Source organism: Phyllostomus hastatus, unplaced genomic scaffold, assembly GCF_019186645.2.
Source record: "Phyllostomus hastatus isolate PE091 unplaced genomic scaffold, TTU_PhHast_1.1 phas_contig_80, whole genome shotgun sequence".
Lineage (NCBI taxonomy): Eukaryota > Metazoa > Chordata > Mammalia > Chiroptera > Phyllostomidae > Phyllostomus > Phyllostomus hastatus.
In genome coordinates this window covers 49,036,701-49,101,408 of record NW_025333960.1, presented here as the reverse complement: position 1 = coordinate 49,101,408, position 64,708 = coordinate 49,036,701, and the positions used below count along the sequence as shown (strand labels likewise).

The 64,708-nt window shown below is 48.9% G+C and overlaps 2 protein-coding genes across 2 annotated transcripts; one reads left to right on the top strand and one right to left on the bottom strand.

The window, feature by feature from the left end:
• Positions 1–4,504: 4,504 nt before the first annotated feature.
• ZCCHC2 (zinc finger CCHC-type containing 2) lies at positions 4,505–54,896 on the bottom strand. Its single transcript, XM_045849695.1, has 14 exons — positions 53,560–54,896; positions 41,550–41,661; positions 39,367–39,443; positions 36,891–36,962; positions 32,474–32,586; positions 26,235–26,329; positions 23,693–23,776; positions 22,015–22,072; positions 19,592–19,727; positions 18,405–18,469; positions 17,923–18,017; positions 13,084–13,212; positions 7,697–9,115; positions 4,505–6,604 (listed from the first exon to the last, which is right to left on the bottom strand). The coding sequence occupies exons 1-14, from the start codon at positions 54,490–54,492 to the stop codon at positions 6,537–6,539; spliced, it is 3,456 nt and encodes a 1,151-aa protein (XP_045705651.1). The 5' UTR covers positions 54,493–54,896; the 3' UTR covers positions 4,505–6,536.
• Positions 54,515–56,539, top strand: LOC123826015 (serine/arginine repetitive matrix protein 3-like). The gene is made up of 2 exons (XM_045849696.1): positions 54,515–54,968; positions 55,784–56,539. Exons 1-2 carry the CDS (start codon positions 54,515–54,517, stop codon positions 55,831–55,833), a joined length of 504 nt encoding a protein of 167 aa, XP_045705652.1. The 3' UTR covers positions 55,834–56,539.
• The last annotated feature ends 8,169 nt before the right edge of the window (positions 56,540–64,708 follow it).

The window sequence follows — 64,708 nt, the reverse complement described above, 5'->3', positions numbered from 1 at the left end:
CACGATGGCTGCCACCTCTGGCACCAGTCACCAGAGGCGTCCCACGCACAACTGGGTTACCACATGGCACCGTGACCCAACCCCGACAGGCCAGCAAGAGTGAGCACGAGGGAGCGCCTGGCGATCTGCTGGCATTCCTAGCCTTCCTCTGGGGGTAGGAGTGACCCACACTGCTCTTGCTCCAAGGCCAAGGCCATCCTTCTGGGCCTTGGGGGTGTATTTGAGTAATGGTGGCTGCCAGAGGAACAATCTTCATGCAGATGTAAAAGCTCGGAAAATGCCAGCAGCTGCGTGCATCTCTTCCGCCTGCCCCAATGCTTTATTTCTTAACTTCTGACGTCTGCACAGCCCCGTGTTTCAGCAGGGGGTGTGTGCTTGCGTAGGTTTGTCCCCTTGGATGTAGGTGAGAGGTGAAGCCCGTCGGGCCTACCTGAGATAGGCATGTGCTTACAGCCTGGTTCTGAGAGCCCTGAGGTGCCCACTCTGCAACCCATGTCTCTGCAACTCCCTTCACCCCACGTCTTCAAGTCCTTCCACAGACACACAGAAAAGAGACGCTCTGACCAACTAGGACCTGGCCCAGTCCTGTCTCAGGAGTCCGTGGCTCCCTGTGGTTTTATATGGTTTTTAAAGGCCATTGTCCTTGCCTTGGCTGGTGTGGCCCAGTGGGCTGGAGCGTTGCCCCGTAACTGAGACGTTGTGGGTCAGGGCACAAACCTAGGTTGTGGGTTTGATCCCCAGTCAGGGCGTGTCCAGGAGGCAACGGATCCATGTTGTTCTCATACATCAATGTTTCTCTCCCTCCTTCTCTCCCTGCCTTCCCCCCTCTCTAAAACCCATGACCATGTCCTCGAGTGAGGGTTACGAGTAAGTAAACAATAAATAAATGAGAGGTCACCACCCTCACTGTTGCAGAGAAGCACCTGGGGCAGGTGGTGGTGCAGGAGGAGAGCATCAGTCTGCAGCTGGGGCTTGGCCCTCATCGCTGGCGTGTCTGTGGCCCTCAGCCCCTCTGCACCCCGAGTGTCTACCCTGTACAATAGGGAGGCGGGCGATTCCAGGCCCTTCACAGTTGTGCTGACCAGTGACCACAGAGAAAAACTGCAAAGTACCATCCATGCATTTAAGATGTTTATAACACACTTAGACCGCAGTGGCCTGAGGAGGAGACTGCTGATCGCTTCCATGGCCGTCTGCCCGCACTCTTGAAGGTTTTGGGCACAGGCCTGCAATCTCAAACGTTTTCCGTCTCACGCTCAATATTCTCTAAACTGCATCAGTGGGAAATGGCATCTGCTTGCAGGCACTCTCCTCGCCCACCACAAGGTGGCGCCGCTGCCCAATGAGCAATTTCCTTCGGCGAGAGGCTGGCTGAGGTCGGTGCCAGCGGATCCAGTGGGAGCTGCCAGAGGAAAAAGGAAAACAATGAAGAATCGCCCCACCCTAACCTCCCCCACGCCGCCCCGTCTCCAGGAGCAAAACCGGATGCTGGGATTAAGAGTGCTGGCGACCGAAACCTGCAGTCACAGCAGAAGAGTTGTGACTGCTTGGCTGTCCCCCCTGGGTGGTGCCCCTTTTCCAGAGGGGACCCGGGAAGCCTAAAGCGCGCGCGCGCTCCCGAGGTGGACAGATGTTCGCGGTGTCCAGCCGCGGTGTCCGGAGGGCTCGCGTTGTTCAAAAGAGGGCTGATGCGACACTGACCTTAAGACTCCGCTGTTCTGGGACTGCACGGTGCCGCCCTCTGCCCACGGGTAGGGTCTAGGGCGCTGCAGGACACACACACACACACACCAAAGCACAACAACAAAAACACAAATGCGCCCGTTGCCTGAGCTCACACCTGCCCCTGCACCCTCACCCCACAGCCCTTCATTCTACGGCTGACCCAAGTCGCAGTCACCACGTTTGAAATCAGAGGACCCCTCCCCCAGGCCTTCACCCCCCCACACCTCACTCCTTTCCCTAAAAATAAACAGGCCATTTTGGAGGGGCGGGCAGGGTGGAGGAAGTCAGCGCTTTTTCTTATTTGAGATGAAAGGACGGGAGGTTCTGGGGCTGAACTCTCTCGTGGTAGCTGGCCGCCATCTGGTGCCGCAGCCTCCGCCTTAAATGGTTCTGGGATCAGTGCGGAGAATTGAAAGGAGGTGTCTTTCAAGCTCACAGGGATGGTGCTCCTACGTACTAGATGCTGCTGTTGTTTTTTAACCATTATTTTACACAGTGCTTTAATGTGTTTGGAGCCATCTCAGAAAAATTTAATTTTCAGCACTGACGTACAAGAATGAAACGTGAGCCTGTCTCGTAAGGAACTTACTCTATTTTGGTGCTGAAAATTCAGGACTGTGGGACGGAGCTCTTGTATGAAGAGCCCATCGCTGCCTTTCACCGGGAAGCTCTTCGGCTAGATATCATCTCTGAGGACCAGGGCGGTCTGATGTCTTTTATGTCAGCGGTGAGAGCAGAAACGGTGACACTTGATGGAGCGGAGAGCGGCTGGCTGGCTTCCTCGCCGGCCGCCAATCACCGCCTTCGCCCAGACCTAATCCCCTCCCCCTGCTCCTGCCTCTTCAGCCAGGATCCCCATCTGCTTGCCAAAATTGAATTCCACGAACATCTGAGTGCCTTCCTGGTGCTTCTGCGTGCCTTATGTCAGACCTTTCCCGCCCATCGTTTCATTCACTCTCCACGGCCTCAATTTAAAGTCAACAGTCGCATTGTACATCCCTGGAAAACGAGGCTCGGGGGCTGAGTTGCCGTCTGCTTGCCTCTTCCATCCCCTCCGGCCTCACCCTAATCAGCCTCTGAGTGCCCAGGCTTGGTGCCAGCGCAGCCATCCAGCGGTTTCCTCGGAATCTCCAGTAAACGTGTTTCTGACGGTTTCCCCCAAAACCCCTGCTAACGTGCCTTCCCTCTGTGTAACACCCGGTAACGCCCAACTTCTCATCAGTCAGCGCGCACACCTCCCGTCCGGGTCTGTTCTGGGCAACCACAACTCTCGTGACTCTCTCAACATGCTCCCTGGGCCTCGGCTGCCCTCGTGTCCTCCTCTTGCCTCCCCGCCCCGTCTCGTCCAGGCGTGGCTTGCACACGCTTCCTCCCCGGAGTGCAGTCCCTTCCCCGGCGCGGTCCCCAGACCCGCCCACACTGGCAGGCTCTGCACACGCACCTCCGAGCCTCACGCAGACACGTCCAGGCTGCCCGGTGTCCCCCCGGTGTCCCTCGGGACAACCTCCCGTGGCACTGTTTCGGGGTCACTTCGGGAGGGTGTCAGGAGGCGGTCCGAGGGGCTCCCTGCCGCAGGTGGGAGAGGAAACCTCTTGGAAAGGGGTACAGCCCGTCTTGCGGTGTTTACGTGTGTGCCCCCGCCCCCATGCAATGGAATATTGTCAAGTCAGTAAAAATGGCTAAGCCTCGGGGAAAGTGACATCGGCTACATCCTTTCGACCCTGAGAAAGCATGCTTCCTATGGCTTATTTTCATCTTGCCGGTGGCGGATATTAAAATACGAACACGTGAGAAAACAGTATTTTTGACTTTTAAAATTGCAAATTAAGTTCGCGCCGGTTAACTCGGGAGGGCACGAAGGGCAGGACGACCGGACCTCCCCAGGAGGCCGGGCCCAGGACACGCCTCCCCTGAAGCCGAAGCGTGTTTGAAGGAGGGCGTGAACTGTGCGAAGAGTAAAATTGAGAGTGGTTCTTCCCTCGGTGTGGGGGTGGGGAGGGTGAAGGCACGGGAGAGGACACAGGTGTGACGCTGGAGACCCGCGCACCAGCGCAGAGGGGCTTGCGTGTGTCACGCACGGGTGCACACTCGCTGGCTGAAGCGGAAAGCTGGTGCCCTGTGAGTCACACCCCCCACCCCGCCCCGCCCTCTGGAGGCAGAGGGGCTTCCATCAGGTGGCCCCGGACGGTCACTCCGTGCCCTGAGAGCTGGGGGACCCCCGAGGGGCCTGGGCGGAGTGACAAGACATTAGTCGTTGCCAGAGGCCGTGACTGATGCACAGACACCTGGGAAGTGCCGCCCCCCCATCTCTTAGAAATCAATGACGGTACGAAAACTGGCGTGAGACTGGGTCACGGAAGGCCTGACCCATGACATAAAGGTACGCAGCGCTGCACGGGGAGAGCTGCTGGGGAAACGAAATCATATTGATACATTTGAGAAAGCAAACTGTGTCCTCTACACTGTCAGTGGGAAAGGCCTAACCCAGTGACACGGCTCCAGGGTGACGAGGACTCTGCCTGGCTGCCGGGGCAGCACGCAGTGCGTGTCCAGGGAGCACGGACGTGCAGTGTCCGCTTCTGGGGGTCGCCCGCCAACCACGGGGCCCAGCTGCCCAGGGCACTGAGGGGCGTCCGGATGGCAGCTGGCTCGGGCTCAGCGCCTGTGCTGCAGGGCGACGGCGGGTTGGTTCTTCGGCGGGAAAAACGTAATGAGTGACGTGGCATGTCCTCCCGTGGTTCAGTTTTGTAACATTTGTAGTAAAGCGCAACTCTTAGGCTGTTTTTCATTTTTTTTTTATTGCTGTTAATTCAAGGAAAAAAGGTTGCATAAAATCCAATCTGTTCTAGAAATATAAGTGGCCTTTCCAGTACATAACATTTCAAATATCAAAGTATATGGTAAACATACAAACGAGGAGAAGGCAGCACACCTCCTAGGTACAGTACAGTATTTCAGACCGGGAAACAGGCTCCGTGGAGCACACTGGCAAGCGACCCTCGGCGCGGCCCGTCCGCGGCTCGTCCGAACTCTCACTGGAACGACTCTGCGGCAGCGTAACAGTTAATATTTAATAATAACGTGGTCCAAAAGTGCCCAGATCAAATAAAATACAATTAATCAAAATAATTTCCTTTACTCGAACTCTGTTTCTTTTTAAATTAAAGCTTTCCTTGACCCCTTCCCACCCCCCACCCTTTCCCCTTTAACTCCCAACCCCTGAAAGAAAGTTTCAAAATGTACATCGGTGCCATAAATATAAATGCTACCTAGGAAGCACGACAGGAAGCTCCTTCTTTCTTCAAGTGTTTCCTTCTGTTTAAGCGATCTGTCAGGCTTCGGAGCCAGCGCCAAACACCGACGTTCCCTGGCCGCACACCCAGGTGCCGCACACCCAGGTGCCGCGCAGGACAGAAACCTCTCATTCGGGCTCCACCCTGAGGCGCGGGGACCAGAGCCCACCCGGACCCCCGGACCCGCAGCTGCGCGGCGGGAGGTGCCCGTCGCTGTGGGCCGCGGCAGCCCGAGGAACGCCCCTGATCTCCCAGATAACCTCAGTGCACTTTAGGAAATCAAAGATTACCTGGAAGCAATTTAGTACATAGATTGGCTTTAAAAAACCTTTTTTTTTTTTTTTTTTTAAAAACAGCAGCATTGAACGTAGTGACAGGACACGGACATGATCAACACCGTGCTGCGCTCAGCAGTCTTTCACATCCTCACCAAGCGCAGCGGGGAACGGGCAGGGGAGCGGCTCTGCGACGAGAGACCGGGCAGGGCGCTGACGCCGGGCGCCGGCAGGGACGCAGGGCTCTGTGCGTGCGGGCTGCGGCGAAGCACAGCACACGCGTGTTCACCGCGACGTAACACTGGGACAGGTGGCGCGGGAAAGGAGGGCTGCCACTCGGGCGGCGTCCGAGCACGACACCGGGGCAGACGGCCAGTGAGGCCGGCCGCCCCACCAACAGACACGCAGACCATCCACGCCGGCTCGTTCACTTGCCGTCTCTCTGAGCCAACGGGCTACAAAGGGTGATGCGTCACAAAGGTCGTCTGTTTGCAAGAAAAAGCTCTCTGTCCACCTCATACATCATGTTTCCTCAGGGTTATACGGTTTTACTGCTTCCACTTATTTCAGCGTGCAGGCGGACACCGAGCACCGCGTGCGTGGGTTTCCGTGACGCTGCTCCTCGCACACACGCACATGCCCTGGGGAATCTGACTCCTCCCTCGAGATTCGGGTGGAACGGCTGGCCCTCGGCGTGTGTGCAGAGCAGTCTCCAAGGGTGGGCACCAGGGCGCTGGCCACCCGCCCTGCAAGGGGCCGCTGGCGAGCGGGAGGGGGGCAGGGAGAACAGTGTGCTTTAGGGTGAGAGTGAGAAAAGCTGGGGAAGAAGCAGAGCATCTTTTTTTTTTTTTCAAAACCATATGACTGCCACCAGTGTTGTCAAAAAAAAAAAAAAGGTCAAATACACAGTTTTAAAGATTCAGTAAACATTGCACACAGCAAGTATTCAGTGTAAAAAAGAAACACCACGCATCCATGTTCCTTTTGATAGTTTGGATGTTTAAGTTACACGGGTCACACAGACAAGCCGGTTGTTGAACCAGGAGACCGGAGGCTCAAAAGCAATGCGTCCTTTTCTGTTTTGGACATTGGTACAGGAAACAGGAGAAACCCCGACTGCATAGAAATTCCGGAAATGTGTAGACAAAGAAACATGAACAGAATACCTTTCCTTTCCTGCCCTCCACGCCCCCCCGGCCCCCCCCACCCCCTTCACGTATCAGGCAGGCAAGCTTTACTTGGTTCAGTCTGCAGAGTCCAACGTGTCACTAGGAGGGGGGAGGGGAGGTGCGTACCTCAGTCTGTAAGTGCCTAGAACGGGAGAGACAGAACGGCTAAGTCACTGCTCACAAGGCAACGCGTCGCAAACCACCACCGACAGCACGCGGGGAAGAAGGAGGCCTCTTCTTCCGCACTCCCGCAACGCCAGCGTGGCCAATATGCTACTTTTCAAAAGTGACCTGAAGTTTGTGCTCTAAGTTCAACCTAAAGCTGTCAAGCTCCAGCTTCTTTTAAAAATGCCAAGTAGCCCTGGCTGGTGTGGCTCAGGGGACTGAGCACCGGCCTGTGAACCGCAAGGTCACCAGTTCGATTCCCGGTCAAGGCACATGTCTGGGTTGCAGGCCAGGTCCCTGGTTAAGGGTGTGCGAGAGGCAACCAAATGTTTCTCTCCCTCCCTCCCTTCCCCTCTAAAAATAAAATAAATGAATAAAAAAGCTTTAAAAGTGCCAGGTATATACTCCCAATCCAAGACTGTTTTTGGCAAAATGACAAAAAACACACACAAGTGAAAGATAACGGTGTGAGGTGTATATGGAATTTTGTACCTTACTCATATACTTATTTAAGAACAGCTTCCTATTTTTTTGGTGGCAATAATAACCAACTTAGGTCAAATTCCCTTACTACCAAACCAGTGCTTAAAATACTTTGTTCCTTAAAATGCAACAGCATTTAATTTAAAACACCTGCTGGGCAGGGAAAGCACGTGGGGGGTGCACCGGGCCCCTTGGTAATGCGCACAGACACTAATACCTAAAACCTTACGTGTCAGATGACTGTCTTACTTCCTAGTTTTTCACTATGTAAAAATTTTCCTTACTTTATGAAAGAGGACTGTAGCTTTCTAAAAAAGTGCCGCAAGCCAGAGATGGGAGGTTCTGTAACACGAATTCCCACTCTACTCCTTCAAAAGTGCCTTGCTGGCTTCCTCCGGACTCGGAGACGGAGCCCCTGCGAACTCCCCGGGGCTGGGACCTGGGTCTGCGCTGGGCTCCGCCGTCCCGTCCGCAAGAACCACATCCGCAAACACACCCCACGACTCGGCCAGGGGAGAACCCTCGCGGCCACTAAGGCGGGGCGCGGCCCACTACGAGCAAGTCCGCTGCGAGCCCTCGGGGTTACCTTGTTGGCTGGCCTCCATGGACGCCTGCTTGCACTCCTGGGCAAAGTGCCCGCTCACGCCGCAGTTGTAGCACGAGACGTTCCCGCTCTTCTTGGGCCCCGAGCCGCTCGTGCTGGCAACCACACCGGGCGCTGCGTAGACGGCGTAGTACCTCCCGAATCCCGCCACCTGCTGCAGGCCGTAGCTGGCTTGGCTCCCCAGGACCGGGTCGTGCACCAGCCCGTTCGCATACGGGGCCGGGGGCAGAAAGAAAGGAAGCTGGTTTCCGTTGCTCTGATGTGCTTGGTTGAGGTAGCTGCCGTTGCACATGGACGGCAGAGGGAAGAGTGGGGGGACTCGGTACATGGGCACGGGGTTGGGGTAATAGTAGCTACTCAGCTGGAGGTTGCCGTTGGTCCCGCAGCCGCACCTCCGCCCGCAGGAGCCGCAGGGCCCCGAGCCCATCTGCGGGGGCGGCAGCACGGCGCCGCTGGCGTTCGTGCTCCCCACCGCACTGATGTAGGACGCGCCGTCGCTCTGCGCGGTGCTGTGCGTCAGCGCGGGGCTCGGGCTGGGCGCCGGGCCCGGCGTGTGCGTGGGGACCGCGGGCTGGGCCTGCGCGGATGGCGCTGCGGCGGCGGTCTGGCTGGGCAACCCTGCCGCGGCGGCGAGGGGCGAGCCCGCCAGGGCGTAGGGGGCTGGTGGCTGAGCGGCCGAGAGGCCGGCTGCTGAGAGCACTACGTTCACACTGGTGGGCTGAGGGGCTGTCCCCGCGTTTCCCTCCATTTGAGGCACCATTTGATTGAGTCCCGCCATTTGGGAGGCGGGTTTGGCGACGGGGTCCGTGGAAGCCCCAGGAGAGCCCGGGAACCCTCCTGGGCTGTGCACCGGGAGGAAGGCAGCGCCCAGGGACCCGACGCTCAGGCCCCCGGCCGGCGGCGGCGGCCCGCTCAGCGCGCAGCCCTCGGAGGATCCCTGCGGCTGCGGCGGTGGCAGCTTCAGCCTCTGGACGTGCGGGAGGAACGTGGCCGGGAGGGGCAAGGGCGATGCCAGCAGCTCGAGGTGCTTTTCTGAATCTCCAGTAGGAGCTGCCGGCCCCAGGAGCCCCACGGGGGTCGCGCCGGACTCCCTCAGTGCAGAAAGGGCGACAGGACCGGGAACCAGCATGCCTATTGTCTTGCCGTCGCCGGGTTTGGGGGCAGGAACGACCACGTCCGACTTCTGGGCGCCGCTGTGCACCACACAGTGCAGCGTCGGCATGAAAGAAATGTGCGGGTACTTGGGCGCGCCGGCGGGGTCCTCGAGAAGGCCTCCGCTCCCGTCTCCCAAGGAGGCGATGTTTCCCGGGGGCGGGACGGCAGCAGTCTGGGCGACGGAGCCGGAACCGGGGAACCTGCGCGTGGCCGGCGTCCCCGAGTCCTCGGAGTTGCTGTCGGTGTCTGCGGGAGAGGACGGAGAGGCGCGTGACACCGGGGCCGACTCCCACCGCCCCTGCTGGAGGGGGGCTTCAGTGCGTCTGACCTGAGCTCTGACGTTTGGGACTGGAGTAACTGGGGCCCCTCGGCTCCCTCACGGCCAACCTGGCCTTCTTTTGATTTTTGGCTCTCTACGTACTTTATTTAAAAAATAGAGAGATTCTGGAAAAGGCAACACCATGGAGACAAAAGGAAGACCAACGGAGGCCAGGGGTGGGGGGTGGGGGGTGGCGGAGGGCGGACCAGGAGCACGGAGACTGCCAGGCAGAGAAGATTCTGAGTGACGGTGCCAGGACAGACCGACAGACCGTGCTGTCGGACCTTCGTCCAAGGCCACTCGGAGCGCGCCACCGAGAGGGAGCGCGCAGGTACACCGCGGCCTCTGGGCGGTGACCACGCGCCCGGGTTGGCTCATCCTTGGTTTAAAAAAAAAAAAAAAAAAGTGCCATTCTAGTGAACTATGTTGAAAATGGAAGAGGCTGAACATGTGTGGAAAATCTCTGTACTTTCCTTAATTTTACTGTAAACCTAAAACTGGTAAAAAATGTAAAGTCTTTAAGAAAAATCAGTGGAGAGAAAAGCAACAGAAGGTTACCTGGAGACAATGAAGTACAATGCAAAATACAGAGATATATTAATTCCACCTTATCGCTGAGAAAAGGATCAGGTATTTTTAACACCAGTCAATTTTAGACAATTCACTTGATTTACAGTCTGCACTGCCAAACCCAAGGTCTTGTATTTGTTGCACATAAATGATACAGTTTAAAGGAGCTCAATTCAGAGTGTATTCAACTCAAATATCTAGGGGCAGGAAGTGGAAGAGAGTTTTTCCAGAATAAAATAAACATTCTCTCGCTGAACTGTTTCAGTGGCGCAGAGAGTGTCAAGCGTCCAAGGCAGCCCTACCGCGAGCGCGCGGAAGCCGGGGGGGCGGGGTCGCCAGGCAGCGCCTAACCCAGCAGCAGCGCAGCAGGGGCAGGAGCCACACCGCCGGCGCCTGCGTTTATTGCTGCATCGTCCTTGGCTTGTATGCGGAAAGAGCATGAATCCAGACTCCCCCGCCTCCCTGACTTTCCGTGCAAAGGGGCGAAGATAAAATCTCATTCGCAGTGCTGAGACACCGTGAGCCCAGATGCTGCAGTGACGTGTGCGGAGAGCACGCGGTTAGCCGTGGTGCCTGTTCCGCCATCTCTTTTCTTAAATAGAAGCAGAACTGCAAAACATACTTAAATGTTTACATTTATTCAGGTAATAGCTAGCTATGTTCAGCTAAGATGTTAAAAATATTTTAAACAGAACACTAAAAACAAATCATTCGAGTCTTTCTGGAGAAAGGTTAAACAGAACCTGCTCAGTGACAGGCTGTCCATGGTGTCATTAACTCGATTATTAGAATGTACATTTCAGGGAAGACATTCAATTTGTGAGTAAATGGAGTTATGCTCCAATTTGTGGAGCATAAACTCCCCTTAATGAGGTGTTTATTGCTAAGCTTTACCAAACAAAAAAAGTATCCAAAGATGAATAACTTATTTAAGGCATTGTATCTGTATCTGTACCATAATTATGAGTACAGAGTTAAAACATTTGGTCAATTAAATTTCTATATGAGCTGGACACAACCTTCTTTTCTTCCCCCCTCAAATTGTAAGAGAACCTTTACTTGGAAAGCTACAGAGAAGCAGAAGTGAGCGGCTGGGCCGTGCGGACTCGGGAAACCAGTTACAGAAGCAGAAGCAGGGCCCTTGGAGCCGAGGAGAGAGCGAGGCGCTGCTGGGCGAGGCCAGGGGACAGCGCCTCCTGCGCTGCTGGGTGAGGCCAGGGGACAGAGCCGGCCCTGCGGCCTCCAGGGAGGGCGCGCCTAAAGCCTCCTCAGTCAGCAAACGACCCCGATTTCAAATGGTCCCCAGTGGTTTTCTGGGCATTGTAAGCACTCATCTAGCTATTTAGGGATAGGCTCTGTCCTATTTTTTTTTTATGTTGACTTTGAAAAGTAAAGTTTCATTAGGACCAGTAAGAACAATAGCAACAAAGCCATATGCTTTTCCAGGCCACCTTTTCATTCACTCAAAATCAAAGCTTTTTTTTTTTTTCAAATTGCAGTGGATCTTTAGCCCTTGCCCGTTTCAGACAGCCCCGAAGGAGTCTTCAGTCGGAGAAGGCTCGTGCAGTCCCTGCTAACTGCGCCCAGCGGCCCCCGTGTGCAGGTGTGCTCTGCAGATCAGAAAGGCCGTGCGGCCGCAGGCTGGGACACGTGGGGGGCAAGCTCTCACTGCGTGAAACTTTTGGTAGGACTTGAAAAGGACTGCAAAAGTGAAGACTGGCTTTAATTGTACATGACACAGCAGCACCAGTGCCACTGACCCTGAGGCGTGACCTGACCCTGTTAGCGCAGGAGCTAGGGTCTCAGAGAGCGGTGGGCTGCCCAGGAAGCAGCCACACATGGCTGCAACGCTGCGGTCTGAGGACCTCCCCAGCTCCCCGGGTGAGCCCAGCAACATCACTGAACACTGCCGGCAGCACAGGACACCTTACAACCAAAAGGCTCGGATGTCGTGGGCATGTGTGGAAAACGACACCCTCACTCAACCTGCATGTTTTGGGGGCACCACTTTTGGAATAGCAGGCTAAGGACTTCTCACACTCCACTCTTTAAAAGCAACGAGAGTCCTGGCAAACACTGTCAAAATCAAAATTTTCAGACCTGCGGAAATTAACTAAAGACTTGCAGCAATCTGAGGAGTGTTGCTTCAAGAAAAACAGCTGAGTCTCGTAAGAACTGCAAGTACTGTGGCGTTTCCCCTCGCCTAATCCTAATCCTATCTCCCTTTCTCCAGCTCTGAAGAAGCCTTGTAACAACCTTCCAGTCTCACAGGTGTGGTCGCCAGGAAAACCAGCCGCCGGGCAGCGACTAGCAGCAGCATGGGTGTGGAGCTCCACAGAAGCCATCCCCAAAGACTGTCACTATCTGATCGTCTGGCAACTTGCGTTCACTCTTTCACAGTCCTTTACCCACAGGGCACTGGCCACTTTGATGGGCAGCAACTGTTTAAGGGCTTGGTGGCCTGAGGCAGCACGGCCATTAGGGCCAACAAGGAGGGGGACCAGCACACTGTGGAGGAAAAACAGGAGAATGAGACATCCACGAGGAGTTCTGAAAGCTCTGATGTATTCCTGGGAATCTGGAAGGCCACACTCACGTCTAGGGCTGTATGCATGCCCAGGAAAGACCTAAAAGGATCCTGAACTCTCATTTCTGGCTGCCTCTGAACCTCTGTTTAAGGAAACATTGAAGAAGTAATTCATACAGAAACCAAAAACCAAAATGGCAGATGTAAATCCTGGCTTATCAATAATTACAATAAGTTTAAATACAGCATAGACTCCAATCAGGTGACAGAGGTGGACAGAGTGGCTACAACACCATCATCCAACTACGTGCTGTGACAGACACACCTGAGATTCAAAGACACACACAGGTTTAAAGTGAAAGCATGGAAACAGAGGCACCCTGCGAGCAATGCCCCAAAGAGAACCGGAGCGGCTGTGTCACTATCAGATGAAAAGTAAGACAAAAGGTGTTACTAGACACAAAGAAGGATACGTTATAAGGATAAAAGGGTCAATCCGTCAGGAAGCAAAAAATTATAAATATGTGTGCACCTAAGTTTTCAATCCCTCTGCACGAACTCTCCATTTTGTTATGGCTGTCTTCTTTCTATTTAATTTCATGTGCAGTGAAGTGTTCTTTTTTTCAAATCAACATGGCTATGACCTACTAAGTCACTGGTCTACATATTCTTTACGCCAATTGAATTAAAAATCAGTGATGATGTTCATGAGAACATAAAGCTACTCCCCTTGGACCCATTTTAAGAGACAACACGCACTGCCCTCCACTGCCCCCCTGTCCCCTCCAAAGAGCAAACCTCGGTCTCTTTCTTCTTCGCTGTCGAAACTCTCTCTCCCGTCATGCCGTGGACTGGAGGGAGAACTGTAACTCTCTGAGGATGTCTCTCCACACGTGTCATGTCCAGATCCAATGTCCAAATTCGCATCTAAAAATAATAATTCTATTTTTAAAAATAGTGTTGAGTAGTTAAAGTAAATTCCAACTTAAACCATTAGAAATTAGTTATAGCTGTAACTTTTTTTTTCTGTTTTCCTGCAATCACCTAAAAAGCTGGTCGGTCCCACAGCTTTTTAATAATGAAAAAATTCATTATTAAATCACTATTTTAATTGAAAGTAACTTATACATACATTCTCAGAGCAACAAAGGCAGAGGAAAAAGTCAACCTTAGTGACTCTAAAAACTCCGAGTTAAGCCTCTTCGTGGGGTCTGTCCAATACCGGCATGTTGGGCCACTTTCAAAGTCTAGATATTCTAACTTCTCAGAACTTGTTGGACATTCACTGTTCAAAAGACCTTAAGAATAGGACTGACTGCTAAAAAAATGCCTCCTCAGTTAGAATTACTGTGCCTGAGCATTCAAAAGGAGTCAATCCTACCTGGTGGGCTGAGTAGCTCTTTGAGTTCTGCCCAGCAGCTGAGACGATGCTGAGGCGGGGTCAGGGGTGGGGGGTCGGGGTCATGGCCAGTTAGCTACATCTGTTTGGAGCTTACGGCAAGGTTACTGGCATAACTAGCACTGGCCAGTCCTGTACTGGCCCTCACTTAGGGTGCTGTCCTACTCATTTCTGTAAATCCAGTAGCCTGCAGAGTCCCTGCCTTGCAGCAAGCATTCAACCTGCTCAGTGTATGCTTTAGTGCATAAGTCCCCACACGAGGGACTGCAGAGGGATCTTCAGAACTACAGATGAGTGAGTTGTTTCCATAGCCAGCTGGCAGAAACAAATAGAGGTTGCAACTATTAATCGCTTGGACAAAGTATGTGTTACAGAAAAGACGTGGTTTGTGATGGCCAAGTTAGTTGACTAATCTTTGTCTTCTGAAGGGGGGAAATTTGTAACTGGCATCATTGTTAAGATGACCTAGCCTAACCCAGCAACTCAAATGGTAGATGAATACTCAAATAACAATAAAGTCATTAAATGTTGCTAATTCATTTTGAGTAATAAAATGCAAAACCAGCAAGGGAAAATGCACAAAACCTCGTAACGCTGTAAGTGGCTGAGGCGTTATTTGGGCAAATAAAAACTTGACAGAAAAGTAACCTGGCGTATACTTGTGCACGATAATAGCATTTGAATTGATCCGTCGCAGTGTGACCCAGGGATGCACATCAACACCAGGGGCTCCCCGGAGACAACCTAATGTGCCACCGTGGCCCAACCTGGCATTCAACTGCACTCGTGAAGCGAAACATAAATATAAAACTGTGGCACATACAGAAATTCTGCATATAAGTATTTCAACCGGCATAGAACAGAACGAACCATTTAAGGAAGAAGAGAGTCAAGGATTCAGTACGGCAGTCTCAAAGCAGAGAGGGCAGGCGGGCAGGGGCCTCTGGGGCCAGGCGAGCTGAGGTTTCGTCACCCAAACTCAGACAGTGAGACTCCCGTGGAGTCTTGGAAACTTCAGAGTAAGTTACAGGATATGCTTTTTTTAAAAAGCAAAGCAGCCATTTCTCAAAATGACACAATTTTAAAAATTATTTTTTTTAGATTATATAGCTAGTAAACATTTGAAACACCAAATTATCATATATTAATTCGCAGTTTTCAAAGAATTAAATACACGGATCTAAATCTACACTAGACATCATGTTCTCTTTTTGATCACCCAGAGGGTGCTTTGGAACTGGACAGAGTCCTTGGAGTTGTTATGAGAAATGACGTGACATCCTAGAGTCAGAAGGTGTGCAGGTGAGGATATATATGCTGAAGGACATGCCACAAACTGCCCATTTAAGTAAATACGAACTTTATTGTTTGTCACCGTGTCTCACAGGGTGAAAGATCATGCAAGAAGACAAGGGGCAAAAACTTACAGTAGCCACTGCTCTAACATTGAAAATCCTGGTTATTAGCATTTATGAACAAACAGGAATTAGTCTGACTTAACTGTTTAGGTATATCAGAACCACAATTAGAGAAAAGCAGGAGGCTCTAAATCACTAGTCTTTCGAAAGAAACAGAGTCGATCACCTCGCTCCCCTCAGACTTCCTGGTGCTGCACCAGCTACAGAAGAGCGGTGCGGAGCAAACACGCAGGTGCACTGCGTGTCCGCTTAGCGATGTCACCACGGAAACCCTACTTCTCCTCGGTGGAGAGATTTAAGGCTTGAGGTTTTAAAGCAAACCCACTGCAAAGAATACAGATGATGAGCAGCACTGGGAACCTTCTGTGAAGCAACCACGTGGAGGGAGACAGTAAGTGATTATTGTGTTCCTTTTTGTACCTCTAGAATTTCGAACTACATGAATGTATTATTACTCAAAGTAGAAGTTTTTAAATTAAAAATAAGTGATACTTATCTTAAATCAAACTGACTTATTTAAAGATCCAAACATACGAATCAGAAAGACCCAATATTTTCAGTTTTAATACAATTTCTACATTTTATGATAAGTGTCATTGTTCCATAAAAAAAGAAATCTTAATAGATCTTGAGTTTACTAAATGCTAAAGGTAATTCCTTGATACCTTACTATATTAAAGAGAAACTAATAAATGGGTTTTTCGTAAGTTGGAGTCAGCAAACATCTGAGCTACATTCGACATTGACAAGTTGTACAAAGTATATTTCATTTATAGTCATACTCTTTAAGTATAAATATATATCAATCAGAGAAATATATATAAGATAAAAGAGACAAAATAAGGTTTATCTTTTTCTTTGTAATCCTCACCAAGGACACTGCCTTTAGGGAGAGAAGGCAGAGAGAGAAAAACACATTGACCGGTTGCCTTCTTGTAAGCGCTGGACCGGGGATTGTACAGGCCCAGACTGAAGACTGAACCTGCAACCTACGTATCTGCCCAGACTGGGAATCGAACCCACAGCCTTTCAGTTACAGGGCGTCGCTCCACTGGCCAGGGCCATAGTAAGGTCTATCCTAATCAAACACTCTCAGGTTGTATTGTACATCTACAATATTTTAAAATAAAGAGGAAAGGAAGCTTGTGATAGTACTAAAAAGCTCTTAATAAATTTTATGGCATGTTTTCTTCTAACTTAGAATGGTGAGAAGACACTAAACTACTGAACGCCTGTGTGCTCAGTACTAGCTAACTGCTTTCCACACGCTGTCACATTCGATTTTTGCGATCTTGTGAGGCAGGTCCTATTCCTGCTTCACAAATGAGAAAACTAAAGCTTCATTCAGAGAGGCCGCACACTTAAGAAACAGGTGGAGCACCCCATTCTAAGCGACATCTGTCTGAGATCAAAGTCCACGCATTTCTCCTCCGACAGTTTGAAGCTGAAAAGGAAGAAGTGTGGCGAACTCGTCTGGCGAGCAGCGGTTCCCAAACGACGTGGGAGACGAGAGACAGAGGGATCGTGAGAGGACCGGGTGTGCAGGGGCGGGCAAAAGCAGGTTCACAGTTGTGAGCACACGGAACACAGAGAGTGGTTCCTGTGTTATCAGTATTTATTAATTAATTCTTTTCCCGCACCAACTGGAAGCCTCCTTTGCGCACCCCTGTACCCGACCGGATTCCGGCCGGGAGTGCCCGGGTCTACCCAGTGTGTGCTGCGGAAGACAGAGTGGGGGCGGTGCGGGGCTGACCTTGGAGGGGGAGGACAGAGGCCGGGGAGCCGGGCAGAAGCTACTGCCCACACGCACCAGCAGAGACCTTCCGTGTTACTTTAGTTCTTCCCTTCTTCTTTGGCTGCCGTCGCCATGGGGAACATCAGGGTGTCACAACAGACTCATACAATGACACGGTCTTCTCCCCTATGTTGTCCCCCCCAAGACAGCTCAGTTCATTCATTCAGTGGCCGGCCCAAGGATCTTAGAGTCAAAATTAACCAGATTTCCTTTATCAATATTCAATCTCTCTAAACAAATATGTTAATTAAAAAACACTCCATTAAAAATATTCTGGTTATTTATGGTATATCGCAATTTAATGTAGTAACATTTGAATAAAATCTAAATTTTAACCGTTATTTGCAGGATCAGTCCAGCTGACAGCTGTGTTAGGTACACAAGTGAACAAAACATTCTCCTCAAGGTCTGTGGGCCTGTCTTCACTTTTTATCTTTACTGTGAACGGTGAAGGTCAACATAACACAGAAAGTGAGCAATGAACCAACAGAAGGGACACTTCTCAGTCAAATGAACACGAAACCTTTCACCTTAAAAAGAGGGACCTCAGAATAATGGTGGGTACACAGAAACCACACAAATCTAGTCCAAGAACCCAAGGGTCTGAATTCCCCTAAAGTGCCACAAAGCTCCAGAAAACAGCCATCACACATGATTCTACACAGTCAACCAGACTCTACACAGTGACTTCATATACGAATGGGTCCCCAGGTCCACGAGGGTGGGGGAGACCTTCGGGGTCCTCGGGAGCGGGGAACAGGCTCGAGAAGGAGACCAGCGAGGAGACCTCGGGCACCAGAGGGGGCGAGAGCTGGCAAAGGAAATGCACCTCCACAGTGGCCCCGGATTTCCTAAGCAGACTCTGCCAATACTCCAGAACCGTGTAATTCTGAAACGGCTGTTCGCACCAACGCAAGATAAAAGTACATCAGGGTCCGACATGAGAGCTCAGCGCTGACTATACAAGGCATCACAGGACGTGCATTCAGGTGATGGGTATTTGACACGACAGCAAACATCCTTACCTTTCACGGAACTGCCCTGGGCGTGCTGAGGAGTGGAGAGTCTAATACCGTTGATTCTACTATTCAGTCTGTTGTCAGCTTTCTTAACTTGCTCCCTAAACCAAAAGTATACAGGTTACCAACACTGTTCATAAGATTCTCTGGAGAATACATTAAGTGCAGTAGAATTACTAAAATTCCCCTCAAAATTTTTTAGAACTAAAAAAAGTTCTTAGTAAGGTATAATCTAAAAGCAAGATATAGTGTACAGTTCTGACAGTTGCCCTCCAAATGGAGCATAATATTTGACAGTAGCTTTATTTTTATCACTTGTATATGTTGATTATTTTGGATAAAAAAGTAAAGCCCAGAAGTAAAAATATAAAGAAAAGGAATAGAAAAACACTACTTATTATACATAAACTAAACATGCCCATAATCAAATGCTATGTGTCGTCCTTTCTTCCCAATTTCTATTACAGGAGACATGAAATTGAACCTACTTTTCTACATGTGGCTTTCCTTTCTTCTTATTTATTGAAGATAAACTTCTTTTATCAGTTGAATGCTAGTGGAAAGAATACAAAGATATCAAACAGACTAAAGCTAACCCTTATTCTTGAAGGTACCCTTATTCTGATATCTACATTAAAATGAGATACATTCTCAGTTGCATATTCTAACAAATTCTTATTCTGAACCTATTACTGAAGTTACCTGCATGAACTACTAAAATTTTTATATTCCTTGAAAAATACTTATTATTATCAATCATGAGGAAAACATCTAATTAGTATTTTGCTTTTAAAATGGACCTGTATTCTTTTGTGTATTATTCTGACCACGAAATAAAACACAATCAAGTAACTGGTATTTGCTATAAGTGTGCTTGTATTTTCTTAAAGTTCAGGCTGGCAAAACTACAATGCACAATTTTTTCAACTCTAAAAAGAAACGGTGCACAGGCACTGACTTGGAGGTACAAAAAGTACAATGTATTTAAAAAATAGATGCTTATCTATTTTTAATAAGCATCTATCTTTAAGTAAGTATCTATTTTTTAATAAATATGGCTAAGATAATATACAATTTTTCAAAACACGCCTTAAAGCTTTAGTTCATAAAAACACATTCCAGTAAAGGTGAACATTTGGATCGAGTGTCATCCAGAACTAGAATCAGGTTAACAAATCTCTGCCTTCTAGGGAGAACAGGGTTGCTCAGTAGCTGCACCAGTGGGCACGCCCCTGTGCCTGGGGTGCCGCATCGCCTACGCCCCCTTGGGAGCACTGGGCTCCAGCATCTCATCAACTGCTAAGGAAGCACGTCTGTCCTCGTCACCCTCAGAAGGCCCCGTGAACTGGTCCCGCTACTCACGAGGGAAGGTCAGCTTCAACATTCCCAACACCAACAGCAATATAGGGACAGAAATGTGAATAGTTCTTTTAGAAGTAAAAAAGTTGGCAAAACAACTTAATGTACCCCTGGTAGGAATTTAAAAAGTAATCTAAGTAAACTTTTTCAGGCCTCAGGAGAACTTGGATCACATCACCCAAATGAGTTTAGACTCCAACACTTAAACATTCCCTCAGTCCTTCTCACCAGACGTGCTACCTGATGCAACTGGGCTCTGACCGAGGGGCAGCGCTTTAACAGCACGGCACGAAGACCCAACCAAGCCCCCGGATACCTGGTCCGCTAAGGCCACACAGTGCCCCGGGTGCTGGGCGGTGGTGCAGCTCTGCTTCCGCCAGTCCACAACGCCGTTCTGTTCGGAACACTGCATGGTGAGGCCGTCCAGTGGGGAACAAGTTGTACCAGTAGTGCTATCGGAAGCAAAGTGTACACAGGAATGAACACCGAACCTATGGCAATGATCTAACCTACGACACTGATGAATGAGGAAGCCACACTAACCCTTTCCGTAGTATGTGATTTTATAGAACACACCAAAGAAGAAAAGCAAAACATACTATGCGAATACACCAGTATACAGCTATCTTATCTACTTAACAATTCACCCCTGTCTGTGAAGAGATGACTAACAGATGCACATTCTCTCCTTAGACTCTGCACAACCGTCATCCTGCCCCACTCACAGTCGGGGCCTGCCCCAATCTCGAGAGAACCACTAGGCACGGGAAGGGGCGGGCTAATGCGGCTGAAAAAGAAACAGATAACAGTCTCAGAGGGAATCCAGAGAGTAAAGTTACTCTACATGGATTCTACAATAATAGCCCTTCATATGATCAATGACTACAAGGTTGAGAATTTTAGAATACTGGGAAATATAAAAAAGAACCAAATTTAAATTCTGTAACTGCAGAATGAAATGAAATTAAGGATGCAACGGACAGAAACATGAAAAAATCAGAGAAGAGGAAATACGGTCAGAAAACAGACTGGAGCACCGAGAGAAAAAAATATATGGAAAATGCAAAAACCAGTTTGAGAGACAGGGACACGGTGAAAAGTCTAATGTGAGCACTTCAAGTCTTGGAAGAGGGAACGAGAGAATAGGGAAGAAGTGATAACTGAAGAAGTGACGGCTTGGACTGTTTAGCACCAAAAGCTGCCAAGCTTCAGACACAGGAGGCAGAATTCATTCAAAGAAGACTACAAACATACTATAGGAAAACTGCTAGAAACCGGACAATGAAAGAATCTTAAACAGAAATAAGAGTATGAAAAGCACATTAACTTTCAAAGAGCAACCAGAAGACTGAAACGATGGATGCTAGCTGTCGTAAGTGTGAGTTTCCCCAAAAAGCAGAATCTGGAGTGTCACCACAGATTTGGGAGGTGACCCCAGGAAGCAGAGCAAGGGTCAGAGAGAATGAAACAGGACAGGAGGAAAATCCAGCACGAGGGCCCATCACCAAGGGTGCCGCTGTATGCAGCAGAGGCTCCGGCTGGCTGAGACCTCCCCGAGCTGTCTACCCGAAGGACAGGAAGCTGGAGCTCCGCCCTCAGTGAAGGACTAAGCCCCAGGCAAACTGACTGGCGCCTGTCAACTGTGCTTGCTGAGGGCCCAGCAGGCCCAACAGCATCAGCAAAGGCCCCGCAGCAGAAGGTGGAAATCCTTGGGACAGCAGTAACGCGAGGGGAGACGGAAATCTTATAGATGATTTTACGTGGTTTGTAGTAGAAATCAGAAGAGAGGATGAGGAGCTGGGCCGAGAGGAGATGCTGCCAGGGACGGAAGGCTGAGACTGGAAGACAGCGACACTGAAGGCGGACCTTGGAAATGCTGTGGGTTAGGTTCCAGAGCGCAGTCATAAGGCGAGCATCACAGTGAAGCAGGTCACACAAACTGTTTGGTTCCCCAGTGCATATAAAAATTATGTTCACACTACACTGTAATCTATTAAGTGTGCAATAGCACTATGTCTAAAAAACACAATGTACATACCTTAATTAAATACAACATATCTGTGCAGTGCAATAAACCGGGGTATGCCTGTATGGTTTTAAGAACTAACAGAAAATAACGGCCAACCCAGAATCTTATACCCAGCAAAAATGACCTCCAAAAAATGAGGGAAAAATAAGTATTTTTTACAGATAAAAACTAGGTGAATTCATTACTGGCAGGTAAGACAACAGGAAATAGTCAAGGGCTTTTCAGATAGATGGAAAACAATCACAGATAGACACCCAGACACACAGGAAGGAATAAAGAACAATGGAATGGCTGATGCTAAAATAATGAAAAAAGGGTCCATAAGGTTTAACATATAGACAGCATCAAAACACATGACAGCAACTGTTTGTAAGGCGGGTGGAGATAAGTGAGGTTACAGCGACAGAAGATCCTCACACGGTAGGTGGTGAAAACACAACTGATAGCACACCTTAGCAAGTCAGAGATGTACAACGTAACGTCCAGGGTAACCAGCAGAATAGTCCCAAAACAGGGTGTAACTATCAAGACTCAGAAAGACAAGAGAATAAAAACCATCCAAAAGCATGAAAGAAGGAAAAAGCAAGCACAGAAAACATACAACAAATCATAAGCGAACAGTTAAATGTAAACGTAACCAGTAATCACAGTAAACGAGACACTGAGTTAAAATGCACTGACGTCTCTCATTCCGGGAATGAGACACCTACTTCACAGTGGGGCTCTTCCCGGCGTGCTTCTTGTGCATGACGGGGTGCTGCAACACGTCTAGGGCAGGGAAAAACACGTTATTACACCAAATGCTCCTGCAGAAATCCAAAAGGATCGCGCCATAACAGTGTCAACAGACCTTGTAGAGCATTTTTTCCAGAAAGTTCGTTAAAGAGTCAATTTTTCAAAAGATACAATAAATGGTCAAATTTCCTTAAACATCATCTCAAATGTGTTCACCTAATAGTAAATCAATTGTGTCCAAAACTATACAAGTTAATATGAGCATGCTACTGCAAAACTACAACATTCAATTTCAGGCTTTCAAAAAAACATTAAAAAAAATGAAGTGTCTCAAATATTAAAAATACACATCAGCTAGTACAACAAACACCTGTGTACCCACCTTCTCAATTATCTCTAGATGTCTCTTTTTACTAAGTAACAAAATGGCCCAGAAGCCCCTGGGGCCCTCTGCCACCCGCCCCACGCCCTCTCCCTGCCGAGGCTAACTAGCTGAAACACCCCAGGCCCATTGTCACGGTCACTGTCCGCATTTGCAGACACAGGCGGTCGTGGTGTCTGTCTGAAGATACTGTAATTATTTTAAATGGCAGCCCGAGTGGCGATGAATAGGCCACGATTTACGTATAACCTGATTAACATTTAAAGTTTGTGGGTTAACGTCCAGGCATGGCTATCACACCAACGGTGCCTTGAGAACCCCGTCCCTGACCCCTGACACAGGGGCCATTTTCACAAAAGCAGAATGGCTGGCAGTAGTATCCAGCTAATTACCTCCAGCTTCGCCAGTGTCAAATTTCTGTCCAAAATACTTGTGCCAATTTAAATTCCCATCAGCAGGTGAGAATTCCTGTTACTTCGTATCATTGATGTCAGAGAGAAAATGTTTTGCCAATTCGAAGAGTGTGAAATGATACTCCTTTGTATGCATGTAGGTAGGTAGGTATGTGTTTTATTTATTTTTCTATTGACTTTTTTGGAGTGACATTGGTTAATAAAATTATACGGGCTTCAGGGGTACAATTCTATAATACATCATCTGTATATTGTAATCTGTATTCACCATATCTAACTGTTTTTAATTTGCATTTTTCCAGACTACTTAAGAGGTTTGACACTGTTTAATGGCTTTTCAAGGCTCTTCTTCTACGAATTGCCTATCTTCTGCAAATATTGCCAATCAGAATGATTTCTCCTTGACTGTTAGAAGAATCTTTCTACAGTGTGGATGTCATTTTACCTGCACGCATCTTGCAACTGTCTTCTAATCCCCGGATTCCCTGTCACGTGTGAAGTTCTAATTCAGAGTGGGAGGAGCTCCACTATGCTCAAGCTTTGTCTTGTCAAGAAAGCCTCCTTGTCCCAGGCGAACATTTAAAAGTTTAAGTTTTATATTTTACACATTACATTAACTTTATGTTCCATATAATTTGTTGTTCACTTGAAACTTCTGTGCTTAATATAAGTAGGGATCTAATCATACATTTTTCAACTGGAAGGCCAGCCAACACCATTCACTGGATGATCTATTCTTTCCCCACTTATTTGTAATGCCACCCGTTTCTCGGCTCCTTATTCTGTTCTCATGGCTTGCTTGCCTATCCGTGTCCCAACAGCAGGCAGAATGACTTATTCCAATGAATCAACACTGACCTTCTTCTTGACTTGAAGCTTCTGAGCTGTCTTCTTTCAAGTGTTCTAATATCTTGGAAGTCTTCAGAGAGGACTGTAAGTTATCTGTGGAAAGTGTTCAATGCCATTAACTTTTTAGGAAAGTTGCAACAGAGAGATACAGACAACAAACACAACAATTATTTTCCTGCCGGGGAAGGTGAGAGCGGAGAGTGAGCAGTGCAGGACGTCGCCACCAGACAGAACCTTTGAGAAAGCAGGACGACAGAGCGCAGGACGCTGGGCTGGGAGTGGGGACTGGGATCTGTGGGGCCAGGTCTCCCCATTAAAGCCACGGGACTGAAGCGAGGTGCTTTACACCCGTCAGCTCCTCCCACCCACATGCTCCAGTGCTCCTCAGACACTGCGTGTTGTAAGGCTTTTTACAACCTCTAACTGTTGTGGGTCATTACTTTTATAAAACCCAGCAACAATGTTGTGGCAATGTCGAATTGCAACAAAGACCCAGGGTGTCCTCTCGGGGTCCCTTCTTCTAGGACAGAGCAGTGACCGGCACCCTGGGGACCGGCGTAAGCACAGAGCACGCTGTGGCGGCCCGGGATCACGTCGCCCTCTAAGTGTGAGCCAGCAGGGTCCCAGCGCCGGACGTGCTGAGTCACTCAGGAGTCTAACGTTTGTTCTCGCAGGTGCCAGGATATGCAATGTCGCTCTCCGTCCCGCAGGAGAAACGAGGGAGCTGCTGTCTTTCAACAGAGCCCGTGCGAATGAACTGGGACAGCACGTTCTTTGGTGACAGCTTAGACATCCTGACCAGATTTTCCGTGATCTCAAAACATGTACTTCATTTAATACATTATTTTCACAACACTCCAAAACAAAATCTTCCAGCTTCTTTAGCATTCATTGCTCACGGCACACAAATACTGCCAAGCTCTCAACATGTGTTTCCTGTCGTTTACATGTGTGCTACTCACTCGGCTGAGGCTCCCTGGGCAGCCCATTAAAATCTGAATTACAAGTTTGACTTTGTGCTCCAGTGGTTTTTCAGGACTAGACAGACGTGATTTATAGGTAGTCAATGAAAAGTACTTAAACTTGGTTTAAGTAGAAAGCACCGATTGTTAAATCTGTACAGCTTTAAAATGACCAGGATTCTCTTTTTCAAAAAAGCTACAGCCACTATTCAGATGCAAATTTAACCACACAGTTGTTTCTCTGGCTGTTGTCCACTAGTCACGAAGAGTCATTAATCCTAATTGCTACTTAGCTGTTTAAAATATTTAAGGCATATGTACATACATATACACACAAATGATTCAAAAACTTTAAAAGTTAACCCATATAATATCTAATCATACATTTTTACCTCTTTCCCATCTAAAATTGAGAAAACAATGTATTTTCTTTTTCCATTAAATGCAGGAAAATAGGCCTTTCTTGAAAGCAGGAAGGTTTTTAAAAAACAAAAACAAACAAACCTTAGCCACTTGCCATAGTGACTGTGCTTAAAATTAGCAGAAATTCTCCTAAAGCACACATCAAAGTTACTGGCAAAATATTTGTTTAAAAAGGTAGCCGAGATAAATGTGCATAAAACTAAACACGAGGCAGACTGTGATGAATGCTGAAACGTAAGGGCAAAATCAAATTATGGAAACTAAGGAAAAAACCAGAAAATCTTCATGAGGTGATACTTCGGGTGGGCCTTAAGTCCGGCTCGAGCTCCACAGGCTGAGACGGGAGGCAGGACATTAGGCCTGGGCGCACAAGGAGCCGCGGCGCGGGGACCGGGGAGGGGCACGGGGACCGGGGAGGGCCGGGAGCACCGAGGGCGATGAGGAAGGAGGGGCGCAGAGGCTCCAGGCAGGGCTTGAATTTCATGCCAAACTTTGTTTGAACAGGCGATTAAGAAATTGGTCCCTGGCGTAATCCTGAGATAGGTTAAAGTACAGTGAGAATCCGACCACGAGAGAAGGGCCGGGCTCTGCACAGTCTCTGCAAGAAAAAAATACAAAAGGCCACCCTGGCAACCGTGCGACTGGTGAGGAGGGGGGGACGGAAGGCGTCCTTTGTCTGGGGCTGCTCGGCCTTTAAACGATTGCGTCAGAAGAGGAAAAACGGAAAGAACAAGGCCAAGGTTTGCAGCCTGGGAGGCTGAGAGTTCACCACTCTCAGGGCGGGGGCGGGGGGTGGGGGGGCGGTGGTGGTGGTGGCGGCAGACCATAGGGTGCGTTGCACGCCGTGGCCCCTCCACAACCCCCTCCACAACCTGTCGGCGGGGCGTGCCATGGAACCTGGGCGTCCTGGGCGCCCTGCACGCCCGCGTGTGTGAGAGGCTCGGCCCTGGCCTCCGGGGCCATCTGTTTCATGACTTTAGCTTTCAGGCGTCATTTTCTGTAGAACTGCAGGGTAAAGTTCACTCGAAACTACCTGTGTTTCTTCACGGTATGCATCTGCTCTGGGACTACAAGTGCAGTGACCCCCACCCCAAGACGGCATGGCAAAGCGAGAAACCCAGGCAGGAAAGCCGCGGCCGAGCGCAGACGGAGGGGCAGGGGCTTACTGAGGCTGTGTCGAGGGTCTGACGGGATGGACTGGAAAAAGCTGTGTACTTTCTGACTCTGCAGAAAAGCTTGGGATGAAGTTGCAAATAGCTGCCTGTGTGTAAAAGAAGAGAGATACGTTAAATTCGTGTCATATAAATACACAAAAGTCAGAGTTCAGACTGTAAAGCAAACTTAGGTGGTAGTTTAATTCAGGTATATAAAAATAAATTGTTTTCCTAAGGAACAGAATATTATTTTCTAATGTATTTCCCATAGGAGGAAATGAATAAAACTCAACATCTGCAAGAATCTAATAAACAAGTATATTTTTAATTTTCTATAATTATAAGGTTTCAATTCCAGCAAAACCATATACTGTTTCAGCCTTTTGTCCAAGTGGTCCAGCCACCCTGATCAGAAAAAGAAGTGGAATCTCTTTACTCCTCGTCGTGGGGAGAGCTCCCTGTACCCTGAACAGAGCAGGCGGGGCAGTCTGGGGGTCAGGTTAGTTACAGGCACTACTGCACCCTAACTCACGGCTGAGGGGCGATTCACCTCAGTGTGCATCACATCACGGTTCTCAGCTTGCATCTCTGCAAACCAACTTTCCTCATATTTTATTAACACAATTAAAAGATTCCAGCTGGAGGTCTTCCCTACGAAGAGGGGCAGAGTGACAGTTCAGTCTAACGGAAAGTTTACTCATGGGCCTGAATGCCGGCTCAGCCACTGAAAAGCCGAACGACCTTGCACAAGCCCTGTGGCTTCAATGTCCTCACAGGGAGACCCCCAGCTCTTCAAGGTTCAGACACTCGCAGAGTACCAGTGCATTCAACTGTCACCCTGCTGCTCAGCATACAAACCCCCTCCCATTACTTCTGAGCACTTGAAATGCTCATTTAAAATTTTAATTCTTAATTTCTCCCCAAGATTTTTGACATACCATTCAGATTAATCATTAACCAATAAATCCTATACCAAGATATGACCCTCCGGGCCACAGTTGCCTTATACGTAAAGTAAAATTGCTTCTCGGTACTCAAGTGTAGAGGTAAATATTCGACAGGAAGATAAAAGGGGGAAATGAACAGATGTAAGAAAAACTCAGATACGAAGGAAGGAGCTAACCTGAATTTCCAGGTCTAAACACATTAGCGAAAACTGGGGACTAAAGTCCAAGGGCAGTGGTGGCTCCTATTATCCAGTCGCAGTTACAAACCAGGAGGTCACCAGTGCACGCTGGGGCACCCTCAGTTCCCCGCCCGAGGCCCAAGAGACAACCCAGACCCCACTACGACCCCACAGGTCAAGTGCAAATCCACTACAGGAACCAGGCCTGAGACACAGGCTCGGGCTCCAAGTCAGTCACAGACCGAAGTCAAGGTTCACTAACTCAGGACCAAAGCGTGGCAAGTATACCTATATTAAAAAGTCCAAGAGACCACAAGCTACCTCCCAGTTAAGCAAGAGAAACAGGACCGCATTTTGACTTGACTAACCACGCAACCCCTCGCGCATGCCAACGCCACGCCCCCTTTTCCTCGCGCACTCAGCGTGTCTGGAACGGCCCGCAGGGCGCCCTCCCCGTGTGGCCAGTCTCCACTCACAAACGCATTCCGGATTTCCCACTTGCACTGTCCCCCCTTCAATAATTGTTGTTATTTCTGAAGTGACAAATGATGACACACATCTAAAATTCACAAACTGAGAAGGAAGGGTCCTCACATCCTATTAATGGTGTTGAGACCACAGGTAGACATGCTAATGAAATCAAAAAATGATTCCAAAGATTTTTTGAAAAGGGCTATATTAAAAAAGATTTTACATATCATTTCAGGAAGAAAGGCTTTTCCAAGCAGGACACAAAACCCTGACACCATAAAAGACTGAAAAGAAAATCTGACTATAATACATTTTAAACTATCTGCATGGTCAAGAAAGGACAAACAGGGCTCTTTGATTCTTTAGCCTCTCCTACAGATCGCTAAGGCCCACAGAAGAGGAGAAGGACTGCACACGCCGCTCACAGCGGAGGGGACCGGCCCCGCAGCCACAGGTTCAAGCACAGCAGTCCTCCTCTGTCGGGTGGGCCAAGACGAGACATGGAGGGTACTTCATGTCTGTGGAGGCGTGGACATGCAAACACGAGGCTTGCTGGGGAAAGAGTGGTGTTACCTCCTCAGAAGCCATTTGGAAATGCTACACATTAAAAAGTGCGTAATTTTTCAAAAGATATTATTTATTTATTTTTAGATAAGAGGGGAATGGAGGGAGAAAGATAGGGAGAGAAACATCAATGTGTGGTTGCTGCTTGCACGCCCCCTACTAGGGACCTGGCCTGCAACCCAGGCATGTGCCTTGATTAGGATTCGAAGTGGTGACTCTTTGGTTTGCAGGGTGGTGCTCCATCCACTGAGCCACACCAGCCTGGGCAAAAAAAAAAAGCATAATTTTTGACCAGGCAATTCTAGAAATTTCTCCTACAGATAAATGCATCAAATGTGTTATGAAACATTAATGCAGACCTTCGCTGTATATTATTTGCAGTAGTTTTAAAGTACTTAGAAACAACCAAAGTGGCCATAAAATATACTAATTGGGTTGCGACTAAAAGTGGAATACTATGTAGCAAATAAAAACTGAGGAAGCAATCTTTTTACAGGTACTGACCTGTTACCATTTCCAGTATACATATTTAAAGAAAAGAGTAAATGTCAGAAAAGTGCACGGGATAACTGTTTGCACAGTAAAGGCAATACGAATACATAATTTCAAGGGTGCATGCACACACAGAAAACTTCTGAACAGTTACATGGGATCTTTAATGAAAGCTTCTTCTAGTGACTAGATTTAGAGGCTTTTCACGTTCCACCTCCCTCTGCATTTGCCACAGACAGCCTCAACAACACCTTTATGGCGAAGAGTCTAGCTTCTCTCTCTCGCACACACACACACACACACACACACACACGAAGATCAATGCTATGGAGACCCCTAAAAGCTACAACAAGGAATCAGACAGACCTCTTAATTGTGGTCTTGGCCAAGAGCCTAAGTTCTGAAAGTGGCTCCCCATGGAAATATTTTCTCCTTCTGAAAACCTCAAACTTACAGAAAAGCCGCCAATGCAGTAAAAGGGGTGTTTTCCCCTGAACCATGAACAGCCGACCTCGGACATGCAACACCTGGGAGGACGTCAGCAGCTGCAACGGGGACCCTGTCCTATGGTCAGCACCCGGACACCAACGCGGGTGACTGACTGACGCCCTCTTCCTCCTCCTCCTCCTCCGCAGACCCCACTTCAGCTTCGCCCCTTGACCCTGCAGTCCCTCTGGACCGCACTGGCCCAGTTCAGACCCTGAGCGGCACCGCGGCCGGCTAGCTCCCCAGCCTCCCCGACGCCCGCTGGCTTTAGGCGGCTGGCCCGGGGCCTGTGTCAAATGGTCCCGTTTGGGTGTGCCCGCGTTTCCCGGTGATTAGATCCCAGGCAGGCGTATCACAGGACGGAGGAGGCCGTGCTCTCTCACTGCAGCCTAGGGTGCGGCGGGCGGGCGACCCTGACTGACCTCACTCATCGAGTTCACATGACCGGACCACGGTGGCTTCGCCAGGCTTCTCCGCCCGGCTTCTCCACCCTTCTTCGTCACCCTTCTCCTTTGTTATTTACTTCAGAATGGACTCACGATTTCCTGTTCTTCAACGTTCCTGTTATCTATTCTGATGTTCGATCTGACCGCTAGAAGCCCCTTCAGGCTGGCTGTGTGTCCTTCCACCCCAGCCCCGCCATCCTTTGCGCACTTCCTTGCTGGCTGGCATCACAGGCTCACCTCGTACCTTCCCCGCCCCAGCCCTGCAATCAGCTCTTCCTCCACGGGCCCTGGTTCCACGCAGTGGGGAAGGATGGCCCCAGTCCCCCTGGTACGCCCACTGCTACTGGAGTGTGGCTGCTTCCAGACCCTTTCAGTGCAAAACATCAAATCACCCAGGGGACTCAGCCCCTCTACAGCCCAGATTTGGGGCCCTGCAACTTTTGGCCTTTCCCCAGACTAAATTCACCTTTGAAAGGGAAGAGATCTCAGACCGTTGAAAAGATTCAGGGAAATACAACAGGGCATGGTGGTGATGGTGACTGGGAAAGCTATGTGAAGTCCCAACGTGCCTGCTTTGAAGGGGACTGAGGCGTCACTGTCTTATGTACAATGTGTCTTGTATCTTGTATCTTCTTCAATAAATGTCTCTAGTTTTCATATTACATGGCCGGATACCTCGTACACTGACAATCATGAGTTTGCACCAACATCTTCAATTCTGATGAGACACTCCAAGGTTCATTCTGGTTTCCTCCTTTTCCACACTACGACTCTTTTCTCCGACAGAGAGAACACTGGCTCTCACTACTGCGACATCTACTAGTTAGGCCAATCCCCCTGCAGCAACTTACCTCCCACTGCCAGTGCCGCTCCCTCTCAACCTCAGTGCAGGGCCCGCCCCCCCCCCCGACCCCACCCGGGCTCTGAGGCCCTCTGGGCCACCCCGCACGTGTCTGCCCTTGGAGCCACGGCGCCAGGCTGGCTCCCACCGCCGTCACTGTGAGTTCCTCAGGGTTCCCGTCTTCAGGTCGTTAGGTCACACCCCCCAAACATGACACTGCTGCCCACCTCACCCTGTCCTGCTGAGTGGCTTTAGGGTGTAACTGTTCAGGGGGGACAGGAGAAAAGGGGGCGGGATGGGAGCTGACAGTGACTCCGTTACTACTCACATCAAAATGAACTCTAGAAGGCTCAGAGGTTTACATGCAACAAAGAAAACATGAAATTTATAATCTGTGTATGAGAAAACTTCCCAAGGACCACATAATACCTAGAAACCATTCAAGTCAGAAATCTGAATGCTCAAAAATCAAATTTTTGTGTGATGTAAGAAAGGAAATACACTATAATCAAAGTGAAGACAAATCTCAAGTTCGGAAAAATGAGTCACACAGAGAACGCAGGCACCGGCATCGCAAGGCCTGAGCTGCAGCTCACGGTGCCCCCTAAAGTGCATACGAAACAAGCTTTAAAATAACCGTTTGAGCTGGAGAACAACTATCTGCGAACATGGAAGAGTATTTTAAACTGCACCAGGGGTAGGAAAACGCCGGATCTACCAGCTCTCCCTGAACGGTGAAGCGCTAATAACTAACAACACGCGACCCTGGCACAGGAACGACAGGCCAACGGGGGAGACCCCCAGCCGTGTTCCCTGCCTAGGAACGCAGGGTGAAGACCCACATAGGAAGTCATTAATTTAGGAAAGCACCAGTCCATCGCTGGGAAACAGAAATCAATCCCCGGACCTGAACTGCGGGAACGATCTTCAGCAATCACACCGACGGACGACAGCGCTGCGGTCTGTGCGGCTCCCGGCCCAGCCGGGTTCCGACCCTGCCCGGCCGCCCGGCCGCCTCGGGCCGCTGTCTGCACACCCCGCACTGGTGTTTTCAGCCGCTTCTGCTCTCGAACAGTCGGCCCCCACCCGCAGTCTGCCCCTTCCTTAGCACGTCTCTTGCTCTTGAAGAAAAAGCCATCAGACAAGAGGTTCCCTCAACTTTGCATCGTGAAACAAGTACATTTACCTACATGCACATCCACCTGCCTGCGTAAGGACCTGGTGCCACCCGTGATCCCTGCCTCCATGCCCCCTACCCGTCCTGCCAACCTCACCCCTGGCTCTCTCTCCAGGCACTCGGGATGCTTCGGGAGCTCACCCCGGGCAGGGCTCCTGCTCCCCACCCCCGTGGGCAGCACAGGCAACACTCAACTCGCCTGCACCGCCTTCTCCGATAACCTTCAGCCTCACAAGGGCCGTGCCCGCACCCCCCCGTGCTGACTCGCCCGTGTCCTGGGAGCAGGCGCCCAGGAAGTGGTGTTTCCTTCACCTTCACACCCATGGGCCTAATCTTACCTGACAACTTAGAACAACACAAACATCTCCAGAGCTGAGCTCCTGGACAAGGGCCTCTTTCAATAACACTTCCTGGGGAAAAGGAGTTTCACCGAGTATCCGCAGGTACTTCTGATCTGGGAGAGGTAGGGCGCACAGTGACGGAAGAGCTAGTGTGGTGTCTGACTGTGAGCCCGGACCTAGACACCGCACGGAGGAAGAGCTCACCCTAGAAAGTCCTCCAGAAAGAGAGCCCCTGGGCTCGGCCTCGCACGGCCTGCGGCCGGCCATCAGCCTGGGACCCCGCCGGGGCCGCGCCTGGTGACGGTACCTTAGGATGGGCTCTAGGTCGGGATGCCGCCGCTCCTCTCGCTTCAGCGCGCCCTGATTCAGGGCTCTGAGGATGGTCTTGTCAAAAGCCTCTGAAGACAACTCCTTGGGAAGCTGGAGGAGAAGAGCACAGGCCAGTGTTACGTTTTCCGCTTGCGGGCAGGTGCATGTGCCACAAACTACGGGCCTGAGCGGCGGACGGCCGCCTCCCGCCCGGTCAGCGTGGGCCCAACGTGGCCCCGTTCCCCAGCTCCACACACGGGTGCGTACACACGGGTGTGTCCACACGGACAGACGCCGCCCGCCTTCTGGGTGGCGCCCGGGGCTTCCCGGGGAGCAGGGGCAGCGCTGGGCACGCCTCTGGGACCGCCGGCACCGACCTTGCGCTCGAGCCGGCACCCGCCACGCTGGAGGGACCCCACCCGAGGCTCTTTAGTTCAGAGGAGCATTGTGCACAGCACAGCCAGTGCCATCTTTATCCCCAAACCGTATTCTGAAAAGTGCTCTCTTGCCTTTCCAGTCCTCACTTCCATGCCCCCCTCCCCAGGGGATCTCAGGCGACATCAGGTCGCCGGTGCCAGACACAATATGAAGAGCTGGGTGTGAAAAATGGGGTGGAAACTCTTACTCTAACTTACATTTTAAAAAAGAAACTCTAATTAAAGCTTTAATTAGAGTTTCCTCAATGTGATGGAGGCAACCTCAGAGCAATGTACAAGAAACCACAAAAAAAAGTATCACTTGGCAAGAAAATTTTTTAACTAAAATTAAAATTTTAAGTCATTATATTTAGTAACCAGTTTACTTTTTCAAATTCTTTATAGTAATTCTCTATAAAACTAACTTTCCAAGCCTTTTGAGAATTCAAAGTTTTACGTTTGACTTTTGATAACTAGTTTTTGCAACTCACTCCTAATTTCCTGGCACTCCCATTAAAATTCAGAGGAGAACCATTAACACAGTATCTAAGGAGACCCAGGAATCCAATGGCCTACACGAAGGGTCGGTTTACATATTGATCTTTAATGGGAGAACCCACAGTAAGCATTCTTCTGCCAAATCAGAATTTCGAGTCAGCAATTCAGAGGTAGAAAGTCAACAAAGGCAGCAGAGAGCAGTATTCATGTTAGGCAGAGTGAGACGGTGGAGTCAGGGTGTTCCGTGAGGATGAGGCTCCTGGTTCTTTATTAATCTGCTGAGGTGGAAGGCTCTGCCTGCACCCCACACCCCACACACCACCGGGCCCTCTGACCACCACCAGGAACAAACACACATTCTAATTCTGCACCTTTTCCACAGGAATGACTCGTCATGTCAGCATTTACATTTTGATGTGACTACTCTGATAGACTTAGGACACTGGGCATACAGTGTCCCCACTTCAAGCACGATTCCTCCCGAACACCTGCGCCCAGCCTCAGGAAACCAGCTTCGTGGAGTCTGTTCCCACCACCAAACTGCTGGGGGCTTTTCTGAACCCAGGAAGGTGGGAGCACAGGGGATCCCCCCGCTCCACGGCTGTTCGCGTGACTGGGCAGGGTGTGGTTGTGCGGTCAGAGATTTGCAACCTGATTTACTTCCCAGTGGGTTTTATCTTTCATTCCCAGAGACTGTTTCTGATTCTAGAGGAAGGCGTATTTGCTAAGAATATAGCTTTAAGTCATGTCTCTTCTCTTCTAGTTACTGTTCTGGATTCCCCCCCTCAGTCTTTGCTCCAGCACCCCTAGCCTCCCACCCACGGAGCCCTGGCTCAGCCTCAGCGCACGCTCAGAGTGCTGGAAGGTTCGCACCTTGTTCTCGCAAGCTTTTCTTAAAAAAAAAAAAAAAAAAAAGAAAAAATGGAGGCCTAACAGAGAACCAACCCCCTACGAGGCTCCATCACAATTTCGCGTCTGTGATTCCTTGCTCATTCATTCCTCCAACAAACCCCCAGCTGCCCCAGGTGCTGGGGCAGGCACTGCGGGGACAGCGGTGCACGAAGACACAGAGCCCTGCTGCTGCCGTGGGGCTCCCACACAGCCACGCTAAATGCCAGGTGCCAGACAGGGTGTCAGAGGGTCGCCAGGGAGCAGCCGGCGAAGGGGGCTGGGAGGGCGCGGAGGGCAGAGGCTGCTGGTTACGGGAACGAGAGTGTGAACGCGCTGCCCTCGGACTCACTCTCCTGCATCCCAGCACACCAGAACTTCAACTCGAGACCAGCTGCACAGGTTAGAACGTGCAGGTTGTCAAGAGAACGGTTTTTGCTCTTAACGTTTGTAGCTTACTTTAAAAGGAAGGTAAAAAATAAAAAGCTATATGGTAAACTTGAAAGTGTACTTAAAGTAGGCAATAAATTTCTAGAAGTACACAACGTTGCCGATTATTTTATGTAACCTGATAAGGCATTTGTCCTAATTTAGAAAAATACTATATTCAAAAATCTTGGCTAAGCAGGGGATTAATTAGTCACCATGACTCTGAAAAGTAAATTACTTACTTGGGGCTGTATTTTTTCAAGCCCCTAAGAAAATGAAATGTGTTAAGACAAACCACCACCAAACCTTCAGGAGGCCCAGTGGGAGGGGCTCTGCCCAGGCGCCCAGACCCAGGCTGGGGGCCGGTCTCGTGCTGGTGCGCACAGGGGGCAGGCGAGTGGCAGCCCCGCTCCCTCTGGGTGGGGGCTAGCGCGACAGCGGCACTGCTGGGCTCCACCGCGCCCGCCTCCACCCACACTGCTTATGCATACTTTAATGTCCCTGGTACTTAGTTCAGCCTTGGCTCTCTGTGGCCCGCAACCCACCCTCCACCCTCCAGCCCCAGAGCCCAGTCCCAGAAAGGGCGACAGGAGACAGGAACGTGAAGCACACTGCCAACCCGCACGAGCCTGCTCATGAGTACGCCTGCCCTGAACTCTGAAAAATTTATTCTGTCGAGAGAGAAAAGTCGCAAATAGGTAGAAAAAGAGGATTTGAAACTCGTGTGTGGGGTGGGTTGGGGACACCCTTCCTTCCTTGCTCCTCAGTAGGCAGAACAGCAGCCAGGAGAGACTCTCTCCCGGGGGTGGCTGCGGAGGCCCCGCTCCGTGGCTGACAGGGCTCCCCCTCCCCTGTCCCTCCCCCGCCCCGCCCCTCCTCCCTGCAGTCTGAGGCCAACATGTCACGTGCATATGACCTTTGGCAACTGGAAATTCACAACCCCCCATTTTTACATGCAGTCAGGTCACCAGAGAGTCAGGTGAAAACAGCCACGGGCAATGGAAATGTTCCAGTCATCCCAGGGCGCTCCCCCTGCCCCCCACCCCGTGGGGACGGCACGGTAACCCGAGGGCCGGCGCCCCCCATGCCGTGCACAGCTGCGCAAGCTGCACACAAACGTCCTCTCAGCTGTACGAGCGGACAGAGACCCGTGTGACCCAGGAGAGCAGGTGCATGGTGACGAGCAGACAGCCGAAACACCAGCACTGTCCTGGGAACTCCGTGCGTTACTGGCTCGGTAAACCTGTCCCTCCTCTACCTCAAAGTTAGTCATTGAGCTGGGAACGTTTCCTGCTTCTGGACTTTGTTTCAGCTCCATGCTAACAGTAAATTCTAAAATGTCTGCTTATTGAGAAACGGTAATTTGTTGGTTAACCATTTAAACCTATTCCCTTATTTTAATATTTGTCTCTACCCACATGCTTTCCTACAAAATAAAACTAGTATAAAAGAAACAGAAGTGAGTTTGAACAGAATGATCTACGAGGCCGTTCACCTCTGTAAGTGTGTAAGATGTTCCCACTAGCCCTCACTCTCAACACTCGGGAAATCCCACCCTCGCAGGGCGCCGAGGGCCACCTGGGCCTCCCAGGAGCAAACGAGATGTGCGTAAGGAAGCCCCTAGGGGGAGCCGGAGAGCTGTCAGGTGGGAGGGCCGCGGCCAAATGCCAAGGTGCCCTGTCTCAGTCCACATGCAGACACACTCTCTCTCCGGATGGGCCCCTGCAAGCAGCCACCACCAGCACAGGTCTCGGCGAGGAAGCAGAATTAAGGTTCCATTAAAAAAAATGTTAAACATCCTTTATCACATCCTTATATTGGTAATGTGAGGTAAGAATACTTATATTCAGAATAACATGACATTTTCTGCAGCCAGCGTTCATGGAGAGTTCTCCAACAGGTATATATGTTTTTTTTTTAATTTTTATTTTTTGATTCTAGAGAGAGGGAGAGAGGGAAGTCACTTTGCCGTTCCACTTGCTGATGCACTTGCTAGTGACATGTGCACCCCAATGGGGACAGAGCCCACAGCCTGGCGTTTTGGGGCGATGCTCTGACCACCTGAGCTGCCTGGCCCAGGCTGCATATGTGTATTCTAATATTCCTGTATTTATGTTGATACAAAGGTTCTGGATTCTGTATATTATGTAAAAGTCATTTTAACAAAGAAATCTATACTTTTACCTTCAGTAGAAATTCCTGTAGTTCTTGGTAGGTTTTTGTTACTGTGGTAACTGAAAGATCAGACCAATTTACCTGATTTAAAAAAAAACAACACATATTACATGGTTACTTTTTAGGCAGGAAAGAGATGGAAAAAAGCCATGTGTAAAACAAAGAGCCTACTTAAATTGTACTAAGATGTTAACAACTAGAAATATAAAGTTAATCTGGCATTATCATCATTTCTTCAAGTTTTTAAAATTAACAGTCCATGGATATATTCTACTCAAAAAGATTTTTACCAACTCCTTTCAAATCACACGGTCTTCTTAAAAATCTGCTTTTAAAGATACGTGACTATATTTTAGCGATTTTTCGGAAAAGAAAATGCCTCACCCCCGTTCTGTGAGGCCGCAGCACCCCACAATCGTGCCCCGACAGCACTGCCCCGCCCCCCGCGGGGGCCAGATGTCCCTCCTCCTGGGACTCACGGAGGGAGCGGAGCGCACCTTCTCCGGAGCAAGACCCGGGGCTGGCCGCCCTCCTCGGAGATGCCACGCTGCACTTTTATGGGGGTTTCTGAGAAGGTTTCATCTTCACCTCAATACTTTCAAATCTATTAAGGTCTATAGGGCAGGCATGACCCGTTTAAAGATGGAGAAACTAAAACTCAACTTAGATTTGACCCTAAGTAACCAAAAATAGCCAGAATGAAAATCTATTTGCCGCTTTAGCTCTTGGATACTTTTAATTTAGTGGACCTGATGGTGACCCACTAATAATTTCTACTTTATACTTGTCTGAGCTAAGTAAATACTTGAACTGTGCTAATATCTAAGGCTTATCAATTAATTGTATCATATTAATAATGAGTCAGACACGTAAAAATACAGTAAGGCCTTACTTAACGTCACCAGTAGGCACTGTGACTTAAATAAAACAGTGTATGATAAGGCTGATTTTACCATAGGCTAACTGATATAAACAAGAGTTCAGTTCCTAGGGCATCCTATTAATTTTAATGGGCCGACATTAAGTGAAAAGTTGTTATGCAAGGACCTACTGGACATACAGAATTTTACCTAGCAACCCTCAAAGCAAACACCCATTAACTGACGTGTCTCTCAGATGAGTTCTAGTCACTCAAGTGCCTGTGCAGCAGCTACTGGTGTAGACAGTCTCAGGGACCGGGAAAGGGGACAAGGCAGCCCAAGGGGCCGCTGGCTGGGGCCAGGTGCAGCAGACACAGCGCTCCGGAGGACAGAGCAGGGCGGGGCGCTGGCGCAGGGAGAAGCAGGTCAGATGGGGACCATGAAGACCTCAGAGGAGGGGGCTCGAGAACCCACATGAGAGCGGCAGGGGCAGCGGCTGTGCCTGGGCCTGCGGGCAGGTCACTCCACAGGAGGAGGACGCAGACCTCGAGGAAGGAACAGCCGCAGCGCTCCGGCAGCACGAGGAGAGCTGGTGACACCGGATGCAGAGAGCGGGGCGTGGCTTATGCCACAAAGTCACTCAACTCAAGTGGAAAGTAGGGATGAGGACCTAAAATCTGCAGATTGAGGATATCCCTCCCACCAAGCAGAAGCCAGCGTCCTGGAACTCGGTCAGCAAGTGTACTCAGTGAGCCAGATGCCGCCGGTGACCAAGGATGAAGATCCCTGCTCCGCCACGAGACGACAGTCCACTGGGGAGAAAGAGCGCGTGGCCCAGACGTGAGAGCCCGAGGAAGGTGTGATGGCGGTGGCCCTCAGATGAATGAACACACGCCCTGTGGGAGAACAGGGGTGACTGCACGAGAAAGGCCCAGTCACGTTTGGCAAGCAGCACCTCTGGGGAGAACGGGGGGGGCGGGGAGGACGCAGGGCGACGCGGCGCCTTTCCGTCCAGTTCAAGGCCCATGCAGCCTCGGAGGAAGGGACAGACGGGGAAGGCCAGCAGGGAGGAGTGAGGACGCCGTGGACGAGGGATCCACGTGACAGGGAGCAGGCAAAGAGGAGACCTGGGCCCTCCCGGAGCTGGGCTCGAAGGATAATTAGAGCTGCTCGAAGGACAGAATGACAGGAGAGCAATCAGAGATGAGAAGACAGGGCCACGGAGGCCAGGGAATAAAACCACGGAGAAAGAAAAAGAGGAGAAAAGTATCAGGGAGGCTAGCACAGGAAAAGACAAGGCCTGGGACCCTCCTTAAGAAGCACTGGTGAGAGTGCTCACTGTTACTCTGCAAAGACACATCTTACACCTGCCATCGAAGGCTCCTCCTCCTCTGCTGAAGGTGTCAGAGTCGTCTCGGGTGACGGCACAGTCTAAGAGGCCTGGCCGCCACGCAGCACACGCTGAAAGCAGTGCATTCCCTCCGGTCCGACAAACGTATACATAGGTACAGCTTTTCTAAGTTAGCAAACCTGCCAGAAGTTTCTCCCAAGATCACTTGTCATTCCTTCCGAAAGATTATTTAACAGGACATAGGAGGTATCTTTTGTGGGTGAGAGTAGCTTACTTCGAAGGTGTACTCCCAATATCTGTCAGCCCTTTTTCTCTGGACTCCTCTCAACATTATCTTCTCAATGTGCACAGCTGAAAGAAAGAAAACAGGCTGACTCGTTCTACCGAGACCAGACATGCATTGCAGTTACCCGACGTAACGGACGCTACACGGTGAGCTACGCATCTTCACCTTTCCTGTTGCTCTTCGGTCGTGAAATAAGGCAAAAAACAAAAAACAACAACAACCCCAGAAGCACAGCCAGGTGCCGTCCATCCAGAAGTGCTTCCTCTCTATGCCCCTTCCGCTTGCTGAGTGCCTGCGTGGTTTCAGGCACTCTGCTCAGCACCAAAGATAAAAAAGATAAATAATAAAAAGGTGCCTGCGGTGAAGATTATTTCTGAGATGATAATTCCGAAAGCTGTTTGTTATTCATATCACTACAAATACAGCACTTCAGATTCATTCAAAAGAAACAGCACTTAAATAATAATGAGGCTGGTAGCAATGAAGATGATACAGGTCTTAGGAAAGAAATTAGCAAAGTGACCCAACAGACTAGCATCACTGTTGGATTCAAGGGGCAGGGGATGGAGAAGAGGAGGAAGGGATTCACTTTGCCTGAGAGGAAGAAGTTAAAATAGATGAAGCAGAATACACAAAGGAACAAAAGTACATAGGAAGAATTAAGGTTGTTATAGATCACGGAAGGTGGGCAATGAGAAAGCAAGAAACATAAGACACAGAAATTTGCTGGTAAACAGACATTCATAATCAACTACAGGGATCTCATTACCAGTATTTGGTGACAGCTTTCCAAATATAGTGTTTGGTGGCCTGCTTCTGGGCCAGTCCCCCTTAGTGGGTGAGAAGTGTTGAGAACGGAGACAAACGAAAACCCCCAAAGCCAGGCGAGAAGCCTGTAACTCCTCAGAGCTCCCCCAGCATCCCCGAGGCCACAGTGGGGAAGGGGCGCCTGCTGCTTCCGAAAGCTTTTCTATTCAGTTATGTAAAGGAGGACGCCACTAGACAAAGGCCATCTGAACCAGTACTCTGCGTGCAGAAGTATAACGCAGCTCTGCTTCTGCACACCGGTGGGCTACGGTGGGGACGACTAGGGCGCTGCGGGACGTGGCTCTGTCTTCAGCCTGGACTTTGAGCCCTACCTGCCGTGATCTATCAGAATCCGGACAAGAGGACAGAGGGTATGTGGTGAGGAATGGCTGATGATGCGAGAGCATCCTCCAACCTCAAAGACTGAAACTAAAAAGCATGGATTCCATACATGTGTTTAAGAAATTAAGAATACGGAAAAGTTACACCACCTTAACTGCTAGCATTTTGATACATTTTTAAAATATTTGTTTGTTTTTTAAAAAAGGACCTTCATTATAAAACCAAACTCTGCTTTAGGTGACTCGTGTCCAGTGAGCTTGGCTGAAGTGATTCAAGCAGTTGAATAATCTCGAATGGAAATGTAAACTTTTTTAAACATTGAACATTCATATCTATTTTTCCTCCTCTATGAGGAAAAATGCATTACACCAAAAGGTCTATCATTGGTACTAACTTGGACAAAACAATGTCCACTCAGGGCTGTGGTAACGGGGTGCGAGGCTTCTCGCCTGTCTCCCCCTCTTCCCAGGCCGACCAGATGGCAGTCTACTTTTTCCATTTCAATTTTTCCCTCAACACAGGTAACGGACTCCCCAAATGCTAACGGAATGTCCAAACTCATTTCTTTTCACGTAGCAAGGTCTTCTCATTCTCCCATCCCGGCCACCTTGAAAACTGTATCGCTACAGGAAGCATGGACTCCAGAAATTGCCCTCTCTTACAGCAAACTTCTGTAAGTTTCAAGTTTTTCCGCAGACACTGAGCAACCTCCTAGAGATAAAGCCCTATTCTAAACACTTTGGAAACATGGTAAGGTCTTTGCCCTCCAGAGATAGGCAACCAGAGTCAAGACCACTGACGACAAGGCAGATCCAAAAGCACCAGCCAGGACGGGCCATGCGCTGGGAAGCAGGAGCCCAGAGAGAGACTCAAGATCGGGGATGACTGGCGCTGGAGCTAAACCCGGGACCAGCAGGGCCTCTCCACTCCGGAAAGGACAGGGAAGGGGTAGAGTAACCACTGTAGAGAGCACCCTGCCACTTTCCACCAACAGATGCTTTAAGTTCCGAAACACAGCCTACCTTCTCGCTGGGCTCTGTGAGGCGCTGCGGTAAGTCCGTCATGAGGTATCGGGGCTTGTTCTATCAAACTGGCCTCGTTACTTTGCATGTAATCACCGTGAGCAGAGTCATTCTAGATCAGAAAAGGGGGCACATGTTAATTGACTAGAAATAGAACATCCCATAAAAACAAACCGGATTAAAGTCTTACACTTTTAATAGCAACCATTTTAATAGCAACTTGTAGAGATTAAGTAGGTGACTACAAAGTAAGGGCAGAAAGGCACAAAGTTTCACAGCAGTAAGGAAAAGAAGTATCAACATTTATCTTTATGTAACAGTAATATTGTATCAATTATTCACTGGCCCCGTTTTCTTAGGACACATCACCTACTACTACTCAAAACTGCCAGTGATGTCAATTCTAAACCAAAGTGAACCGGAACTGAAAAAACAAAGTAAGAGATGGTAACCCTTTATGCTACCCCACCATATGTAAAGGCCTTGGTACGTTTTACATTAATTAGTATGGACTTTTTATTGAATACTTGCTTTTAGGAACAATCTGACAAGCTGCTCTGCTAAGGAAAAGTTCTACAAAATGTACCATCAATACATGCCAAATATTTCTAAACAAGAATGTGTGCGGACAGTGAGTTTATCACTAACGTTAAACCACCCAACAGTAACTGGGTGCCTAATTGAGTTTGATCAGCCCATCACTGGTGACCTGGGGGGTGCTCTACTCCTGGCGGACCTGCTGCTTCAAGCAACACGCAGCATGCTGGTCTACACACAGCTCCCCGGAACTCAAGCGCTGTTACTGTATTGTTTTATACACTATATTGTTACTGTAACCCTGGTTAAGACAAAAAAAAAACAAAAAAGTAAAACGGTTCTTTGTAAAAACTCATACCATATCCCCCTTCATGGTTAGAATCTTAAAACACTACCTCAAACTCCAAATCGCCTCAGTTTCAAGAACCAATTACAATTTTACAAATTTGTAATGAATAATATGCATTCATGTTTTAAAACTGCGTAAAGAAAGGAAGCGAACAGAACAGCCTCGACTCCCCAAGAACCCTAACGTAAAGCATTCGGCTCTGCTGCCCAACGCTGCGTCCTGGCCTGACCAGCAGTCTGAGCTGCCAGCGGCCCGTGCTGTTTCTGGGAACAAAGGAGCACGTGAGACGACGCTCTGGGGAGCTGGGCTCCGGCCCTGCACAGTAGAGTTTGTCTTCCTCGAGAAACCCAAGGAGATAAAGAGTGTCTGCACAGGACCACCAAGTGAGGGCGACAGCACAGGCCCCGTAAGTCCAGCCCCGGCGTCTGAAACCCTGAGCAGGATAGCCTGCCTGCGCCGCTGTCCATCACGCCGATTTCTCAGAGCTGACTGCAGGAGCCGCTCTAACAGTAATGCAGTCGACGGGTGTCCTAACCAGGACCCTACTGTCTTTGCCACTAACTAGTAAAACCACATCGGCCTCACGCCGATGTTTAAGTGCTTTAAAAATCATTATAAATAAAGCACTATAAAACCTTCTCAAATAGTTGTGTTAATTGGAAGAAGTCTGGTTGACTAAGTCAACCATTTCCTACAGAATATTTTTCTGCCACATGCTTTACATGTGGCTCATCAACTAAATATTACCCACACCTTCAAATACAAATAAACGTAAAATACGGAAAAACCAATAGCTCCCAACAAGAAATGACAAACTCAAAACCACAATGGTACCACTTCACATCCACTGGGGGTGGCTATTATCCAAAAACCAGAAAACAAGCACTGGCGAGAATGTGGGAGAACTGGAACCCCTGTGCATTGCTAGCGGGCATGGAAAACAGCGTGGCCACTACTGGAGGCCAGCACAGCGGCTTGCTGAAAAAAATGAAACAGAATCACCATATGACCCAGCGACTCCCCCTCTAGGTGCACACCCAGAAGAAATGAGACTGGACAGGTGACCTGTACACCAATGTTCTGAGCAGCACTACGCACAACAGCAGCCAAAGGAACAGACAGATAAACACAATGTGGGGTGTGTGTGTACGTGTACATCGGAATATTAGCCTTGAAAAGGAAGGAAGCTCTGACACAGGCTACAGCAGGGACAAACCTCGAGGACGTGACGCTCAGTGAAATAAGGCAGACACAGAGGACAGATAACGTGTGATCCCACCTCTGTGCAGCCCCTAGAACAGTCACATTCACGGGGAAGGCAAGTAGCGTGGGGCTGGAGAGAGGGGGCGAGGGGCCTTCGCCTGATGGCCACAGAGCTCCGGCTGGGATGAAAGAGCTGCTCTGGCGACAGAGGGTGCTAACGGGTCGTACTGGGGTGCGAATGTACTTCATGCCACTAAATCATGCACAGACAAAAAGGGTTAAAGTGGCAAATTTTACATTACCTACGTTTTGCCACAATAAAATATAAATAAAAATTGTTGCCTCCACAAATATTATATTGAAGCCATTGTGAGAAAGTAGTTTGCTTCATAATAGAAATCACATTTTTAAAGCCTGCAGTTACTTTAAGAACACAATTCAGCAACCGAGAAAAGACTTCTGTTTCATCAGCTAGGGGGAAAAATGGAGTTTGATTCTGTTCAAGGACCGAAGTTCATCAACACACAGAAACACCTACTAATTAAGTTTTCTTTTCCACCCCAAGTTTCAAGCATGCATCAATGCTATAAAATCATGCACACTACATTTAGAAACCATTTACAAAATTTAAAATGTTACTAATTTTAACAAGAATTTAACCGAAGGCCTTTTGAGCAGCAGAGGTGAGAACCGTGGAACTGGCCGGCCCTCTCCCCACACGGCTCGCGTGCTCTGCTCTGCTGTGAGCGGGGGAAGGGCACCGCAGACTCTGGGAATGGCTGGGGTTTAATGGACTCGCACACAGAGGAGTGATGCCCACTTTCTCCATTCAGTTCGGATTTCCATGCAAATGCAATACGGATGACACGCGAGGGCTGGCATTTCACAAAGGCCGGTTCGATGAAAGTGTCGGACCAAATGAAAAGTGGGGAACTTTTCTCCACTTGGATCCAGATGACAAAGTTTAAAAGTCCAAGCCTGCACAAACATGCACAAGAACACAGAGAACATCAGGGTTTGCTTCTCCTGTCCCTGACTCCTTTGAGTGAGGTGTCCCCAGTCGCATGGCGAGCCTCCTCTAAGAGCTGCTGGTCGGTTAGCTCAAGTCCACGTGACACGTAACACGGGTGAGCTGGACATCTCGTCCACTCCAGGGAATCCTCCGGTTTAACTCTTACTGTGAAGACCCACCACAATGACATCCTCGGCAAACAGTACACACTGCAGCGGGACTGTGTTTAGGCTGCCTGCTGGACCAGGCCTCCTCCCCAAACTAACACAACCCCCGATCCACCCTCTCAGGGGGCAGCCTCTTCATAAGTACGACGACCACATTCTCAAAGGAGTGCCCTCCAGATGCCGTGGCATTTTCACTCACATGACTATGCTGTCCTTTCTAAGACCACCAAACTAGGGAATTTCAACCGCTTGAGATCTAGACAAGTTCAACCATACGGCAAAAACGTTATGTTTCTTTACTATCCGCATGGAGACATCCCTGACAAGAAACATAAAAATTCCACCAACTCTTAGATTATAGACTGCTCGCTCAGTGACGCAAGTAAGTTTTTAACATTCTGATCATAAGCAAAGTATAATCTCAGCTCCGCATCAGACTCCCTCCACCTCCAAGCAAGTCACAGGTTGGAGATCAGCGCCAGACAATGGCAGATAACCACCCAAACCATAAGAAAGGAGTTTGTAATTCTTGACCTTTTCCATCCTATGAAAATATCACCACAGGTCTATACCAATTTATGTGGCCCTTCAAGCTTAAGTAATGTAGGGAGCATAAATGGTCTGATTTTGGAGGAGTAATCAGTAAGCACAAGTATTTAGCATTTGCCTACTGAAGATTCCATTTAAATCTATACTGGTCCATGTTATTTATCTCAAGAAACAGTTCCTTTTGTTTCCAAAATAATTGTGCTTATGCTATACAGCCACAAGTGCTTTTACAAAGTAGTGGATAAGTATAATTCAATATAAGACCAAAAAAAAATCACTCCCAATGCATTTTGTCTCAAGGCAGTTTATCATATTGGTATTCTTCAGAGCTAACAGTAAAAACCCTAAGCACAGGACATTTTGACTTAGCATTTACAATATATGCAACGTCGACAAAAAATAAGATGTGATGCCTGAGCCTTTGGGGAACTTAGAATCTACGAGGGAAGGTCAATTTTATACGTGAAAAACAATTCAAAGAACTATAGAAGTACCAAAATTATAACACAGGATACACACGCTACCAGAATTCAGAGGTGGCAAAGCATCCTGAGAGAGGACCAGCACAGCAACCACTCCAGAGAACAGGTGTGAGCCCACCAGCCTTGGAAGAAAGGTAGGATGCACTGTGGGAGAAATGGTGGGAAGATTTTGAGTCCAAAGACTTATCAGTGGCTAGGCTCTGCTTGTCACTGCAAGAAAACGTGACGTTAATATTGCTCTAGGGGGAGGTGTCTGGCAGCGGTATCCCACAGGTAAGAGGCGGGAAGGCTGAAAACAGGGGAACCTGTTAGGAGGACTATGAAAGTCTGGGCATCAAGTCCCAAGAGGAGACAGTGTCAGCAAGGATGAGGAAAGGGTGCACTCACGGTCTGAGGGGAGGCCAGGACTTAGGTTCTCAAGCAAATCAGAGCGTGACCGGAAGTGTATTGGCAGTATTGAGAAAACTGGATGACTCTGGAAGATTTTCTTAAAATCAACGATGCATTCTTTTCAGACTTATTAAGTTCAAAGTTACAGTGGCCGCTTCAGGCAGACATACCACAGGCACGCATGCACGCCACGCTGAAGGGACCCCACACCGAGGTTCTTTAGTTCAGAGGAGCATTGTGCACAGCACAGCCAGCGCCATTTTTATCCCCAAACAGTATTCTGAAAAGTGTTCTCTCGCCTTTACAGTCCTCACTTCCATGCCCCCTTCCCCACGAAATCTCAGGCAACATCAGGTCGCCGGTGCCAGACACAATATGAAGAGCTGGGTGTGAAAAATGGGGTGAAAACTCTTACTCTAACACACACACACACACGTTTGTGCCGGCTCCCACTGCAACCTGTTGACAACTTACCCTTTTGCTGGACCTTCAAGGCCCTCTAAAACCCAATCCCTACGATTCTCTGCAAACTTCTCTATTTCTGTCCATCCACTGAAACCAAAGTATGTGTATGCTGCAGTCACTCTATGAAATATATACACACACACATACATATGATTCTGTTTACCAAGCTCTTTCATGTACATGTTCATCTTCACAGCAGTTATATATACAATAAACAGCGATGATATCCCTATTTTAAGCTGAGCAGTCTGAAACTTGGAAAGACTAAACTTGCCAAAGTGACCTCTTCAAAACCTAATCTGACCTCAAATAAATTGTTTCTTGAATGAACATAAAGCCCCTCTAATGCACTACGAGATTTAGAAGGGAATTAAAGGCCAACTGTTCCCTGGAGCACAGGAAGGACAGGAGGAAGTGGACCACAGGGTGCCCAGCAGCTCTGCCACCTGTAACACAAACACCCGATTAGGCGCTTCCCTTCTAGAGTGACTGTTTACAGAGACTGGATGAAGGAGGCCTTTGTGACCAAGCGTTCCCTGTGAGCAGGAGTGCTGTCACCACGGCCCTCCACGAGGAGAACACAGAGGTGACAAGTGAGGCTCATCTGCCCTCAGGGGCGTGCCGGCCTTCTGCCCCTCTTTGAAAAAATACTGCCTTCGCATTTCTCCAGGAAGGACAAAAATATTAAATAAGCTCAACAATCAGCCAATTTAATGGCATCTATAAAGACGGTACTAGAAATGTTCCTTAATTATCCACGTGTTCTAGTCTGTGCTATAAACTGACCGAAAGCTTGTAATGGCGAAACTGCAAAAGGCTTTAAATTATAGAATCATTTTCTAGCTAAATGTGAAAACTAGATAAAGATCTAAGTAGATTACAGTTGAAGAGTGGTTACTGATAATCCCAATTAAAAACATATTTTCTCCACTCCCATTACCAAATCTAGTATGGGGAGAATATGTATTCTAATCAATTGTGGCTCAGAGAAATGCTGGGATTCCCCTCCCCACCCCGGCCCCCGCCATGGGCTTCTTTTATCTGTAGTATACCAGATATTCACAATGTAACCATTAACAAAAATTACTGCCCCAAATAAATGTGTCTCAAATACTGCCTGTTCAATTACCCATCCTTCCTGAATACCAATCAATTCAAAGTACGGTAATAGAGAACAATACAGAAAATACTATACCATATGGACTTTTAGAAAGTGGGGAAAAAAACCATTCCTGAAGACAACTGGAAAAACCATGTGGATGACTGGACCTCAGTGGAAAAGAAAAATGCATTGAGCATCATTCTTGGCAGAGAACTCATCCTCGAGATATGAGGGGGGACCCCCCCCAAAAACGCAGAATTATCATCTGGAGTGCAGGTCCCTTTATAGTGCAGGCTTCCCCCACTAGCTGAGTACTCTAGGAACCCATCTGTATCAGTGTACCGACTGGTGTTGCTGTGAGAGGCTGTGTTTGGCTTCAGCAAATTTTTTTTTTTGAGGACTCTGTCACTGTGTTTGCCCATTTCATGATGGGTGGTTTAAGAGTGCACCTGCCCACACCACTCTGAGTGTTCAGTTTTTGACCAAAAATGGCATGACCCCTCCTCATGCTGCCCCATCCTCCCTATTCACCAGATCTTACACTGAGCAACTTTTTTTGTTTCCTAGTATGAAAAAAAGTCCTCAAAGGGAAACATTTTGCTGATGCTGAAGAGCAGAAACAAAAAACAGCAGAAGCACTAAAAGGCATCAAAATCAACAAGTTCAAAGACTGTTTTGAGCATGGAAAAAACATCTCGACAGGTGTATTGCCTCAAATGGAGAGTACTTTGAAGGTGAGTTAAGTTTAACCATGTAAGAATACACAATTTTTTATAAATAAATTCTGGGGGGCAGGTAGGGTCCCCCCTCATAGTATGTGATTTTGCATTTTATCTCATTAACTCAGTCACGATTATCCCCATTTTACAGATTAGACTTCAGCACAGGGATTTAAGTGGGCTCGTTAATATCAGAGCTAGAGGCGGAGCTGGAATTTAAGCCTCCAGGTCTAGGTGAGTGATACACCAAATGTGGCTGTCACTCAGCGCCTTTAAGGGTCTCTACCACATAGTGCCTCTCCCCTCCCCCACCCAATACCATCAAAGAAAGTTTTTAAAAAGTATATACATAGTACACTGGTTAATTTCAGAAAAAGATGTAGTTTCCTGTCCATATCCACAACCCTCTTCTCCTGAGGTATAATCACAACTTTCCTAAGCTCTCTTTACCTGAGAAAGCCACTGCACAGGGAAACTTATGTAACTGGGGGAGGAAACCCAATGGCTGTCATTTGTTACTAAAATCATCACTTTTTAACTTTGATGTTCCGAAAGCCTTTTCCAAAAGGCATATATAACTGAAACGCTTTTATTCTTTGCTGCAGCCAAACCATCCTACAGTTTCCCATGAAAGATGCAGCTCGCTCTGACACCACTCTCAATTTGTGAGATGCTATACCCACTTTTTCACCACCTTCCAAACCGGGCTTAACTTTTCCCTATGATTGCTAACACTCACTGAAGGCCCTGAGCCATGCATTATTCTACAAGGACCTGCTCACTTAATCCCAACGATCCTAATGTAAGCACTGCCATTACCCCTTCTGCAGGAGGGAGGAAAGCCTTCTCCAAAGGGGACAACACCCAGTGAGGCTACTCACTGTAAACCACCGCCCCCCCCCCCCACCCCATTAGCAGCCAACAAGTTAAAGGTACTTATTACCTGTGAGCTTTAGAATTGTTCTTTTTAAAAATCACTTTTGGGAAGCATCTTTTCAGTGCTCTCCCCTCTCATTTTAAGATAGCGGTCTCACTAAGGTTCCGGCTGCCACATACACACTCAAGTTACCCTAGAGTCGGGCATTTACGTTAAAAGAAGTCTTTGAAAATTTTCTTTTTCAGGCCCCAACATTACCAAAACACAGTCTGTACGAGTTGAAATGAGTTGAGGTACTTGTACTGTCAAGTACAAACAGCTAGTTAACCTATGCTATGAGAAAGTAACAGTTTTGCAGTTTTCTTTTTCACTAACTCCACTGATTTCTCTGAGTCAAGGACCCATGGCCTTTTCATTTTTGGGAGATCAAGTAAGTTTTGGAAATTTAAAAAACACTAAGCCACAGGATGATCATGTGTCGTACTACAGTTTCCATCTTTATTCCAACATTACTACTCCGTGCCAAGTAACCACCTTTTGAGGACAGTGAAAACACAATCTCCAGACAGACAGAGCCACACCTACGACATTAAGACCTAACCACTACACTTTCTTCACCTTTGTGTTGCTAATTGGGGGTTAAGTCTCCACAAATCTAACATTCATTTTCACAAACAGTTAACAAGTGTCTTTAGACATTCAAAGAGAAAAGGCTGGGCTGTCTTTTCTCTTTTCAACAAAACAACCCCCCACCCCCAAAACACACAAAACTGTTACCTTTAAAAATATTTATGCAGGGGTTTTGGGGGACATGGGGCATTGCTATTGCTAACACATCGTTCACAGTTTGGGGTCCAAACAAGGAAGGGCCCACTTTCAAAACCAGGTCTTTTCAGTTATGGTATGTATGTAGTCTGTAACTCTCTTAACATGTAACTACATCAATCACCCAAGTTTCCTGGTACGCTGTTAGTAAGTATTTTCACTGCTGCCCACTGACCTGTTAGTTGAATTTTATGCAAGTGACTGGAAGTCAACAACAGGTATGAAGAACCTAAGTCTTCAAAAAGCAATGCCAACACTTAGTTACCATCCAATGTAACATTTACTCTAAAACCATCCGAATCACACACCAGTCTATACAGGTTACCATTAGAAACAGACTTGTTTAATCCTCCTCCAGCTTTCTAAACTGACCTGGTAGGTACATTCTAGCGGTCAAGTCTGTGAACTTGTCACCTCAGCTATTAACGCTGTAATCATGGTATGCCACTAAACAGCTGCTAAGCCCAGTCAACTGGAAAGCATGTAATTAATATAAAATTCGCGTTAAAGCACCTGTTCTACCTGTAAAAATGATTTTAAAAAATTTGTAAGAGAAGCTGCTGTACACGCGGCACGGAATACAGGTCTTGAAAGAGCCAGGAACACTATTTCGGGCCGGTCGACTTTTACTATAATACAGAAAAGTTAAACGCCCAGTTCTACTTGACCCATTCGGCACGGACGACGCTGAGATAGTAGTAAGAAACGGATTCATTCCTACGCAAAAAGACCCATGTGTCTAAAGGTTACTTCCGGGGCAACTCGGGTCTCCCCTTTGCCTTCCAGGGGCCTGGCCCGCCGGAGGGGACACCCCGGAAACGCCCCACCCTCGGCCAGCCCCCCGGGGGCGGGGCCGGCGTGCCAGTCAACAGTCACGTGGGCTGCGCGCTGCCGCCATCTTGCAGGATGGGGGGAGGGAGGAGCCCCCTCGAGACAGGCCCGCAGTCTCGGGCAGCGCATGACCGTGACTGCGCCCGCAGTGCCCCCCGGCCCGCACTGCCCCTAGCCCGCCTGTGCGCTGACGCACGAAGGACGCATGGAGGACGTAAGAGACTGGGGCACCTCCCTGCAGACTCCAAGGTGAGCGCTCCCCGCCCGGGGTCACCGACGGGAGGTCAAGAACAGCGGGGGTTGGACCACAGCGAACCGGGATGGAATGCAATCCACCCCGCCCGCGGCTTCTGGAGCGACACCCTGGAATCAGAAGCAGAAATGCCAGGCCATGGCATGGCCAGAGCATGGCACAGTTGGGGGACCCGGCGTCCACGCTCACAAGCAGAAAATGCGGGCTCGTCGCCGCTTAGCGAGATGCAAGTGACTGGTTACGGTGACTGCCAACCACTGCCGGGGAACAGCACAGGACGCATCACCAGTGTCCAGAAATAGCCTTCAGCGGCCCCCGCAGTCCCCGCACCCCCGGTGGTCTCTTCCCCCACTGCAGCTCGTGGCCGCAGCACTGGACCCTGCCTGACAAGGAACGAGGTGCTGAAAAGTAGCGAGGGCACGCCCAGCGTTCCCCGGGCGCCAGCAAAGGCCGCACACCACACTGCAGTCCGGATAAAAATCTTCCTACTCTGGTGTGCACGCATCTCCCCCATACCTAGTCGCCTTCCAACACTTGCAACAATATGCACAATTTTAAAAGGGGGGAAAGGAAAAAAAAAGACTCCTAGCTATTAAATCAGAAATTGGTTACCCTTGTTTTAATGATATGAATGGAATAATATAAACGGTTCCATTTTCATTATTATAATCTAAGGTTATCTTTACAATATAAGCTATATCAAGAAATTAAAAAAAAAAATGTAAGCATTGCTCCCGAGTGCAGGCTTTCTTTCCTAAACTTAATGGCAGTGGCATATAGAACTTTTCTGAATTATTTCCGTGAGGAGACTGAAAAATTGAAAGGGTTTTTACCATCACTATACACAGTTGCATGCTGCTAGTAAACACTGTACGGTAAAATTTCAAGCTAAGAAAAGTAGGCATTACTACATCTGAGTTTGATATTATATCCCAAAATTGAGTTAGTTACTTCACAGAAGCCTCGTTTTAAAGAGGAGGGGCTCAGCCTACATTACCACGAAATATCCTCCAGACCCCTATTTCCTGGATTCTATGGGTAAAGTCCACAAGTCACTAGATAAACACAGTGTCCAGTTTTAGTTCCAGGGTACTGCGTGACATCAGATACATGAGTTCAATTAACTTTCCAGGGGGGAGGGGTGGGGTGGGGTGGGGGGCTCTTACAATATACCAAGTCTGGAAACCACCCAAATTGAAAAGGCATCCAAATTAATACCTTTTAAATAAGTGTGAACCATAGAAATAAGCTTATTGCACACAGTTTTTACTGTGAAAGCTCCTCCCTTCTCCATTCAATTGTCACGCTCAAGGACTTTATATGGGGCCCACGTTATCATTAAGTTGCTCTCACGGCTGTATAAAAATTTTGTACTTAATGTCTGCGACAAGTGACTCCCCTGGACTCTCATTTCCTACACTTTGGTGTTTAATAACTTTTTAGGAAATAACTCTTACGTCTACAGTAAAGGCCCAGCAGATAGTCCCGGGCCCAAAGGCGTAGGCACTGCTGCAGTCCGTTAGAAGCAGGCTGTGCCAGAGGTAAAGGTATAACCAGCCCGCCGTGGCAGAGGTCCCTTACCCAGGCAAGCAGCGCTGCCACTTAACTACTTGCAGTCAATTCGCGGGTCTCCACTTTGATTTCTTCGGGAAATCAAGTTCTACCAGCTGGAGCCAAAGACTCTTAGGACCCCTTGTAGTGCAGGCACACAGCACACAGCGCACACACACACACACACACACACACACACACAAAAGCCCTTTGCGCCAGACAGGCGCACGCGGGGAGCGCACCTTGGGGCACTCGGCCGAGCAGGAAAACGTGCGAGCAGCGTCAGACCGCGCGAGGCGAGGCTCCGCCAGCGGCCAGGCTGCGGCGCGCGCACCGGCTCCTCGAGCTCTCCGCCTCTCCCAGCACCTGGGGGCCGAGATGCTCAAGGCCGAAAATGCCCCGAGACCCTTCAACCGGGGGGGCGGGGCGAGAGCACCACGTTTTCCGTGGCAACTCCTTTACGGAAGAGACTTCTAGAGCCTTCTGTTATGGCGGGTGCCTCTGTGTGCCGGGGGGGCGGGGGGGTGAGTGGCACTGAGGCGGCCCAGCCACACGGAGACTAGTACTACGGGGATGGGGTGGGGATTCGGAGCCACCTGCGCCGCTCAGGCTCGGCCGAGGGGTACCCCACAGCCAGGCCCGGGAGGCCGCCGGGGCGGGGACGGCCCCGCGAGGGCTGGGAGGCTCGCGCGCCCTACCTGGGCCCTGGGGCCGGCAAAGTTGCACGGCTCCACCTCCGCATCCTCGGGGCCCCGGCGGAGCGCGCTGCGGAGCCTCTCCAGGTGCTCCCTCAGGGTGACCCGCTGGTGGAAGGAGAACGCCGGATGCAGCGAAGCCATGGTGAAGAGCAGCAGCAGTTCCTCCTGGGCCCTGAAGCCCAGCCCATCGCCGGCCCGGGACTCGGCGCCGCTGCCTTCCGGGCCGGAGCCGTCCTTCTCGGCGTTCTCCTCGCCCACCCCGTCCTCTCCGCGCTCGCCGTCCGCGCCGCCCCGCGAGCCCTCGCCCCGGGCCGCGCAAAGGCTCCTGAGCACCGAGTCCACCTGGGGCAGGAGGCGGTGCAGGCGGCCGGCGGCCTCACGGTTCTCCGAGCCCAGGAGCGCCAGGTAGACGATGAGCCGCGAGCGTACGGCGGGCTCTCGGAAGTCGGTCAGGGGCCCCGGGTCCGAGAGGCCGTTGGCCTTGGCCTCCGAGTCTCGCAGGTAGTGATAGTCCTTGCGCGCCAGGTCCTCCAAGCACGAGCCGAGGAAGCGCAGCTCCAGCGGGTTGCACAGGTCCAGCAGCCCGCACATGAACTCCAGGCGCTGCGCCGAGCCCAGCACCAGCCCGAACCACTCGTACACCCGCTCCTGCTCGCGCAGCGCCGCCGCGGGCCCGCCGCCGCCGCCCGGCGTGCCCATCCCCGCCGCGGCTCCGCCAGCAACAGGCGGCCCGAGCCCCCGGGGCGGCGGCGGCGGCGGGGGGGCCCGCGACGGGCCCGCGGGAGACGTCGGCGGCGGCGTGGGGCGGCAGTCGCGGCGGCGGACCCGCGGCGGCGCCTTAGTCCCTGGCCGCGCATCCGCTTCGGGCTCCTCCGCCTCGGGCGGCGGCTCCACGGGGTGCGTCGGCTTCAGCGGGAGCTTCATCCTCAGCATCCTCGGCTAAGGCGGCGCGGACATGCGAGCGGAGGCGGGCGGGAGGGGCCGGGCGGAGGGGCGGAGGCCGAGGCGCGGCGCGGCCGTCAGGAGCGGGGCTCCTCCATGCCGCCGGGGGAGGATCAGGGGCGGGTCTCCGCCGGCGGAGGGGGCGGTGGCCGGCCGGCGGGGTCGCGGGAGTCGTCTTCCCGGGCCGGGGGTGGGGCGTGCCCGCGGCGGCTCCTCCCCCCCGGCCTCCGCTCCGGCCCTCGGGTCCCCGGTGCGGCTGGGAGCGAGCGAGCGAGCGGGTCCTCCTTCCACCTCCCTCGGTCCTGTCGTCCTCAGGGTGCTGGGTGCGGTGGCGCTGGAGCGGTTCCCTCGCGAGCCGGAGCGGACGGAGCAGCTGAGAGACGAGGCGAGGAGGCCGTGCCGGGTGGAGACGCTTGTGGGCTCCGCTCAGACACCTCAGCCAATCAGCGGTCGGAGCCGACGGTTGCGTAGGTCTCCCCGCCCCCAGGGGACGCCTCTCTCGGAGAGGCCACGCCCAACTGCTGCCCGGCCACCTCCCTCTCGGCAGTTTCCGCGTGGTCTTAAGGTCTGGGTGGTGGCAGCCGGTGGGAGGACGCGGGTGGGACTGTGGGCGGCAGCCAGGTGAGCCCGCGCGGGGCGAGGAGCGTGCGGGTCGCACGTGATTGGAGGGGAGTGAGGAATTTAACCTTTTCGATGGGCCCTAGCCCCACTTTGGACTACTAATACGGCGCTCTGCCCTTGGCTTGGGCCACCGCCCCACCTCCGCCTGCGCGTCGCGGGCGCGGAGAGCGAGTCCCCGGGAAGCGGGGTGGGGGGTCCCTGGTCGGTGAGAGCGCTAACCCCAGCGGGACCTCCTCCCGGCTGCTGCAGCCTGGCCAGCCTTCTGGAAGGCAGCAATGGGTTAACTCCCACCCCAACTTGACAAGGGTCGGTCGTGCGGACTCTGCGTTGAGGATCGCGGACCCCGGCGGGCAGCAGGGTTGTGACCTTGGTTGGGGGTTGGGGGTTGTGGGGGCCCCGGACCAGACACCTGGGTCCTGGGCGAGCGCCCACGCTGCACGGTGCGGAGGTGGCGACGCGCGGCCCGAGGGGCGCAGGGGCGACCGGACCGGGAGGGAGTCCCCGGCCTCTGCGCCCGGGAGGGTCGCGCTGGCCGCGGCTGCCCTCGGCCTAACGGTTGCCCCTGGCGTGTAACGCTCTTGGAAAACTGCCCCCACGACAGTTTGGCCAAAGAAACCGTTCCCCCGACCTTTCATCTTCGGGCAATCATTGTATTTGCCAGGGAACGCTCGTGTGCCCGACGCTGGCATTTGGAATAGCGTGCCCATGTGAACTCCCTGTGACTTGAGGAACCTAAGAAGCTACCGCCTTGACAGGCTTTCAGCTTGTTACGTTTTTAAAGTTCGAAGACCTCCGAAACAGATCACTGGCACCGCTGGCCTTTTTTTTTTTTTTTTTTTTTTTAAGCAATATAGTCCAAAATTTTAAGACCCACCTGGATCTTGTGAGGGCTGATTTTAAAGGGTGATTTTTTATAAACCCGTAATGTTTTACATTGAGAAGCCCTACTACAGCTACATAGTAGGGACATGTTAAAAAAAAAAAAGAATCATTGTTACCCTTTTCTAAAATATTGGAAGTCTGTTGGAAGACTAATTTAAAATTTAGTAAAAGGCTGGACTGAAGCCTCAATCAGTTTCATCGATAAAATGAGGAGACAATTAGTTTCAACACATTTGAGATTGGCAGTTGCCCCACCCTGTGTATGAAAGCCATGCTGTCACATAATTTGCCATTTCCTTGCATTCTTGGAATGTACTTGTAGAGATGCGTAAAATCAGGAGAAAAATTTATAAAGACGTTTAACAATTCTTTTTCACTATCCATTTCAGCTGCCCTGTAATCTTCTACCCCGTGTCACCTGCCATTCCCACATTTCTCTAAAGCACAGGGTGCAATACTTCAGGCAACAAATATTACTCTTGCTAGACATTCACAGGTCCATAGTGAGTCCCCTATCTGGACAGAGATATTTTGTGTAGTAGGCCAGTATTTTACCTCTGGGTGATTTTTGTATGTGACCCCCCCCCCCCCCGGCAAAAGGTCTTTACATTCCCCGTGGCAATAAGAAGCCGTTGGTGTGAATGATCTCTCCACAACACTTGATCCCTAAGTTTTATGTCAGAATTCAGGTATGGATTCGATGGTGATGACTTCCCTCCTTACATCTTCGGCCAGTGTTAGGAAATGCACTGATCGTCGCTCCTACACACACATGATATACAAGGTCTGTCCAGAAAAAGTCCAGCCATTGTTAATGTAAGGAGAATGGTCTGTGCGACATCGATGTAACCCGGCAGCCAAGGAGAGTGGGCTGGGATGCGCATGTGTGAACAATGATGACTTCACTGTACTAGTCAGTGGGGGCGGTAGACGCCATTGAGTGAGCACGTATACTGTAAGGCTGTCCCATTCAAAACGATTGAGCAAGTAGAACAACAAATCTACCTCAAATTTTGCATTAAGCTTGAACATTCCTCTGTGGAAACTATGCAAATGATGTGGAAGGCTGCAGCTATGGGCAACTGGCGACTGGCAGCTTCAGCACCACAGCATGCCTGCTCTTGCGTCACGTCTGGTGCAGAGTTTTGGCAAAACATCAAATCACCCAGGTGACTCAGACCCCTCTTCAGCCCAGATTTGCTGCCGTACAACTTCTGGCTTTTCCCAAAACTAAAATCACCTTTGAAAGGGAAGAGATTTCAGACTATCAATGAGATTCAGGAAAATACGACAGGGCAGCTAATGGCGATTCCAACAAAGGATCCCGCGGTGTTTGGGACAGTGGAAGAAACTAGGAGAACTGTGTGAGGTCCCAAGGTGCCTACTCTGAAGGGGACTGAGACCTCATTGTCCTATGCACAATGTTTCTTGTGTCTTCTTCAATAAATGTCTCTTTTTCATAGTACATGGCTGGATACTTTCTGAGCAGACTTCATTTATACATGGTTTTATGATTCTGGTTATCAACCATGGGCTGGACAATTTGCTTTTTTTTCCTCCAGTGCATTGTTTCAAAGCCCTCTCTTAATACTGCAACTCAATAGACGAGGCCTCAGTGATTTTCCCACCCTAAGGTAAGGAAGAGAGAATGCCCTCAGTGGAGGTGATATACTGTTGCAGTGCTTTTCAGGCAGGGGCCCACCTGGAAAGCCCAGGGTGAGGTGTGTTTAGTTAGGAAACACTACCCAGCAGATTCTAATAAGATTCCCTAGGAAGATATTCCTTCCACTGGACCCAGCTGTATATTACCTGTCTAATCATTCAGATGGGCCGGGTAGTGTTAATGTGGTAACGGTGGGTGTGCTATTGCTTCTTGTCCCTAAATGATATTTAACGCATATTCAATACACCATGTCTTACTTGCCACTTTAACAATGAGGATGTTATTATTGACATCACTGTCCAAGCATTTATATGGAGCCAGAAGCCTGTTTTCAAGTTAAGGTTATACCTTGAAATAGGATAGTAGCCAGTGATTGAGGATTGAGGAGACCTTCCCTGTTGCAGCTGGGTTACTGCAAGAAATTTCACTAAAGCCACAGTTAATTGGATGGTTTGGAGCAGACTCATAATGATATCAACTCAATAAAAAGGATACCCAGATACAGCCACTTCTATATCCTGAATCAGCCCATCGGATTCATCCCGAGAATTTGTCTCTCGTGAATGTTGACCTGCTTGCTCCCTTTCCCATTGCACCTCCCTGCCTCTTTTCTCCCTGAGAATATAAATATCTTCACCACAGCAACCGTGGCTTACTCAATTTCATATTTTGATCTCTGGGACACAGTAGATGTTTGCTGAATAAACAAACGGTTGAATAATACTCCAGGAACCAAAAGTAACTGCCAACAGCTCCTGGGATCACTGGAATCCTTGTTCCTATCGAGCAGGGAAGGGAAAACATGTGTGTCCCCAAGCCAGACTCGTCCTGAGATTCATTCTAACTGAATTGGCTTAGGTCACAAGCCCCCATTCCCCAGTCATTCACTGGAACCAGAGAAGTGGAATCAGCTTTTTCGGACTGCTGTGGGCACCCCACCCCCCGCCCCCACCGCCCACAGCCCAGAGCTGCTGGAAAGGAGGAAGGGAAACACGATGAGGGGAAGCGACCAACCAGTGTGTGATGTCATTGTTCTTGCTGTCTGTAGTTTTGATCACTTGAATTGTCATGGGTTTAAGGTTCCTCAAAAATAAATTTTTACTGACAGTGACCAGAGGGGAGAGAAGAGGGAATTTCAGGGGAGAATGGGAAGGGTTTACAGGAGCAAATTTAAAGGACACATGGACAAAAGCTAGGGGGAGGGTGGTAACGGGAGGGAAGTGGGGAGGGTTGGGTGGGTGGGCTGGGATGGGAGTAAAAGGGAGAAAACTGTACTTGAACAATGATTAAAATAAAATTTAAAAAAGAAAGAAAACATCTAGCTGATGATATGATGTTGATTACATCAGGTTTTTTTGCAGCATAAATATGGCAATTATTTACCTTCACTGGACAAGACTATTAGGAATCTAACCTTATTTCCAGTGGCCATTTTGCTTTTTGTCTATGACAATAGACTTAACGGAATGTCTCATGTACTATCAAGTTCTTTCATCAGTGTTGCTTCTGTCAGTGTCACTTCCCAGAAATAAAAGCAATACTACTGTTATCTTAAATAAATACATAAATAAATAAATACATTTTTGTTCAGTGGGATCACATATTTTTGTTAGAGCATACATTTAAGAGAGATATTCAATATTAAATTGTTTTTTTAATTTTATTTTTCAGAGAATGTTCATGAGTTTGAGTTAAAACTGGAACCATTGCCAGGAAGCGAGATCTCAAATGCTTCCTTAAGTCGTTTTTAAAGATTACAATGAAAAAGCTCGCCTAAAGGGGTTACAAAAAGCCACAGGTAAATTATCCATGGATATACACCTTTAGAAAAAATTAACTGCATATTAAAAAAAATTTTTTAAGTTTTTGTAAGGTTACAAAGTTTTTATAAGGTTACAAAAACACCCCACAAGACAGATTTTTTTTGTAAGGTTACAAAGTTTTTGTAAGGTTACAAAAACACCCCACAAGACAGATTTGAGATAGAAACCAATCAATGCTGTGACAACATTCCTACTGATAAACTGGGAATCCACGTCCACCTGTGGTGTAGGCACGTCTGTGGAAAGTTAGCATTGGGTTAACTTCAGCGTCTCCCCGGAGCTGGGGTTGCCTGTGTCAGAAGCGTTCTTAGGGACTTAGATGAACCAGGTGCCCGAGTTCTCCCACTTGTCCATTAAACTTTTGGATAAACCCTGAAATCCAACAAATCTTTGAAGCCTGACCAGAAAAAAACAAACTTGATTCTAAAGTGGATTGGTTTGGAAAACCCTCTGGCTGGGGTTAAATTGAGGAGCCAGATGATATTCGGCACCTGCCTGGGGCTGCGGGATGCCTGCAAATAGACCTTTTGCCCAGCTGTTCAAAAACACAGGCGCCCTCTCCCCCAAAAGACAACATGGCCTTCTAGGGACCCAGGGATGGACGTCCTGGAAGGTCGGCTTGCTAGATAGAAAAATAACCACTGCTCCAGCGGTGTTCTCTGGGATGGAATTTGCTGGGTTCATATTCCTTAAGGACCTGGTTACATCAAAGTCTCGGTGAGCTGTTATCAACCCAGCTTAAACCCATTATCGATGACTCTTTTGCCTTCATAAAAGAAACCTGGTATTTGTTAAATTAAGTATCCAGCCTTCTCTAAAGATCCCCTGTGGCTTGGGGGACACCTTCACCAGTTCTGTTGGAGAGACCTTGATCAATAACCCAGTAAGGGGAGCCCATGCTTCTTGCCAGTTGGTTCAGAATTCCTGAAAGACTGGGATATGCCAGAAGGACACGCAAGCTAATCAACGCTACACGAAGCAGCTCCCTGGGCCAGATCAGGCAGAATTTGAGTATCAGAAAGAATAAGGTGCTACAAGTGAATAAAGAAAGAATCTAAGTCCGTAGGGCTTCTCAAAGAAAAAGGCAAGGAGGAGGGTGCAGGGAAAGCTGTTCTTTACAGAAGAATGCCAACTAAAAAATGTAGAAGAAAAAAGAGAGTTTTGCAACCACCCAATGTAATGACTGAGGCATTTTCAGCACCGGGTGCAGAGCTGTTGGAGTGGAAGCATTCACATGTTTTCAGGAGACGCCATAGTTAAAGGGGGGGAAGGTGTTTTTACACAGATAAACCTGATGGGTCACAATCAGCATTACCGACAGGATAATCGACGGCTCTTCCCCCCGTCATGGATGTCACTGACAGTACATACAGTAGTTTTGCTGAAATGTTTACACTGGATCTAGTCACGAGGAAACGAGGCAAATCTGGACTGTGGAACATTTTAGAAGACAGTCTTTGAAAATATCAATGTCATGAAAGCAAACACTGGCAGGGGACTGTGCTCGACTAAAGGAAAATAAAGAGACACGACGGCCAAATGGAAGTCATCAGCTATGATTGGATCCTGGGTTAAACAAACCAGTAAAAAAAAAAAAAGGCTAAAAGGCATTTTGGGGATAATTAGGTGTATTTAGACATGGACATCTTACCGGACACGGTCACTGTATCAGTGCGAACTGTTTTGGGTGACATAATGACATGGTGGATGTACAGGGAAATTCTCTTGTTTCTAGTTGGTACGAGCTGAAGCCACAAAGGTTGAAATGTCATATTTATAACTTACTTTTTAACTAGAGAAATTATATGTAGATAAATAAAGCAAATGTGGCAAAACATTAACAACAGGCAAATGCAGGTAAAGGTTCTGTGGGTGAACTTTTTACCACTTCGTCTTGCTGTAGATGCAGTGTTTTGTTTGTTTGTTTTTCAAAATACAGTGGGAAAATGGAGATCACAAGTACACACCCATAGGATGAATTTTTTTTAAAAAACCAAAATTATTAAATTTGTGAATGCAGTTTAACACATTTAGAGTTGTTCAACTGGTCTGGTAAATGGGTCAAAAGATTAATCAAGGTCTTCTTGGAACTATATGTGAAATAGAACAGTGAGATAAGTCAAAGGAACATAGAGGCTTCATGGAGATTTGGTTTTTTGAATTTGTTACCTCTGTATATCGGTCTTTTAAAAAATCAGAGACCGGAGGGATTAGAATCACCTGGTAATGGCTGGCAGCATCAGAAGGCGTCCCAAGAGTTAGCTCCTCATCTTGTTCTGAAGGAAACCTGGGGCACAGCCAGACGCAAGCAAGGTCATCCTCAGGCAGAAATATTCCTAAGGAAGGGAACAAAGCAATCTCTCTGGAACCAGACGTCACAAAAATCACGGGGAAGCGCCACAAGGATAGAGTTCCACGTGGAGTGCCTTATAATTAAATTATCTTAATTAAATTTTTAGATCTTTCAAAAGTGATTTAAGGAGACTGCTTGTAACCTACACTAGGGAACATGGACAGTCCCTGCATTTAAGGCTGGTGCAAACTTTTCAGTGGAAATGGCCACTGTACCTGGTGGGCACAAGTCTTCCATCGCTGGAAACACACGCTGTCCCAGAGAAGACGTGGTCCTTGGGGCTTTTCCCTCGCCCTCATGGAAAATCCCCGAGACCACGCCGCTGTCACACTGTGATTCCGATTCAGAATTCTGCCGTCGTTTGGTTAGCAATTCAGCTTCCCGTGACTTCAGGCTGGGAGGCCAGGTACCCTGGAGAATGGAGACATATAATCCATTCCCAAGGAAGGGGTATCCCACGCTGTAAATAAATACGCTGACATTCCGGTTTACCAGTGCCCTGGAAGTTTAAATAGAGGGGTCACTTGCCCTGAATCTTACCCATTCAGGTAAACAAGTATCACTTTCCTCGATGGTGACTTGAGTAACCTGCTCTCTGGTTCTTTGATGCTGTTTTAATTTATACACCGTGTAAATGTCAGTCATCATTTAGATCTAAACAATACCATTTGAAGAACACTAATCTTTCTTGGGGAAAAATCTGTTTGGAAGAACTTTTTAAAAATAAACTATAAAATGTTAAGTGTTTCTTATGAACTTTAGAGGGTTGATTACAAACCTTTATGTAGAGAGAAACACATACTAAACACTCTTACTTAAATCCTGTAAACAACTGATGCTCTGTAAGATTTAATTTTTAAAAATTGACTTCCAAAACAAAGAGTATATTTAAATCATGTTAAATAAATGAGGAATTTCTTTAATTCATTTAAAACTAGTCCACTAAAACGCATCCAATTTGTTTATACTGTAGAGAAACATTTGTTTTATTTTTCACTTTTCCGCCAATTATGATGGAACTATGTAGATACAAGTTAAGCAACTCTAAACTAAACAATTCTTTTGCCGTGTTTATCTCAGAGCATATCTATACATCAGAACATTGGTTTTATAGTCTGACTATACTTGAAATACTCAAAGATATTTATTTTGTCATTAAACCTCAAGTCAAAGTTTATTTTTCTTGCATGTAATGTTTGCATTTAAAACGTGTCATCACCACTTACAATGTCAAAGGTTTTTGTCGTAGGTCTCGATTGGTGACTCAGGCAATCAGCCATAATGGTGCTAAGGATGACATGGTGCTAAGTTAAGACTCACATTATCAGTTCTCCAAATCCTCCCCCCAGCACCCTCTCTGCTTCCACGAAGTCTCGCAAGCATTAAATGTCCAACGTCAGAGAGGGAAACGCCCGTGTGGCACCATCCTAGTTTCGGATCCCCACTGGGACAGCTCCGGCGTTGGCTGCACCACAACATGCCTCTCCAGCACATCCTGCCTGTGACGTTCGGCAGTGACCCTATGAGTTGGGATGTGCAGCCACTGAGTGACTCAAAAGTAGAGCTGCGTTAATAACACAGGGAATGGCGGTCATTATTTCCAGCTCCACCTAACCCTTGTGGTCCAGTGTGTTCCCAACTCTGATGACTTGAAGAAGTCAGACGGAGCAGAGAAATAACAGCCAGGAGAAAAGAAGCATTCCTCCGCAGCAAAGCACGAGTCACTCTGAACAGAGCAGCAGCAGCAGTATAATGTAAGACCCTTGATGGGGTCCTGAATTGCGTTCTGTTGTACCAACCACTTCATACACACTCTCTGCTCTTCGTAACGTTCTTTAGATACATGGCATTTTGCAGATAGGGAGACTGAGCCTGAGAGGGGACACTGTTTCCCAGGGTCTCGAGCAAGAAGGTGGTTGTGATCCAAACCCTAGTTGGCTCCCCCACAACCACAATTTCAACCATGACGCCATCTAGATAATGTGACATACTTCCAATTCAAGGGTCCAGAGAGTTTAAAGTAAAATTCACCATTTGTTTCTGACTCTATGACCCACACACGTTCACTATTGAGATTTTTATTAAAAAAGAAAAATTCCAAATAGACCATAATTCTATTTATCTACCTACAGATAGGTGCTACACAGTGCATTTCCAATATTGTCCTGAGACTGCATGAGTGTAAGTGTGCACATCTGTGTGCAGAGGTGTGCAGGGCTCACATTATACACTGTAGTTTTGGGGATGCTTCTCCCTCAGTCATTCCAGTGATCATGCCCCTGCGTCCCCCCTCCCACAGCCCCTGATTTTTGTGGGGATACAATATACATCCTTAACTTTTCACAGTCTCCTTTAGATGACGTCATTTCCACTTTGTGCAAAATGTAGGAACCTTGTGATATATAGGTTCATTCACTGCTGCTTGGGTTCATATATAGGTTAATCGACTTGTAATATATGGGTTCACTGCCCATTTATACAGTGTGTAAACACAGCCCCCACTTCCTGTCCTTCACACCATGTCATCATTTATCTACTACCTACATCCACAAACAACTTTTAGGGTTTAGATTCAATAACTGTCAAGCGTCTTTTCATTAAAAAAAAACAACAAAAAACAAATGCTTTTAATGGAGAAAGACAATCACAACAAAAACTCTTCATATGTGTTCTGCACCTGTCAACAGCACATGTCTACCTTGTGGGTTAATGTTCTTGAGAGGAAAGAAAGCCTCTACACTTTAGGGACTAGTGCCTAGAACAGTAACTCTAATCCTTTCGCTGTACGAAAGGTACAGAGGAGGATCTGGGCCAAAGGTATTGTGTGCAGAGTAAGTGAACAGCATGTATTTGCAACACCTTTGC

Coding starts and splice junctions, on each gene's coding strand:
- ZCCHC2 (XM_045849695.1), bottom strand. CDS start 54,492: ATGCTGAGGATGAAGCTCCCGCTGAAGCCGACGCACCCCGTGGAGCCG. Junction 26,330..32,473: donor GACCTAGAGCCCATCCTAAG/GTACCGTCACCA, acceptor TTTTACACACAG/GCAGCTATTTGCAACTTCAT. Junction 6,605..7,696: donor CATGGAGGCCAGCCAACAAG/GTAACCCCGAGG, acceptor CTCCCGTTCTAG/GCACTTACAGACTGAGGTAC.
- LOC123826015 (XM_045849696.1), top strand. CDS start 54,515: ATGCGAGCGGAGGCGGGCGGGAGGGGCCGGGCGGAGGGGCGGAGGCCG. Junction 54,969..55,783: donor CGGTCGGAGCCGACGGTTGC/GTAGGTCTCCCC, acceptor TGTATTTGCCAG/GGAACGCTCGTGTGCCCGAC.